Here is a 72089-nt window from a genome sequence, read left to right on the forward strand (position 1 = left end):
TACATTGTGAATAGATTGTTACTTGAGCATAGGAAATCATATGACAATATCTATTTATGTTGTTGTTATAAGAATGATCATGATGCCCTCATGTCCATATTTTATTTTATCGACACCTCTATCTCTAAACATGTGGACATATTTATCGTTATCGGCTTCCGCTTGAGGACAAGCGAGGTCTAAGCTTGGGGGATTTGATACGTCCATTTTGCATCATGCTTTTATATCGGTATTTATTGCATTATGGGCTATTATTACACGTTATGTCACAATACTTATGCCTATTCTCTCTTATTTAGGTTTACATGAAGAGGGAGAATGCCGGCAGCTGGAATTCTGGGCTGGAAAAGGAGCAAATATTAGAGACCTATTCTGCACAACTCCAAAAGTCCTGAAACTCCAAGGAAGTCATTTTTGGAATTAATAAAAAATACTGGCGAAAGAATCCACCAAAGGGGGCCCACACCCTGGCCACGAGGGTGGGGGCGCGCCCTACCCCCTGGGCACGCCCCTGCCTCGTGGGCCCCCTGGCAGGCCTCCGGTGCCCATCTTCTGCTATATGAAGTCTTCTACCCTAGAAAAAATCATAAGCAACCTTGCGGGAAGAAACTCCGCCGCCACGAGGCGGAACCTTGGCGGAACCAATCTAGGGCTCCGGCAGAGCTGTTCTGCCGGGGAAACTTCCCTCCGGGAGGGGGAAATCATCGCCATCATCATCACCAATGATCCTCTCATCAGGAGGGGACCAATCTCCATCAACATCTTCACCAGCACCATCTCCTCTCAAACCCTAGTTCATCTCTTGTATCCAATCTTTGTCCCAAAGCCTCAGATTGGTACCTGTGGGTTACTAGTAGTGTTGATTACTCCTTGTAGTTGATGCTAGTTGGTTTATTTGGTGGAAGATCATATGTTTAGATCCATTATGCATATTAATATCCCTCTGATTATGAACATGAATATGATTTGTGAGTAGTTACGTTTGTTCCTGAGGACATGGGAGAAGTCTTGCGATAAGTAGTCATGTGAATTTGGTATTCGTTCGATATTTTGATGAGATGTATGTTGTCTTTCCTCTAGTGGTCTTATGTGAACGTCGACTACATGACACTTCACCATTGTTTGGGCCTAGAGGAAGGCATTGGGAAGTAATAAGTAGATGATGGGTTGCTAGAGTGACAGAAGCTTAAACCCTAGTTTATGCGTTGCTTCGTAAGGGGCTGATTTCGATCCATATGTTTCATGCTATGGTTAGGTTTACCTTAATACTTCTTTTGTAGTTGCGGATGCTTGCAATAGGGGTTAATCATAAGTGGGATGCTTGTCCAAGAAAGGACGTCACCCAAGCACCGGTCCACCCACATATCAAATTATCAAAGTAACGAACGCCCACCCCCCCACGGCCACGAGGTAGGGGGGCGCGCCCACCCACCCCAGGGCGCGCCCTCCACCCTCGTGGGCCCCACGTTGCTCCAGCGACGTACTTCTTCCTCCTATATATACCTACGTATCCCCAAACGATCAGATACGGAGCCAAAAACCTAATTCCACCGCCGCAACCTTCTGTACCCACGAGATCCCATCTTGGGGCCTGTTCCGGAGCTCCGCCGGAGAGGGCATCCATCACGGAGGGCTTCTACATCAACACCATAGCCTCTCCGATGAAGTGTGAGTAGTTTACCTCAGACCTTCGGGTCCATAGTTAGTAGCTAGATGGCTTCTTCTCTCTTTTTGGATCTCAATACAATGTTCTCCCCCTCTCTCGTGGAGATCTATTCGATGTAATCTTCTTTTTGCGGTGTGTTTGTTGAGACCGATGAATTGTGGGTTTATGATCAAGATTATCTATGAACAATATTTGAATCTTCTCTGAATTCTTTTATGTATGATTGGTTATCTTTGCAAGTCTCTTCGAATTATCAGTTTGGTTTGGCCTACTAGATTGATCTTTCTTGCAATGGGAGAGTGCTTAGCTTTGGGTTCAATCTTGCGGTGTCCTTTCCCAGTGATAGTAGGGGCAGCAAGGCACGTATTGTATTGTTGCCATCGAGGATAACAAGATGGGGTTTTTATCATATTGCATGAATTTATCCCTCTACATCATGTCATCTTGCTTAAGGCGTTACTCTGTTTTCATGAACTTAATACTCTAGATGCATGCTGGATAGCGGTCGATGAGTGGAGTAATAGTAGTAGATGCAGGCAGGAGTCGGTCTACTTGTCTCAGACGGGATGCCTATATACATGATCATACCTAGATATTCTCATAACTATGCTCAATTCTGTCAATTGCTCAACAGTAATTTGTTCACCCACCGTAGAATACTTATGCTCTTGAGAGAAGCCACTAGTGAAACCTATGGCCCCCGGGTCTATCTTCATCATATTAATCTTCCAACACTTTGTTATTGCCTTTGCTTTTTATTTTACTTTGCATATTTATCACAAAAAAACCAAAAATGTTATCCTATCATATCTATCAGATCTCACTCTCGTAAGTGACCGTGAAGGGATTGACAACCCCTTATCGCGTTGGTTGCGAGGATTTATTTGTATTGTGCAGGTGCGAGGGACTCGCGCGTAGCCTCCTACTGTATTGATACCTTGGTTCTCAAAAACTGAGGGAAATACTTACGCTACTTTGCTGCATCACCCTTTCCTCTTCAAGGGAAAACCAACGCAGTGCTCAAGAGGTAGCAGGCCCCCGGAGGTTGCCGCTTGGCACGATCTCCTTGATGTCGTGGCTCTTCATGAGCCTGACCTAGCACAGCCCCACGACCGGTTTCCCTGGCGCCTCGAGCCCTCCGGCCGCTTCTCTACGAAATCCCTATACCGAGCCATTGCCCCCTCTCCCTGCCCGCCCGTTTTCGAGTATATTTGGACCATCTGCCTGCCACTGAAGATCAGAATTTTCATGTGGCAATGGGTCCGTGGCCGGCTTCCCTCTGGCGTGGAGGTGATTAAACGCCACGGTCCGGGTGACGGTATCTGCCCCCTATGTGGGACGGAAGAGACCCCGAATCACATCTTCTTCTTGTGCGTGTCCACCCAGTTCCTCTGGGGCTGCCTCCGCGATGCGATCGGTGGTGTTTGGTGTAACACCAACTTCCCTGATCTCCTCGCCGAGATTCAGGCCTCCCCCATGTCGGGCCGCCACATTAGGTGGCTGCTCATTGGGGTGCTCGCGTGGACGCTCTGGACTGTGCGTAATAAGCTTGTCATTCAGCGGGTTCTTCTCCGACGCGCTACTGATGTTGTGTTAAAATTGTGTGGTTACTTATAGCTCTGGCGGACGCTTAGCAGTCACCAGGACCGAGACGCCATCACCACCATCATCTCCTACCTTCGCGCGATGGCTCTTCACTTGGCGCCGCCGCTCCCTCCTCCACCGCCCGAGCCGGATTAGCTCCCTCCTTGCTACCGCGGTTGACCCACCTTCATTTTTTCTTTTTAGGGCTTGTTGAGTTGTGCCCTCAGCAGAACCTATTTGTACTCTATGTTCGTGTGACTGTGTGTGTGTGTGTGTGGGTGAACTTGTGTGTACCGTTTGGCTATGGTGGTTTGCTTTATTTATAAAGCGGGGCGAAAGCCTTTTTCGGTAAGGACACAACCTCCTCGCCTGGATCGAAAGACGCCGCACCATCGCGAGATGGAAACGTTCCCCCAAGAACATTGGCGGATGCCACCGGAGAATGGCCACATAGAGTGGATCAGCGCACCCCGGACGAGCCACCAGAGCTTCTCCTCGAGCAGAACACCAACGCTACCCACATCCATCAACCAAAGGAGGAAAAACTTCCGCTAGGATGAGGAGGGTACCACCTCCTCCACCACCAGCACCCCAACAACACCCACCGACCACCAAGCTCCCGAAATGGCGTCTTCAAGAAGGATACGACGCCGAGGGCGCCGCCGCCGCCCAACAAAGTTAGGGATTTCGCCCGGGACAACTAGGGGAAGTGGGAGTGGGAGGGTCAGACCTGTCAGAATGGCCGGCCATGGATTTCGCCCGGACTGGATTCCCCACGACTAGCACCACCAGAGCCGGTGACCCATGGAACACGGGCGGGACGGATGGGGGAGAACACGCGTACACGGGAGGGGAAGGGACGCCAGATCTAGCGCCGTCAGCCACCGGGATAGCCACCACACCACACCCTCGTCCTCCAAGCTCCCGACACCCACGCGGCCAGGAACGCCAGGACCAAACGCCTACACTGCCTCCCGCCGCTAAGCCGGAGGTGCCTCACCAGAGGGGGCTACTGCCCCAGATCCGTCCCCCATGGGCGAAGCAGAGCAGCAGCTGGCCCCGCCGCCACCTTCCTTGGCGGCGCCCCGGGCTTGCCCGGAAGCTGCCTCAGGTGGTGTGTTCGGAAATCAAACAGGCGCCCAGTAAGCTCCCAAAAATTCAACCGTCTGGATAGTCCGGGCTACCCAAAATCCAAACCATATGTGGGAGAAAAATATGGTTGCCCGGACTATACGCCATGTTATATCCAACAAGCGGGTCTAACACTAAAACCCCACCCGTTGACGCACCCTTCCCTTTTCTTATCGGACCCTCCCCTCCCGCTCGGTTTTCCGCCGTAGTGGGACATTTTTCGCTGGAGCCCTCTCCTATAAAACTGGATGACACACATGTCACCTACGTTGTGCGTTGCAATAGCGCCGAACTTTTTTATATTTACAATATAACAGACTGTCTTAAATTAACACATACTATTGCAGGAAAACAACAAATAACTATAAAGATCATTCTTAAAGGTTCATTCAACTTTGCAAATGCACACCGACGTGGGAGGCAAGTGGCACCCTAAACATATTCCTAATTACCAATAAGCTCCATCTCCAGACCACACACCATTCATTGCTAGAATAAATACGTGTTGTTCTTCTCTTTCTTGTCCTTCCCTACATCTTCTACTCCTAGCCTCTTCACCAAGCTGTTTTGTTGGTGCCAATCAGCACCACGTCAACATCAGTGCGTTCGTCAGTGACGCCTCACCTTCTTCCTCCTTCCTTGTCAGTTTTAATTCTCGTTCCTAGTTATTTCCTAGAATACTCTTCCATTCTTTTTCGCTTTATTTTTTGTAACACTCTTTGCGTCTCCAACACCATGGACCACTTGGCCACTTCAGTTCTTTTCCTTCTTATTCTTGGACACTCTTACTTTCTAGTATAGCATGAATTACCTAGCCAATGGAGTGATGTCTTGTCCTCGCCAGCGAACATTTTGACAACCGTCAGCGTATGGACATCCTGCAGAGGATGATCGCCATTCATCAAGGTGAACGCTTGGTCGCCCATATCACGAGCACATGGTGGCCGTTGTCCATGTTAGCAAGCGGTGCTTGGCCATGTCGCCGAGAGCCCGTTGACCGTCCTTGTCCGTGAGCACTTTCAAAATAATTTAGTGTGATTAACTATGCGCTTAATTAATTAATTACACAAATAATTAACTGAGTACCTAATTCTCTGCTTGTCTACTTTACTATCAACCAAATCAATTAATTATCTGCCAACTTGGTAAAAACAATCCCTACTTCTAATTATCTATAGGCATAATTAAATGTACAAATTAATTAATTGCATTAGTGACTCAATTTCCAAATTGATTTGGTACGAAAAAATTCCTATTTAAATGGACCTAATTGATAGCATATGTAATTAGTTGTATAGCCAATTAATTGTATTAATTGTTTGATTTCCAAATTGATTCAACATTCGATTTCCAAATTGTTTTTGCATTGTTGGCTACTACAAACGACGTCTATACGTAAATATTTCCTTTGATAATAGAGATATTACACATTTGACGCGCCTCTTGTATTGTTTGATTGAGCCTTGGTGTTAAAGACGCTTTTGTAGTGGATTCATTTCTGTAAGGCCTACCGCATATTGTATGACACAATTTCTTAACGAATTTCTTGACATTTGAATAGACACACTTGATTTGAGAACGTAGCATGTTTGTCTCTCTGTATGAATGACAAGAAATATAATATGACAGTGTCCACGAACGCATCATGTACATGGCGGTCCGACGGCCCGCCCACCGCCACGGCCGTCCTCAACGTTGTGCTCCACGCCCTAGCATTTCCGAGAATCGCGCCGACATCAGGTTTAGCCACGGCATCCTCCATGGTGTCGCGCACAGCGTCCCTCCACAGGGGCGCACGCCTACCGACTCCCGTTTAACAGTAGAGATATATGTGATTTGGTAAGATAAGAAAAAAGATAGGTTATTTTATTGTATTAGGAAAGTTGTAGTTGTCAATTAATAGTAGAGATAATGATAATAATAAATTGCATAGTGTGCGGGATTAGCAATTTGTTAATAAGGAGTATCTGATTTTGTTTTGTAAGGTTGTTGAGAAAAATTTCCTGTCTGTCTTTTAGAACGGTGATCCCATATATATAGTGAAATCTATGAATTCCTAATTAACTATTATTTACGTGATTGAATTGAATCAGCACCTACCAAAACAAGAGCAAAATAAGATCTTACTGGTTTAGTGAGATTTGGTTTTTAATCGGAGGGAGAAAAATCCAATGGAGTGGGTGGTGGGAGGTGAGACGAAAATAAAACAGACGATAATAAAATGGTGAGGGGAAACTATCAACTCCTCTTTTAGAAGTAGAAAAAATGGATATAAATGTCCGCCACTTCCGTAGATATTGATTTGGGAGCTAGTCATCCAAACCTAACTATCAATCGTCTGGACACGAAATTTGAACGAACCGAACAAATTTCATGCAAACCGGATGATTTTCATTTATACCGGATCAAATTCATGATACTTTTAACATATTTCATTAAACAAAAGCAGGCATGACCCTTTTTAAACATATCTATATCTTTGTTGATTGCAAGCCCCGTGAAATGAAGCTGCGGGTCGGCGGTGGAGGGATACAGACATTTGTCCGACGCGGTGGGAGCAATCTTGCCGATCACCCAGCTCTTGCTCGACGCCGCCCATGCTTCCTCTGTATTTTAGTATCAAAGTAAAGGAAGCAAAGGAGAGACACAAATGATCCTCTAGTTCCATTGCAATGTGGGAGACCCACTTATATACATGGTGAAGGGGTGTGTTGGAGAGACACCTCTTCCCCAACAGACACCTCCTGGAAGGCATCCCTCCCATACAATTGATCACATGTTTTTATTTCTCAACACTCCCCCTTGATCAATTCGTCATATGTATATTGCAAACTGAAAACTCCTCATAAAACCCTATGGGAAAAATTGAGGAGAAACCTTATAATAATATGCCATCGAAAACTCCTTTAAAACCCAGTGGAAAAAATATAAGGAGAAACCAATATGGCATATATCCGCACTTGTATTTGTATTGTCTCGTTAAAAACCTTATATGAGAAACCATCATGGAAAACTCATAAAGGGAAAAAGAGTACAATATGAGTGATATGAGGATCACCAACGGGTTATAACTTGGGATTTTACTCCCCCTGAACTTTGCAAACCTCAAGAATATCTCATACCAATTCCGCGAACCTAGTTCTGGATTGTAAACATTGATAGAGATATTGTGAATATCACAATAATCTGTTTGCATATTATCCTCTTACATTTCTGTAATTCACAAGGATAAATATAACCCATAAGCAATACAAGTGACATTATCTTGGTAGATAATGATAATCTCCACATGATTTCACATGTGGCCAATCATTCTATGAAGTCATCCATATTTTCTGATGCTTCAAATGAAATAGAGTGATAACTGGAAGGACTCGTTTAGAGTTTATTCTGAATACTTCCTTCAAAGTACTCTTCCAGCAAACCCAGTCTTTGATATGGCGTTGTGGGATTAGATAATTAGCCACTATCAATATATCAAACCATGGTCCCATCTTGATTTACCGAATGAAATTTATCAAGACTCTTCATGCCCTGGATATATCCCAGGATATTCCTTACACAAACCTTATACCTTTCAGGGAATTGCACTCTCAATAAATTGCCAAAACTATAGTGTCAGGCCTGACATATTTTGCAAGATATATGAGTGCTTCGATGGTATTTAGATATGGCAATTCATGCTCCTCTATCACTTCACCATCTCCCCTATGTCTCAAGGATTTGTATCCCATATTAGGTATAATATGACCATATGTGTCTTTAATATAATATATCCATATTGAACTTCTCCAATACTTTTGGATATATGAAGACTGATATCTTAGGGGGATATGCTCAAGTCATAAACTTAGCATAATTTGGTTTAACCCAAATATCCGTCTTAAAATGATTGTGTGTATTTCATGTCTTATATATACTTTGATGATATGATCATCGACACCACAATTTAAGGTGATGTAAAATCCAATCCAGGATTTCTTCATGAATACACGTCAACAATCATTAGTATGAGAGTAATCCTTGTCAAGGAATAACTCACTTAGTTGGTTGCACCACACAATTCTCCGACTACTTCAAGTCATAGAATGACTTCATAAGTTCCACACATGCATGTTGCGATTTACCTTTGGATTCGGAATATTAAGTCATTCAATGACTTCAATATATACATCCAAACTAATTGACCCATGGGAGTATGTAGACATTACATACATCAACCGTATGGATTTGTACTGCCATTAACATTCACTATCGAAACATAATTCCACTCATACCAAGAAGGTATGCTACATCATAACAGATGCCGGGTCTCTGCGAAAAACCCTTGTGCTACAAGCCTCGCTTTCTCACCACCTCATTTATTTTCGTTTCCAAACGAAAATTTACTTCTCTTCCCTTTGGAAGATACTTATGAGGAGCAGGTTTTACAATGGTAAATACCTCTCTTTTGATGAGTGAGTGCCACTCTTCCTTAATTGCTTCCTTTCATTTGAACCAATATAAGTGCAACAACACTTTCCATGGATTTGGTTCAGGGCCCAAAAGGATTCAAGCAATTCTCGAGAAGAATTTTATGTCGACATATGTAGACTTTCTCATATACGATTCTCATGAATCAATGTCATCGTGGAATTCTTATTATGCCTCTTCACTCCTTGTGATTTCCCACAACAACGGAGTCAAGGTGTTTCGATGTCCCAACACCTAAAATGTGTGCACATATGTGTTGGAGTTTGGATGTCGTGCATCCCTCAGGTGTCATTCAACCCGAGGTTGGATCATATTTACAGATCGAGGAGTCAATCTCCCCTGTTTCCGCTAAAACTTATGAGAACTTAATCTCATGCGACCAGAATTCTCCCCCTCTTGCTCTCATCTAGGGAGACGAGTGGTTTATTAGGTACCTCCACTCATTCTGATACTTGACCATAGTGACACCTTTGTCATCAGTAAATATACTTGGCAGATTATTTGCAATATGCTGCAATCTCATAACCTGAACACGCAATTCAAATTCTTAAGTATGTGGACAAAATGTATATGACAATTCTTATCCATTTCCTGGCATTCTCTGTGGTACACATCTCCCCCTAATGCCAGAAAATGTTCTTATTGCAAAAGCAATCAGCGTATAGGCTGCAAATAACTCCCTTGCTAGGGTTAAGGTATTCGGCGGATTAACGAACATACCACAGTTATTCCTTACATAGATCCCAACCATATGTGAAGGCCCGTGATGTACGCTCAGGTGGCGATATCGGTATACAACTGAATTACCGTAGATGGGAAATACTTCACTTATTTCCACGTACAAACTGCAAGGGGGTGCAGTATCATTTGATCTCATTTAGACCAAATATGTGGAGTGTGAGACCGCATGTTACCATCAACAAAATGTTGGTAAATCACAATTCTGCAACATTGGCTATGCAATATTGAATCTCTTTCATAAGAGATCCAGCCAAACCATTCTGGTTATGTACCATATACTGAATATAACCATTGAATGCTCGTGAATCAACTTCAACGATATTTCCATTCCAATGGAATTATCCCACGTTAGGATAATTTGCTCTAAATTCGTCAATTTGAGCACTTAATTCAGTAAGTGCATGGTTATGTGTGGATATACACACCTAAGACCATCTTCTATACCATGAAGTACCAACATAACCCAGATAATAGTTGAATAATCCAAACATATTCTTGAATGCAATCAAGAATATTGGCTGGCTCGTTTCAAATTTTAAGGTGAGAGTGCCTTAAAATTAATTCCCCAATGTCACATGTAGTGCACAAAATAATCTCATCATTGTTGGGAATATTGCAACATGTCAAGTTGTGGCCAATAGAATTGTCAATAATTTCTCCAATCGTCCAATACCATGATGATAAAGGAGGAAAAATTATTATGTATGCAACAAGGTTGAGTATGAACTGATTCATACACTCAATTATCTCAACTATCTTGTCTGAGGGACAAGATATTGCAATTTATACTATATGTTGTAGTACAATTATAGGCTAATAATATTTAGGGATAAATAGGAGACTACACGAGATCTCCAAAATATCTTTGGAATATCATTCCACAAGCATATCATCAATGGAGAGGAGTCCATTCTCCTTCTACCATGCTAGAATATTTTCAGATTGTTTCCATTTGAAGTAGAACTTCAAACTTATCCCAGTAAAATCATTTGCCTCCAGTGAGCTAGTGGTATGATTCAACCCAATACTTGACCAATTGGTAATCATTCGTACGATATTTCGTACAACCACCACTTTGACAAACTTGAGAGTTTGTCATTGTGATCATTTAGTTAAATGATTCATTCTTTTGCGAGATATACACTCCATTTCTGATTGTCTATTTTTCACTTTACGTTCAACTCCTCGTGGTTCTCTAACCACAAAATTGCTTAGTACTGTAAGCACTAGCACAAATTTCAGGTAATGGTATAGCACCTGTTGGGGTGTACCAGTTGATTCTTCACAAGAAGTTCATCATATTTTTACCCTGAAATAAAGATGGTATTTATTTTACCATCATAGGAGAATGTAAAGTGCAGCAAGGACATACAATCAGATTAAGATCTGAGACTGCCTTATCATATAATCTCAACTTGGTGTTGATTTAGAGACAACCGAATTATAAGCCTCAACGGACTAGAGGTCCTGAGAACGAATGAACAATCATTCATGTGATGCTTATAACAATATATCTTGCCTCAATGAAGGCTCAAAGGGAAAATGGATATTCATCATCCATTACACACTCAGTTTGAGAACCGAGTCATTGCGATGACACGTATATGCAAATATGTATATTCTTAGCTATTTATAGATAGCCGTGACATTTTCTGCAGGTGGAGTTTCCGTGACAACAAGCCTCGGGTCGACAAAATCTTTTATGTCCATGGCCCATCTTTAAATAATTACTCTCACCTAATGTCATCTCATCACAATTCCTTTCGAAAAAGGTCAGCCATATGCTGCATGAAATGCCCATGCATTAATTTACCTTTAGTAAATTCAATAAGATGAAAATGCTATGGCTAGGCATAATCATGGTCATGGTGATTCTTAGTAACCCATATGGCAAACCTTCCACAACAAGGTAATCACCACAATATGATGTAGATCTTTGAATTAACGGCAGTCACCTCAAAATGGACAAGCCTTTAATTTCCATAAAACACATGGAGGTAGCCGACCACCTAGTGGTGCCTCACTCTTATGGGCAATTCCCATTGATCATAGCCTCCACAGCCTTATGTTATTTATAACACACGAACGTAATCACCGTAAAATGGCGTGAACCTCTTAGTTGTGCATGAAACTTAATTCATAGCTATGATGGAACCTCATAAGTTGTGTATGCATGGAAGGTAATCACCAAATATGCAAGTGTTTTGCATAATTCTCTTCATAGCACAATATGTAGCATAGGCGCCACTAATGCCTTGCACTACTGGAATCAACTTCTTTGCCGTCCACCATGGCGGACGGCAAAGGCTTGGTTCACGGACGGCAAAACTCTTTGCCGTCCGCTAGCGGATGGCAAACCATCCGGATGAACGCATGCCAGCAAAGGCCTTCTTTGTCGTCCGCTTCCCAGAAATGGACGGCAAAAGATTACGCCGTCCGCCATCCGAGGCCAACAGACGGCAAAGACTACGGACGGCAGTGCGGTGGCGTGAGAGCCGTTAGGGGTTTAACGGCGCTCTTTGCCGTCCGCCAACAGACGGCAAAGAGCTCAGCTAGGCAGAACTGGGACGCTGCCACGTGTGCAACTATGCCGTCCGCCGGTAGACGGCAAAGAGGTATGAATCTTTGCCGTCTGCTGGCTGACGGCATAGCTAGTCACTTTGCCGTCTGCCAGCAGACGGCAAAATGACCAAATAGGCAGCCAGTGTTCCCAGTTTGCATAGGCAACAATAGTTCTGGTGGCCGATGACGGTCGAACACCTTGGCGAATTTGTCTGGCAGCCTCTGCGATGAGGATTAAACCCAAGTTTTAAAATTTCAAACAACCAAACCGACTTGAGTTAGTTTGGGTGTTTCAAGTTTCAACACTTGCCTTTTTATCGTCATTGCAGAGGCTGCCAGACAAATTCGCAATGGTGTTCAACCGCCATCGACGCCGAGAACAGTTGCTTTGGGACGCCGGACGTCGGCCTCACTTGTGGGACGTGGATGTAGTATTCCACACCGACGGCCACATGTACCTCGCACCGACGATACTTGCTATTTAGGGTTCCATCGACACCGAGGAACCCCCTAACCCGCTCGTCCCCGGGCGCCCTCTTTTCCCACTTCTTTTTTTCATCTTCAACTTCTACTTCTTTTTTTCATCATCTTCTTCTACTACTTATTGTTCTTTTTTCTTCTTCTTCTTCCTCTTCTTTTTTTTTCTTTTTTTTCATCTTTCTTGATTATTCTTAAAAACAGGAAAAAACCTAAACAAAACTATAAACTAAATGTAACCTAAAATAAACTAAATTAACCTAAACTAAACTAAATAAACTAAACTAAACAAATATAAACTAAATCTAAACAAACAGAAAAAAAACTCACCACGATGAAGGGCGGGGGCGGCGGCGGGGCAGGGCCGGGCTGTGCGGCCGGGTGGTGCGGTGCGGCCGGGCGGCGGTGGCTCGGGACGGGGGCGGGGCGGTGCGGGGCGGCCGGCGACTCGGGACGGGGGCGGGGCGGCCGGCGACTCGGGACGGGGGCGGCGTGGCCGGGCGGGCGGGGCGTAGCGGCCGGCGGCGGCGGCTCGTCTGGGCGGCGACGGCTCGGGACGGGCGGGGCGGGGCGACCGACGACGTGGGTGGCGCAGGGCGGGGGCGGCTCAGGCGCGGCCGGGCGGGCGGGGCGGCTGCGGCTCGGCTAGGCGGGGCGGGCGACGGCAGGGGTGAGGGGTTGGGGCGGCTCGGGCAGGGAGAGAGGGAATGGACAGCTCGGGCGCGGGCGTGGCCCCTTATCTGCTAGGTCACAGCTCTTTGCCGTCTGCCAGCAGACGGCAAAGAGCGTACCTAGTGGGGTGGGGCCGGGGGTAAACGGGCGAACTAACGGCCATCTTCTTTGCCGTCCGGCCATCTTCTTTGCTGTCCGCTGGCGAACGGCAAAGATGTTTTGCCGTCAGCCAGCGGACGGCAAAGAAGATGGTCATTAGTTCGCCCCGGTACGCCCACCACCCACCCTCTTTGCCGTCAGATAGAGGACGGCAAAGATATGCTGATGGCAAAGCCATCCTTTGCCGTCCGTTGTCTCTTTGCCGTCAGTTTTCCGGTGGCTGATGGCAAAGCCTTTCTTTGCCGTCAACTAGCGGACGGCAAAGAAGTGGCAGACGGCAAAGAAGCTGATTCCAGTAGTGTTGGATTCCTCTCCTGATGGAGTATGCGACACTATAGTCACAACCAATGACAAATGCTATGAAATTGACAAGTATTTGGAAGAACATTATGAAGGTAGGCACCAACAGTGTAGGCCTCATAATGGCTATGTCATAAGTTTTATGCCTTCATTTTTGCTTTCAACAAATGGAGGTAATCACTACTAAATAGTGTAGACCTCACTCTTATGGAGCATCTCACAACCTTATGTTAATTAAAAACACATTGAAGGTAATCATCACATGGTGCGGTGTAGACCTCGCAGTTGTGGACGAAATTAATTCATTGCCATAATGCAATCCATAAGCTGTGTGCAGAATTGAAGGTAGTCATTTTGTCAAAATGACATAATATAGACCTCACAATAACATTGGATAATCTGCAATTAAGCAGTGGATACCATTTGTCGATTCCTTGTGACAAATGTAAATTTGACATAGTCAGAAAGTGTCATACACTTCACTACCTTATGTTTCCCAAATTTGCAAGCAAGTTCTGTATTTAATGTGAATAATGGAATCAACATATTGCTATGCACCAGTATTACTCATGTAATACAAATCAATGCAGAAGTATAAACAAACTTGTGCAACATATATGAGGATCTGGGGCCTCAAACAATCATTTTACATGATATAAAATGATGTATAATCAACTATTATGCGATTCAGCAAGACTCGAGGGTCTATCCTGTGCATTTGCTCTGAAGCCCAAAAGGCATAAAACGCAAATAAAGATAACCTTACAGTTAAAGTGCTGAAAATAGCAAGCCCGAGGACTAAACTACAAAGTCCTATGAGCCTTTGCTCATTTATAATTCTCAATAAGCCTGAGGGCTTATCAGCAAGTTCGGATAAGCCTAAGGGCTAATCCATAAAGTGCAAGGACTTTGATTTGCATAGCAACCGAGGACTGATTTGCAAAATCACCAAAGAGTTAAGGATTTTTTTTTCTCCCTGTGCGCTTACCAATCCCCTGAGGGGGGAAACCGCTGCCGGCGACGGCCCTTGGTTGACCGCCGTGATGGGGCATAGACGCCGGCCAGGCTTCATCTCAAGAAGCCGCTCTTAACCACCGATGCAGGTCCTTGGCCTCCACCGTCAGTAGTGGCTGTTGGTGGGAGCCGCGCGACGCCACGAAGGCCGATGTCTCGGCCTTTCGGGCGCCTCCATGCAGGCTGCGAGACCGTGCCGTCGGCCGCGGTTCACCGGACCTTAGCCGTGAAATTGGCAGGACGCGCGCACCCCGCCACGGACGATGGGCACCAGTCGTTCTCATCTTGTAATAATGCTTGGTTGACATCAATCCTGCGAGTGCATTTGTGAACAAAAAGAAATCAATCGATTGACCACAAAAAGACAAAACGGAATCTCGCCGTGGATTGGTAACCGCTTGTTTGATTAATTCCTTTTTGTACTCGAACTCGCCCTGAACTGGAAATAGCCGATCAGATCATCATGGCTTTGTGAACAGAGCACCATAGAGAGGCAACTCCTCTCTTCCTATTCTTCCCTGCCGAATCGCTCGATTGGATTTCGTCGTTCCGGAGGGCCGTGGCTGTGCGTAACCGCCATCGTCTTTGCCGGATTGCTCCGTCGGTTCTGGAGAGACATGATCAGTGGATCCTTGATGCTGATCTTAAAATAAAAATCAATTTAGCCTTCTCCTGATCGATTTCTTCAACGGGTGCATGCATGCCTATGCACGCTTCGCTTGGCCGTAGACGACTTGATGCGCCGCCGCGTTCTGTGGCTGTAGAGTAGCCGCTGCACGTTCCGCATGTTGTCTGTTCCGACGCTACGCGCTGCGCGCTGTTATCCGCCGGTCTGGTTCGCACTGCCGATGGCTGTATCCTCTGGCCGTCTTCGCTGTTGCAGCATGTTGCCGCCCCCGACGCAAACGCTCATGCCTGGTAGAGTCTATGTGCTGATAACGTATTTTAGTATTATAAAGTAAAGGAGGCAAAGGAGAGATACAAATGATCCTCTAGTTCCATTGCAACATGAGAGACCCACTTATATATATGGTGAAGGAGTGTGTTGGACAGACACCTCTTCCCCAACAGACACCTTCTAGAAGGCATCCCTCCCATACAATTGATAACATGTTTTTATTTCTCAACACTCTGATCCATAAACTTGTCATCTATCCAGTTTGTGAGGTCTACAACAGGCGACGTAGCGATAGGCTCCAACATTGGGGTTAGAAGCAAGGGAGGAAGAAGCGCAGCCGCCATGCCCTGTCAAGAACAAAGACGAAAGAACCATGAGAAGAGACGAAAATGAAGAAACCAAATACGATCGACGGAGAAGATCATCGACTTACTCAACTTAGATCTTCGTGTTTCGCCGATCACTTGCTGCCGAACGGAGCGGAACCAAAGGATGAGCGCTAAAACTTCGACAACGAAAACCAAAGCAGGGCACGTATCGCACGCGCGTACGTATGTACGTATTTGTAGATTTGGACCCATGTATTTCTACTTGTCCAGGTTGCACTCGGAGAAGGGACGGGTACATGGACTTCAGGGAACAGTCAACAGATGTGGAAGGCCCTTTGAAACTTAAATATGGTTCCAAAAGTAAGAGTGTTCTGGCGAAGAGTTCTTCATGAAATTTTGCCCTATGAAACAACTCTGAAACGGCGCCATATAGCGACATTGGTAGATGCAACATTTTCCTAGCAATGGATGAAGACCTACGACACATTTTGATTTCATGTTCCGAGACAAAGAGATTTTGGGAAGAAGCAAGTGTGTGGTTTTACCAAAGAAAGGGTGATCGACAAGATTACCACGACTGCGTCCTGGTCGTGGGCTCGGGATATTTTATGTGACCCTAGGTTCACTGATGGAGAAAGATCAAAGATTATCACTATTATATGGATCATTCGGCATTCACGCAATCGTCTGAAACATGATGATGAAAGGCTAGATCCAACAACCTCAATGAAAAGGACCAAGGAAGCCCTTGCTTTGCTCGAGTTGCCGCGCAGTGTGCAATTGATTCTTCCGGGTCACGGTTGGTGCCCACCCGAGAACGGTGTCATCAAGATCATCACCGGTGGTGCCAGCAATTTCAATGATAATCGCAATGGGGCGGGCAGCGTTGCATGTTCCTCGAATGCCTTCCTGGGTGCTTGGTGCAAGGCGTATATTGGTATATTGGACCCACTTATAGCGGAGGCGTTTTCTCCGCGAGAGGGTGTGCATTTTGCAAATCTACATGCTAGTGGCTATTGGCATGTGATGATGAAGGTAGACCGCCTGAATATGGTACAACTCTAGTAACCTCGTCACAATTCTTGTTCGGTTGTGGCTCCTGTCTGGATATTCAACATGCAATTCTATCAACTAATTATCCTACGCATCGTCTTTGTGCCAAATGTGCTTGCACTTTGAAAGTAACGGAAAGCTAGCTCGATGAGACTCCTAGTGGCCAGTCTTTTGGCTGATTGCCTTGGGAATAATGGCTTTGTTTGAATAAAACTCTCTAAATTACCCGAGAAAAAAGATTGGACGTATCTGTAGAGATCTCGGTCAGCGTACATGCGATTTATACGAAGCCGGGTCGGACGTGTTTTTTTAGGGTCCGGACGCGTTTTTCTTGAGAGATTTTCCGTATCAATTGTGATTTAAGAAAAAAAAAAGGACAGAACAGAACTCTGCCCGGCACGTATATAAACCGCGTCCGCAACTGATCCAACACGTACGCACCAGCAGGTCCTGGAATCCGGCTCCTTCCCCGCCTCATCTCTCCCGTCCCCCCCGTGTTCGTCTCTCTCTCCCCTTCTCTCTGTCGCACGTCTAGTTCGAAACCTACTCCACAAACGCCGCGGATTTTATAAGGTATGTAGTTTGTTTCCACAATCCTTGGAATCTGGTTCGTCGAGTTGTGCCATTGTGTGTGTGTCTACTTTCCTTATATCGTGGGTTTCGATCGCAAGTAGGTTTTGCGGGGATCAATCGTATCGAATCGGTCGTTGCGGAAGGAAGAGAGAGGCCGGCGACGGCATGGATCGCGACGAGGAGAAGGGCCACGGCGACAGATCGCTGCTCTTCATAGGCGACGAGGACGACGACCTCGGCGTGGACCGGGATGGCGGCTCGCCACCCTCGTCGGACTGCGCGGGATCCTCCTTCTCCGACAGGAGCGACGACGGCGGTGACGTTGACGGTGCCGACGACGGCACTGGCACCGGCAGCGGTAGCGGCAGCGGCAGCGGCAGCGACGCCGACGGCGACAAGGAACGCGCGCCCAACGTCGCCAGGCAGCAGGCCACGTGGCCGCAGAGTTACAGGTCGGTCCATCAATGGATCTTGCATTGCATGCCTGGTTCCACGCCTGATTAATTAATTAATTATAGTATAATAATAATTCTGACGAGACAAAATTATTTTCATGTGTTGTTACTCGGCGTCGCGCGCAGGCAGTCGATCGACATGTTGAGCGCCGTCCAGTCGCCGTCGGTGAGCACCATCATGGCGGCCAGCCCGAGCATCACCAAGTTGGGGAGCTCTTTCCTCAAGGCCGGAAGCTCCTTCTTCCTCAAGAAGGGCGCCACCGAGGGCTCGCTACCCCTCACCCGGCCATTGCTGCCGCCCTCTCTATCGCAGCTGTCGCAGCAGCAGCAGCCCGCAGGGCGGCCGTCGACGGACAGCTTGCAGCCGCGGCCACCGGCTCCGCAGCCACCCGCGGTGCAGCAGAGGCCCTCTGCGGCGTGCCTGAAATCCAACTACATTGAGCTCCCACCGCCGTCCTCCAAGTGCAGCAGTGGACAGTCTATCATCAACGGTACATCTCAATTTGTTTTTCCATAGTTCAAATCATGCAGTACTACATTGCTAATTGTCAGTACTGTAATTTTTCTGTTCTAATGTTTCTTTTCACTACTGCAGGCCTCAATGTCCTGTGCGGTGTTGGAATTCTCACAACGTGTTTCGGAATCAAACAAGCAGGATGGTTAAGCCTCCTCCTCCTTCCCTTGTTGGGAGCCTGTTCATGCTACACCGGCTTGCTTCTCAAGAGATGCATAGACAGCTCGCCGACCATCGAAACGTACCCTGATATCGGACGAGCCGCTTTCGGTACCCCGGGTCGAATATTTGTATCGGTATGTATATTTACCTACTGTCCACCTATTTGTACATATTTAGCAAAATTCACATCACTCATATTGCTGCTCATGTTTCTTTTGCAGGTTGTCCTTTATCTAGAGCTCTATGTAAGTGTTCTCTCTCTGAATTCTGGCAGTATTGTGTTTTGAAAACGTTTGGTTGTTGCATATCTGATGTAACATCCCGCTTTTTATTTACAGGCATGCTGCGTGGAGTACATCACACTGCTAGGAGACAGCTTGTCTTCAGTTTTTCCTTCTGCGCATTTAGCTTTTACCGGCATCTACTTGAACTCTCATAACCTGTTTGCCATATCAATGGCTTTGGCAATTCTCCCATCAGTCTGGCTCAGGAACCTCAGTCTCCTCTCCTATCTTTCTGGTGAGCACTACTAATTTGAATCTTTAGAATAAATTTTGTACTGTTCATAAACAATTTTTTGCAACGATATCAATATTAGTATCGCCACTTATTCTCCCAGTTCAATCTTTTCATAGCAACAACGTTAGATTGCTATCAACAGTAGTTAATACTTGCATATTGCCTCCCACTCCTTCATGAGCATCTTTCATCTGAAATTTCGCAGCCGGAGGCGTGGTTGCAACGATTACAGTCGTTGTGTGCCTGTTTTGGGTTGGTATTGGCGATGGAGTTGGGTTCCACCCTTCTGGTAGTGCACTGAACCTGACCCACCTTCCACTGGCACTTGGCTTGTATGGATACTGCTTCTCAGGGCACTCGGTTTTCCCAAATATATACTCATCAATGAAGGAGCGCTCGCAGTTCCCTTTTGTCCTCGTGTTCTGGTAAGGTTCTGAACTTGACAAATGAAACGCTACAGTGCCATACTATGCTCTGCTTCTGCAGTTATCTGTCGATTTTTGCTACATGCTAACATGCGCTATTGTCCACATCTCAGCTTTATAGTGGTCACAATTGTGTACTCTGGGGTCGCGGCCACAGGGTTTCTGATGTTCGGCGAGTCCACAATGTCGCAATTCACACTGAACATGCCACAGCAGTATGTTCCCTCTAAAATCGCCATTTGGATGACGGTATGAGGAAAATCAAACCCACAGAGTTACTCCACTTGTATCAGAATTAGCATACAGGTTCTCATTCTCACAATGGATCCCTTTGGTTTCAGATTGTGAACCCATACACCAAATACGCCTTGACGATGACACCGGTCGCCTTGTCGATAGAGGAGGCTCTGCCTAAGATGATGCGAAATTATGTTGCAGGAATGTGTGTTAGGACAGCTCTTGTCCTCTCGACTGTCGTCGTGGCTCTATCTTTTCCATACTTTGGTACTTGTCACTTGCTTCTACTTTTTTCCCGTATTAGCAGTAGTTCACTAAATTAACCCCCAAAACGTCATGCATTCTAATACTATGGCCATTGCCATTTGATTTGCAGCCTTGGTGATGGCATTGCTTGGATCTGTCTTCACAATGCTAGTGGTGAGTGCCTGCAATTATGCAGCTATTAACTGAACCTATATTCAGTAACTTTGCAATATTATTTTCCCTGACGATTCGCATTTGCATTTGCAGGCCCTGATCCTCCCTTGTGCATGCTACCTCTCCATCAAGCGGGACTTAGTACTTTTGTGGGAGGTAATCGATTAACTGAAATACGCAGGCTAAAACACCAACGGAACATCTAGCCTTGAAGATGGTAAGCACAATTTGCTTATGATGTAATCTCTACTCTTTTTTTCCTTTTGCAGGTGGTTTTGTGCATAACAATCATATTGATTGGCTTCGGTTGCGCGTGCGTTGGATCATACACCTCGATTAACCAGATGATAGGCGGCAGTTAGTAGGGAAGTGCCAGAGTGCATCAGACCTGTGTGTAGTTGTTGCAGATTCTTTTTCTTTTGAAATTTCACGAAATTGGAGAGGGCAGTTTTCCATTTGTTGTATGCTTTCCTTCGTTTGCAATATACATCGCAAGAAAGGTTTTCGTATTTTTACAGAAATACGGTACTTGTTGTATTTGGCCGTCCATGACAGCACAATATTTCAGAATAGACCGAGGATTTAGTAGTTGCCTATTCATATTTTTTATTCCTGAAATCTTAAACGCGCAACTGCGCTCGTTCGTCGCTTCGAGCGCACGCTCTTGTCCCTGTCTCCCTCCCTCACGTGGTCCCCTAATCGACAGTAGAAATAAAACCAACCCAAGGGGCCCATAGAAGGACATAAAGCGTAGGAAAAAGCACATGGTCACAGCGTTTCCGCGTGCCTTCTTGTCCTTGACTTATCAGCAAGATCCCACGTGCATGCATTTAGTTTATGTTTTTAAATTTTCAAAAAGCTATAACTTTTGAACCAAACATCAAAATCAAGATCTGTTTTCACCACTAGGTTCCCCGCGACGGGCTCTTTAAACTAGATCCCATATGAGTATGTTTCGACTAACTTTTTTTCTCGAGCAACTTTGGGTGCTAAGGAAGAAACTTTAGTGTTATATGAAAGCAACTTCTTGTTAGTGTGTGCAGTATGACTGCCTAATCATCGAAGACCCCTTCAAAGTTGGTTATCATGACTACCAAGTTAACTAGCTTCACCTCTAAGTTTCGTACCATAACTAGCAAGTATTCTATCATAACTAGTTTCGCCTCCAGGTTTATAGTATTGTTGGCAACTTAGTTTTCCGAGGTAGGCTTACATTTATACTAAGCTTGTTGTTATGACTAGCGAGTAGCTTAATGACATCCTTGGTTGCTTACAATACTTTTAGGTATGGTAAGCAACTTAGTTTCATAGATGAGCAACTTAGCAACACTAATATGCAACTTTGCTATGTATTGTAGGCAACTGAAATAGTAATTGCAAGCAACTAATATAAGCATCACCGGTGGGCAACTTTGGAGTGTTGTAGGCAACTTAGAAAAAGCAATGATAAGCAACTTCACACTATATGTATGCAACTAATTTATAAAGTTAAGCAACTGAGCAACAATGGTAGGCAACTAATTACCAATAGTAGGCAACTAAGCATCACCGGCAGGCAACTTTATAGTGTGGTAGGCAACTTAGAAAAGCAATGGTAAGCAACTTCACACTATATCTAGGCAACTAATTTATAAAGTTAGGCAACTGAGCAGCAATGGTAGGCAACTAATTACCAACAACAGGCAACTAAGCATCACTGATAGGCAACTTTATAGTGTTGTAGGTAACTTAGAAAAACAATGATAAACAACTTCACAATATATGTAGGCAACTAATTATCAATGGTAGGCAACTAATTACCAATAGCAGGCAACTAGGCATCAATGATAGGCAATTCCATAGTATTTATAGACAAATGAGCAGCCACGGTGGGCAATTTAGGATAATGTTAGCAAATTAACATGTGCACGTGGTGTAGTGAAGTTGCCTGCATGTAGCACTACCTCATGTTTCGTGTGATTTTTCTCATTCTTTTTACACAAACCAACCTAATTGGTAGTCCTACTAGGCAAAAAAGGAGTTGCTTCCCTATAGCGCAACTTAGAGGTGAAACTAATCATTGTTGGTCGTAGTAACTAATTTAGAAGGACTCCCGACTCATAGGTAGTCATATTAGGAAATAAAAAGGAGTTGCTCTCCTATAGCACTAAAGTTGCCTCTATAACACCCAAAGTTGCTCTAAAATAAACTTTGACGAAACCTACCCATATGGCATCTAGTTTTGAAGACCTCATCACGAGAAACCCAACGGTGAAAACGGATCTTGATTCGGATGCTCGAATCAAAAGTTATAGCTTTTTAAATTTTTTAAAACCTAAAAATTAATGTGCCTGGGCTCTTGACTGAGGCAGCGTGAGGTTGCAGGCTCATGTACTTTCCTTTTTTGACATAGTAGGATGACGTGGCACATAGGTTTCCTAATATAGAGGGTATGCTCGGGCACTCCATCTAGCGCCCGCGCGCTGCCTATCCACGTCCTTTTTTATTAGAGCTACATCGAAAATATTTCGATGTAGCTCTAATAAAAAATATGAATAGTGAAAGGATCGATATAGTTGACTAGAGGGGGGGTGAATAGGCAACTAACAATTTTTAGCTTTTCTTTACCAAATTAAATTTTGCATCAAAATAGGTTGTCTAGATATGCAACTAAGTGAGCAACATATATGATGCAACGACAACAAGCACGCAAGCAAGTAAGAGATATAACACAAGTAAACTAGCGAAAGTAAAGGAACGAGATAACCAAGAGTGGAGCCGGTGGAGACGAGGATGTGTTACCGAAGTTCCTTCCTTTTGAAGAGAAGTACGTCTCCGTTGGAGCGGTGTGGAGGCACAATGCTCCCCAAGAAGCCACAAGGGCCACCGTATTCTCCTCACGCCCTCACACAATGCGAGATGCCGTGATTCCACTATTGGTGCACTTGAAGGCGGCGACCGGACCTTTACAAACAAGGTTGGGGCAATCTCCACAACTTAATTGGAGGCTCCCAATGACACCACAAAGCTTCACCACGATGGACTATGGCTCCGCGGTGACCTCAACCGTCTAGGGTGCTCAAATACCCAAGAGTAACAAGATCCGCTAGGGATAAGTGGGGGGGGGGAATCAAATTTCTCTTGGTGGAAGTGTAGATCGTGGCCTTCTCAACCAATCCCGAGCAAATCAACAAGTTTGATTGGCTAAGGAGAGAGATCGGGCGAAAATGGAGCTTGGAGCAACAATGGAGCTTTTGGGGGAAGAGGTGAGTCAACTTTGGGGAAGAAGACCCCTTTATATAGTGGGGGGAACAAACCAACCGTTACCCCCCTTCTGCCCCGAAGAGAGCGGTAGTACCGCTGTGCCAGCGATACTACCGCTTGCCACTATAAGCGGTACTACCGCCCCAAAGCGCGGTACTACCGCTTGGCCCACAGCGGTACTACCGCGGAGGGAGGGCGGTACTACCGCACAGGAGCGGTACTACGGCCTCCCACAGCCGCGGCCAGTACCGTAAAACCCGACACGAAAAAAGAGCCCTCGAATCGAGGCGGTACTAGCACGAGACCACCACGGTACTACGGCTTGGGGCCACCAGCGGTACTACTGCTCTGGAGCGGTACTACCGCGCCCAGAGCGGTACTACCGCTTGTGGCACCCAAGCGGTACTACCGCTCCGTCCCGCGGTACTACCGCTGGGACCAGAGATAGTACACACATGGGGCTACTAGCGGTACTACTGCTCTGGGCGGTACTACCGCTCCAGAGCGGTACTACCGCTTGTAGCACCCAAGCGGTACTACCGCTCTGGCCCGCGGTACTACCGCTGGGACCAGAGAGGGCACAAAGAAAGGAGAACCAAGCCCATCATCGAAACGGAAAGGCTCGAAGGGAGGGGCAAAGGAAGTGTACATGATGATTCCGCCCTAGCCTTTCCAAAACGGACCCCCTCTTGATAGTACGGTGATCCCTATGAAACTAGTCCACCAAACTAATCCGAAAGGACTACACCGTCTTCGCTTTAAGCTCCGAGGGGAGGAAATCGTCTTGTGCCAAAAGAATGAATCTCTGAAAAACACTCAACGCACACGATTAGTCCGCAAAAGCATTGTCATCAATCACCAAAACATCTTAGGGATAAATATGCCCTTACAATCTCCCCCTTTTTGGTGGATTGATGACAATACAGGATTTGCACAACTGGGAAAAACAAAGGACATAAGCAAACTCCAAGTCTCTAAAATATAGACGGGCTCCCCCTAGATGTGTGCCATCAAGATAGGTGCTTTGAGCTGCACGACACACATACTAGGATCAACACTCCCCCTGTATTTTAGAGACCAACAACCTAAGCGAGAAACAAGATAGCAGGATATATATCATAATGAAGCATATAACTCATGAGATATCAAATGACTAGAGACAAAGATAGAGATATGATAGTGATAGGGTAGCATATGTCTCACACCATATGACTCGAACTAAAGTCTCACTAAACACAAAACCAAGCAAAGCACAAAGTAGCACATAACGAAAGCACAAAGGCAAAGACACACTCGCAACACGCAAATCCCTAAACTCTCTCCCCCTTTGGCATCGAGACACCAAAAGGGGCAAAGAGCTAGCCTACGGCTCCAGGTGAGAGCATGCTGAGGATCTCGAACATCAGGACTCTGCGTGATCATCTGCACTGCCGTCCTCGCCCGGAAACTGCTCGGCATCTGAGTCGGTCCACGGACAGTGCTGCTGGATCCACTCCTCCTCCTCAGTAATCTGACCCTCTGAGCCGCTGGTGACTGTCGCACCCATCTGACGCATCAACTCCTTGTGACGTCCTCTTGCCTTCTTCTCAGCCACATGAGTCATGTACTGACCATGAGACTCTAGGCAGAACAGCTTCTTCATCTTGTGTTTGAGCTTCTTTGCCCAAGAGGGCTCTGCTGCAGAAGGCTCTGTCCCAGGAGGCACATACTCCTCATCATCATCACCGGCATCATCCTCGTCCTCAGTCTCCATGGCAGTAGCAGAAGATGGAGCTCCAGATCTACCCCAATTATCCTTCTTCCTCAGACGCTTGATCTCATGAGAGACCAACTCTCCAGTTTCCAGCTGCTCCTCAGGATAGGTATGTCTCCAGGCCCTCTCAATAAGCAACATGATGAACGGACCATAAATTGGGCACTTGCGCTCAGAAACAGCCGCCAGAAGCTCAGACCACATGACATGAGAGATGTCCAGAGACTCGCCCGTGTTTGCGTCCTTCTCACACTAGCAGAAGAGAAGCATGTCCACAAGGTAAGAGTGTACCATGTCCAGATTCCCAATACGAGGGAAGAGAGTCTCGCGGAAGATGCGGTGAAGGATGTCCAGATAGGTAGACAACTCATAGGTTTCCTTCCTGGTCTCAGGGTGGACCTTCCGAGTACAGTAGGGCCAGAGGGCTTGCTTGTGAGTGGAGGTAACATTATGGTGAGGACGAAAACCAACTGGAGTCTCGAGCCCTTGATCTTCCACCTCAAGCAGCCCCATGAAGGCCTGCCACTTGACAGCTAGCACCTTTCCATTTGTCATCCAAGTCAGAGTCCTGTCTGCGTCAGTCCCTAGGTGAACAGTGGCAAAGAACTGTGCCAACAAATCTGCGTCGAAGTCCTTGTTGAACTGCATGATCCTGAGAATGTTCAACTGAGAGCACATCTGTAGAGCATCACCAAAGTACTCAAGGTCCTTCTCCATAGCATCCGTGTTGATGGAATGGACATTGACAAAGAGATTCTTCTTAGCCTTGATCACATCAAAGTATGTGGCATACTGAAACCGGTTCCAGAACGGGCGGTTGACAAGATTGGGTTCTTGTTCTTCCTCATAGGGGTTGCGCCGACGCCTGTCCCAGAATTCCTTGCTAGACATCTCAGTCACTTTCTTGCCACTTGGCTTCGGTCGGCTAGCAATCTTCTTCTTGCGAGGAGGATTAGCACTTGAGGAAGCACCCCCTGCCGGCTGTGGAGCACTGGAAGAACCACCTGCAGTCTCAGATGAGCGGTACCGCTTCGACGTTGAACGCCCGGGGTTGACACGACGGACTTGCTGCTCAGGATGTTCATCACCTGGAACCAAACACACGGACACAAGAAACAACCAGAAGGAACGATCAAAACCAAATAAACACAACAAAGATGGATCGACATGTGGTAGTAAACAATGGAACTGGGCATCCAGCGGTAGTACCGTGGCTGCTCAACGGTAGTACCGCTTATCCACATAAGCGGTAGTACCGCTCCGTGGAGCGGTAGTACCGCTCCAGCGGTAGTACCGTGCCATATGGGCGGTAGTACCGCCCGAGACGGGGCACGGCGGATCCCTACTGCCGTGGTCAGATCCGGCACTACCGGGGATGCCAAATTCAAAAATAAACCTACCAAACATCAATCCAAAGAGTCTAGTTGCCTTCTCCAACCTACTCAAGCCTAGATTTGGCCAAAAATCTAGAGATGCAACTACTATTGCCCCTAAAACGCGAGATCTGAAAACTAGACAAGAAGAGAAGAGGAACGGGGGCAATACCGGCATCCATGGCAAGAGGACGAGGTGGGGATCGACTCCACCGAAGGAAATGGAGAGGAACGGTCCGGAGACGGAGGGCCGCCGGAGCCTTCCCGCGGCGAGATGGCGCTGGAGAGAGAGGAAGAGGAACCAGGGGACGAAGCAAATGGGTATGGGGTGGAGGAAACCACCCCTGCCCACGACTTAACCCCCTGGCCCCGCCCCTCAGCGGTAGTACCGTGGTGAGGGGCGGTAGTACCGCTTAGCCGTATAAGCGGTAGTACCGCTCCGTGGAGCGGTAGTACCGCCCCAGCCGTAGTACCGCTCATGCACAACGGTAGTACCGCCCAGCGCAACTCAAACCAGACTCAACACATATGGTGCAAAACTAAAGGCGGGAAACACCGACAAGAAGACCAACAAGAGCACTAGCAAGAGAACAAGAAACACACGCCTCTATACGAGAGGGCGGTGGCCGAGGCCACCTATGTTTGAGTCACTTGGTATGGCACCGCGAAGAATTATCCTTGGGCCCATGACCAAAGCTCGTCTTTGAAGCACAAGTACCATCAAAAATGGCTAATGTGAAAGAGTGAGATCAGTTTATGCATTGTGGGGGGAGGGAAAGTTCATTGAGAGAACAACACTCCCCCTACGTCCATGCCTACACCTAGACAAGAAAGCACAATGAATGTGAGGGGTGTGCAAAGGTTCAAACCACATTGCTCGAATCAATGATATTTAGCTCATGCCTTAACTCGCGAAATCTTGCTTCATCCAATGGCTTCGTGAAAATATCTGCAAGGTTATCATGAGTGTTGACATAGTTGAGCTCGATCTCCCCTCGCCTAATATGATCGCGGATGAAGTGATACCGAATCTCAATATGCTTTGTCTTGAAGTGTTGCACCGGGTTGAGAGAAATCTTGATAGCACTTTCATTGTCACACCAAAGAGGCACTTTGTCACAAATGACACCATAATCCTTTAAAGTTTGCCTCATCCATAAGAGTTGTGCACAACAACTTCCGGCCGCCACATACTCCGCTTCGGTGGACGAGAGAGACACACAACTTTGCTTTTTAGAAGACCAACTTACCAAAGAGCAACCAAGAAATTGGCACCCTCCGGAAGTGGACTTCCTATCCACTTTGTCTCCCGCCCAATCGGAGTCCGAAAAACCTACAAGCTTGAAGTTTGCTCCTCTTGGGTACCATAGGCCAAAGTTTGGGGTATGAGCCAAATATCGAAAGATTCGCTTGACCGCCACAAAGTGGCTTTCCTTAGGTGCGGCTTGAAACCGTGCACATATTCCCACACTCAACATGATATCCGGTCTAGATGCACAAAGGTAAAGCAAGGATCCAATCATAGAGCGATATACCTTTTGATCCACCGCTTTACCATTGGGATCAATGTCAAGTTGGCACTTGGTGGGCATTGGAGTGGAAGCCGGCTTGACATCACTTAGCTTTAATCTCTTTAGCATGTCTTGAGTGTATTTGGCTTGGTTGATGAAGGTTCCTTCTCTTCTTTGTTTGATTTCGAATCCGAGAAAGAACTTCAACTCTCCCATCATAGACATCTTGAACTTTGAGGTCATGAGAGCGGCAAATTCTTCATTGAAAGCTTTGTTAGGGGAACCAAAAATAATATCATCAACATATAGTTGGCACACAAACAACTCCCCTTTGACCTTCTTAGTAAAAAGAGTGGGGTCGATTTTCCCGATTTCGAATCCACGATCTTGTAACAACTCCGTAAGATGCTCATACCACGCACGTGGGGCTTGTTTAAGGCCATAGAGCGCCTTGTGGAGTTGATACACATGATCAGGGAAATAGGGATCTTCGAACCCGGGGGGTTGTTTGACATATACCAACTCATTTATGGGACCATTAAGAAAAGCACTCTTCACATCCATTTGTTGCAAAGTGAAATTATGATGAGAAGTATAAGCAATCAACAAACGAATAGATTCAAGGCGAGCAACGGGGGCAAAGGTTTCACCGTAGTCGATACCCTCGACTTGGAGTAGCCTTGTGCCACCAAACGAGCCTTGTTGCGAACAATGATTCCATGAGCGTCTTGCTTGTTCTTGAATATCCACTTGGTTCCAATGACATTATGATTCCCGGTTGGCCTTGGCACTAACTTCCACACTTGGTTATGTTCGAAGTTGTTGAGTTCTTCATGCATGGCGTTGAGCCAATCCGGGTCCTCAAGCGCTTCATAAACCTTTTGGGGTTCGACACAAGAAACAAACGCATGATGTTCACAATAGTTTGCTAATTGTCTACGAGTGCTTACCCCCTTTCTTAGGCTTCCAACCACATTCTCCATGAGATGACCTTTGGTGGTGAGCTTGGAAGCGATCTTAGCGGCACGACGCTCCAATTCCTCCTCGGAAGTGAAGTGAGGGGGGGTTACTTGATCATCTTGAGCGTCGTCTTGAGCTTGTTCTTGATCTTGAACTAGCTCGAGGGGAAGAACTTGACCTTGGGCATCATTTGGTGGATCACCACCACCTTGAGGTTGATCTTGCCCTTGATCTTGTTCATGAGGTTGAGGGCCTTCACTTTGTTCTTCGGAAGCGTGTGAGTCTTGGGTTGGTGATGGCTCCACTTGAGTGGAGCATTGTCCTTCTCCTTCGGCCACAAGGGGTTCCTCAATGGGTAGGATATATCCAATACCCATTCTTCTTATGGCTTGGGGAGGAATTTCATCACCTACATCACAAGTACCACTTTGCTCCACTTGGGAGCCGTTATTTTCATCAAACTCCACGTTACACGTCTCCTCAATAAGTCCCGTGGACTTATTGAGAACACGGTAAGCATGGGAGTTTGTAGCATAACCAACAAATATGCCCTCATGGGCTCTAGTCTCAAATTTAGACAAACGAACACCTTTCTTGAGAATGAAATACTTACACCCGAACACCCGAAAGTACTTGAGGTTGGGCTTGTTACCGGTGAGGATCTCATATGGAGTCTTGTTCAAGCCTTTGCGAAGATAGAGCCGATTTGAAGCATGACACGCGGTGTTGATGGCTTCGGCCCAAAAGTTGTATGGAGACTTGAACTCCGCCATCATGGTCCTTGCCGCATCCATCAACGTCCGATTCTTCCTCTCCGCAACACCATTTTGTTGAGGGGTGTAAGGTGCGGAATATTGATGCTTGATCCCCTCATCACTGAGAAACTCATCCAAGGTGTAGTTCTTGAACTCGGTGCCGCTGTCACTCCTTATTGTCAAGATCTTTGCATTGTGTTGACGTTGGGCTTCATTTGCAAAGTCAATGACCGTTTGTTGGGTATCACTCTTCCTCTTGAAGAAATACACCCACGTGTATCTAGAATAATCATCCACAATTACCAAGCAATATTTTCTACCCCCAAGACTATCAAAGGATGGAGGCCCAAAGAGATCCAAATGAAGGAGCTCCAACGGCCTCTTCGAGTAAATAAGAGTCGTGGGAGGGTGAGCCTTCTCATGAAGCTTTCCTTCGATACAAGCACTGCAAGCACGATCTTTGGCAAAACTAACGTTCGTTAGTCCACGGACATGGTCCCCCTTGAGAAGACTTTGCAAAGATCTCATATTGACATGGGCTAAACGACGATGCCAAAGCCATCCCACGTCAACTTTAGGGCCAGTTCTTTTGGTGGCTTCTAGAATAAGCTGCAAAAAGCTGCCCCCTACCCAGCTTATTCTAGAAGCCCAACCAAGTTTATTTTTTTAGAAGCCTAGTAGTTAAGACTTGACTAGTAGGCTTCTAAAAAGAAAATTTTGGTTGGGCTTCTAGAATAAGCTGGGTAGGGGGCAGCTTATTCTGGAAGCCCAAAAAGCTAGCAAAAGAACTGGCCCTTAGCCATTAGGCATGTCGCGGTCTTAGTGGGTCGCTCCGAAAAGTTAATCACATAGAGACCGTTCTCGACATGCCCAACAAAGGCTACTTTAAGAGTCTTGCTCCACAAGAGGGCCACGGTATCAATATCAAAGAAGGTGGCAAAACCCATGATAGCAAGTTGACGAACGGAAGTAAATTGTATGCAAGGGACTCAACTAGCATGACCTTCTCGATCGTGAGATCATGAGAAATGACGACTTTGCTGTAGCGACCAGACCTCAAATGGTCTGTGCTGCTGTGCACCAGTGTCATCCCTGGATCAGTAATGCTGACACGCACAGTACAAATGGAGGATTTATAACAGAGTAGCAATCACACACTTATTACATCGAATAACTCCGAAGAGTTTAAGTATGATAAACATGGCTTAAGGCCATCTAATAACGATAACAGCGGAAGACTTGGAAGATAAGTGAGTCCATCACTCCAGCGGCATCACTGAGTATAAGACCACGACCTAAAGCACCTTACTCGTCGTCTGAAAAGTCTGCAACATGAAACGTTGCAGCCCGAAAACAGGTCAGCACATAGAATATGCTGGCAATGTAACACATAGAGAACAATGAACAATGATAATGCTATACTATATGCATATATGGCTGGTGGAAAGCTCTATGGTTACAGTTTTTGCGAAAAGCCAATTTTATCCTACTCCAAAGGAATAAATTTTATTTAACTATCATGGTGGTTGAAACATTGAGAAGGTACCTCCAACTCAATCCCAATTAAGTATCATCATTAACCCAACAAAATTAATTATAAGTATCAGGGTGATGAGATTCAAATGATAATCCAGGTACTAGATACTCAAGTTGTCCATAACCGGGGACACGGCTAACCATGATTAGTTTGTACACTCTGCAGAGGTTTGCGCAATTTTCCCCACAAGACTCGATCGCCTCCGCTTGATTCTCGCACTACACGATGTTTGAGAAACGGATGACCGAGACACAGTCTTTCAGAAACAATCACTCTTTACTCTGGATGGACCGGTACACCTACTTTCCCCTACATCTGCTAGTCCACCTCTTCAAGAGATCCTGTAACCTACTCAGCTATGCTAGAGCCCATAATAGCTTGTGGCTGCACACGGAAGTTTCTAGCATGAATAATCTTATGATCCCTTTGAGCCTGGGTGGCGGACCTTATACATACAGGCAACACTGGGTTCTCCAGGTGCCTCAATCCACCCAGATGTGAGTTTTAGTTGCCACCTTAAGTTGAACCATTAATAACATCTCACATCTGTCATGAATATCACTCAAACCCAAATCCACGTCTACGAGCATAGCATGGCAATAATAAAAGCAACATAGAAGTAACTCTCAAGGGTTTGATAAAAGAACAGGTAATAGGTACTACCTCAACTACTTCCCAATACCCACAGTTTAATTAGATCCTAATCATGCAAGTGTTTGAGAAAATAGATCTAATGCAAATAAAACTGGGTATGAACGGGGTATGATCAAAGTGTTACTTGCCTTACTGATGATCCGCAAAACCTAGCGAGTCGAAGTAACAAGCGGCACACTCCGGGTACTCTATCGCAAACAAGGCGAAGGGTGGCGGTTTTTTTTTTAAATAAGTTTCGCGGAAAATAATTCACAGAAAAATAAATAAAAATCAGAAAAATATAAAATAAATTTTCCCCGTCTAGTTAGAAAAACTAGAATAGGGTGAACATTTTTTAAATCAAAATAAATATTTTGAAAACATGCAATATTTTTAATGCAATAAAAATTGCAAATAAAATCCAAATAATGATTTTAAAATTTTACCTCCAGTATTTCAATTGTTTTGGAGAAGTCATATTTTCTCCTCTCGTTTATTTTAAAATGAAATGTTTTTCCGGAGAGAAAATAATTAAAACCACAATCCTCGTCTTATTATTTGATGAAAATCAAATATGAAAATTCGAGAAAATCCCCAACTCTCTCCGAGGGTCCTTGAGTTGCTTAGGATTTATCGAGGATTTGTCAAAACAACAAAACATGATATGCAATGATGATCTATGTATAACATTCCAAATTGAAAATTTGGGATGTTACATTTGCCGAGTCCCAATACCTTAGAAGACGAGGCATCACCCCACTCGACATTGGTGGGCATAGATGGAATTTTGTGCACGTCCACCACCAAGTCCTTGCTTCCGGTCATATGATTTGTCGCTCCACTATCGAGCAACCATGATCCCCCACCGAAAGCAAACACCTACAAGAGATCAATGCTTGGTTTTAGGTACCCATTTAGTAATGGGTCCTTTGATGTTAGCAACAAGGGTCTTAGGAACCCAAATAGACCATTCAATGTACTCATGAGGAGAACCAACGAATTTGGCATAAACATGCCCATCACTAGCACGGCATAACACATAAGAAGGATTAAAGTCGCCGGCTTTGTTGGAAGGAGTGGTATTGCTCTTCTTGACACCGCCACCCTTCGCCTTGTTCTTCTTCTCCTTGGAAGCACCCTCTCCCTCCTTCACAAAAGTTTGCTTGAGAGGAGGAGGTCGCTTGGTCTTGTCATTCTTCTTCTTGTTCTTGGGATTGGGTGTGAACCCAATCCCCTCCTTGGCCACAACTTCCTTTTGATTGCTCAAGAGGTCGTTGAGGTTCTTCTCACCTTGTATGCATGACACAAGGCCTTTCTCAAGTTGCTTCTTCAACTTAGCATTCTCCTCAACAAGATGCACATGCTCACAACACGGGTTAGTAGCATTTGCATTATCAATTAACACCATATGAGGAAAGGTGGCTTTCTCCTTTGTTAGCTTCACTTGGAGTTGATCATGAGACTCCTTGAGGCTAGCATGAACACCCTTCAAGACTTTGTGAGCCTTGTTGAGGATGCCAAACTCCTCTTTGAGTCTAGCAAGATCAACCCCAAGTTTTGCCTTCTCGGAGTTTAGCACACGAGACACAACAAGAGCATGATCAAGATCTTTCTTTAACTTAGCATGATCATCGTTGTATGACTCCTCAAGAGCCAAACGAAGACCACGCTCTTCGTCAAGAGCATTGGAAAGTTCCGAAATCTCATCGGCATAGTCACGACTATGCCCCTCCATCTTAGAGATGGTATCCTCGTGAGCCTCGATCATGTCATTGGCTTCACCAAGTTGTTCCAAGAGAGCAACGAAGTGCTTCTTGGATTTACCCTTGAGCTTACCCATAAAGATCTCAAACTCATTTTCCTCCACATTAGTCCCCTCATGTTCATCAATGCTATCCGTCGAAGAAGGATGATTAACGATGGTAGTTTTGATGTTGGAGGTTACCTTATTGGTGGCTTTAGCCATGAGGCACTTGGCGGTGATGTTCTCATTGGGTGAGTCGAAGAGAGACACCCGTGGAGTCTTTGCAATGGCAACGGAGGCCATGGCAACTGACTCACCATCTTCATCATTGTCATCATCCTCATTGTACTCTTCTTGAACCACCAATGCCTTGGGAGGAGTCTTCTTGGTGAAGTTGCTCTTGTTGGGGAACGACTTGGCCTTGTCTTTTCTAATGAGCTTGCCACCATTGTCTTCCCTCTTCTCGTAAGGGCACTCCGCAACAAAATGGCTCACATTGCCACAATTGAAGCAAGTCCTCATCCGTTGCTTGCCCTTTGCGCCACTTGAGTTGCTTTTGTTGAAGTTTGGCCTCGAGTTCTTCTTGCTCCAAAATTGCCTTGAAGCAAGAGCCATGTGTTCATGATAGGCATACTTCGTATCTTCGAGGTTGCCCTCCTCTTCTTCCTCTTCCTCCATACTAACCTTGGCCTTTAGAGCAAGGTTGGGCTTCTTGACTCTTTGAGAGCGAAGAACCGCATTGTCGGCGGTCTTGTCCAAGATGCTCATAGCCACAAACTCATCCAACACTTCACTTGAGGACAAGGTGTGAAAGTCCGGCCTTTGACGAATTACGGAGGACATGGCTTTGTGGTAGGGCATCATTGCCTTGAGGAACTTGCGCTTGATCCAATTGTCATCCGTGTCCTTACTTCCATGATCTCGGAGTGAGACCGCGAGTTTGGTTACTCTCCGAAAAAGCTCACGAGGTTCTTCATCTTCTTTCATTGCAAACTCGTCGGCTTCATCTTGCACCACTTCATAGTTGGAGCGTTGAATGCTTGCGCTTCCCCGATAAAGGGAAACAACTTGGAGCCACGCATCTTTGGCCACGGTGTAAGGCCGGAGATGAGGAAGATCTTCGGGTGGGATGGCTTCTTGGATGATGAAGAGAGCATTCTCATTGAATTGATGATCCACAACTTCTCTAGGAGTGAAGTTACTTCGGTCATGCGGATAAAAGCCTTCTTCAATGATTCTCCAAAGGTTAGTGTTCACATGATTTAAATGACGCTTAAAACGATAGACCCAAGAATCAAAATCTACATTCTTCTCAATCTTAGGGGCCGGGCCGGCATGATTCAAATGAGTGGAAGGGAGCGGTCCACCATAGACGGGTGGAGGTTCCACATGGGCAAAGATGCCGGTCCCATTTTTATCACTAGAACAAGGAGCCTTCTCGCTCGAAGCTTCCCCCTTGTCGGAGGTAGCATCCGTCACCTTGTTAGCGGGATCACCCACTTTCAACGGTGCGGTGGTAAGTTTAAGCCCTTCTAAGAATTTATTCAACATGCTTTCGACCTTGGTCGTCATGGAGGTTTTCAATGTGTCCAACGCCACATTGAATTCCTCACGAGAGACCGCGGTTCCCCCATCTCCCGTAGACGAGACTGGATTCTCACCGGAGTGCTCCTCCGCACCGTCTACGACGTCAACCATACTCTTTGGACGGTAAAGTCCTTGATAAAGAGACAAGGCTCTGATACCAATTGAAAGGATCGATATAGTTGACTAGAGGGGGGGTGAATAGGCAACTAACAATTTTTAGCTTTTCTTTACCAAATTAAACTTTGCATCAAAATAGGTTGTCTAGATATGCAACTAAGTGAGCAACCTATATGATGCAACGACAACAAGCACGCAAGCAAGTAAGAGATATAACACAAGTAAACTAGCGAAAGTAAAGGAACGAGATAACCAAGAGTGGAGCCGGTGGAGACGAGGATGTGTTACCGAAGTTCCTTCCTTTTGAAGGGAAGTACGTCTCCGTTGGAGCGGTGTGGAGGCACAATGCTCCCCAAGAAGCCACAAGGGCCACCGTATTCTCCTCACGCCCTCACACAATGCGAGATGCCGTGATTCCACTATTGGTGCACTTGAAGGCGGCGACCGGACCTTTACAAACAAGGTTGGGGCAATCTCCACAACTTAATCGGAGGCTCCCAACGACACCACAAAGCTTCACCATGATGGACTATGGCTCCGCGGTGACCTGACGTCTAGGGTGCTCAAACACCAAAGAGTAACAAGATCCGCTAGGGATAAGTGGGGGGGGGAATCAAATTTCTCTTGGTGGAAGTGTAGATCGTGGCCTTCTCAACCAATCCCGAGCAAATCAACAAGTTTGATTGGCTAGGGAGAGAGATCGGGCGAAAATGGAGCTTGGAGCAACAATGGAGCTTTTGGGGGAAGAGGTGAGTCAACTTTGGGGAAGAAGACCCCTTTATATAGTGGGGGGAACAAACCAACCGTTACCCCCCTTCTGCCCCGAAGAGAGCGGTAGTACCGCTGTGCCAGCGGTACTACCGCTTGCCACTATAAGCGGTACTACCGCCCCAAAGCGCGGTACTACCGCTTGGCCCACAGCGGTACTACCGCGGAGGGAGGGCGGTACTACCGCACAGGAGCGGTACTACGGCCTCCCACAGCCGCGGCCAGTACCGTAAAACCCGACACGAAAAAAGAGCCCTCGAATCGAGGCGGTACTAGCACGAGACCACCACGGTACTACGGCTTGGGGCCACCAGCGGTACTACTGCTCTGGAGCGGTACTACCGCGCCCAGAGCGGTACTACCGCTTATGGCACCCAAGCGGTACTACCGCTCCGTCCCGCGGTACTACCGCTGGGACCAGAGATAGTACACACATGGGGCTACTAGCGGTACTACTGCTCTGGGCGGTACTACCGCTCCAGAGCGGTACTACCGCTTGTAGCACCCAAGCGGTACTACCGCTCTGGCCCGCGATACTACCGCTGGGACCAGAGAGGGCACAAAGAAAGGAGAACCAAGCCCATCATCGAAACGGAAAGGCTCGGAGGGAGGGGCAAAGGAAGTGTACGTGATGATTCCGCCCTAGCCTTTCCAAAACGGACCCCCTCTTGATAGTACGGTGATCCCTATGAAACTAGTCCACCAAACTAATCCGAAGGACTACACCGTCTTCGCTTTAAGCTCCGAGGGGAGGAAATCGTCTTGTGCCAAAAGAATGAATCCCTGAAAAACACTCAACGCACACGATTAGCCCGCAAAAGCATTGTCATCAATCACCAAAACATCTTAGGGATAAATATGCCCTTACAAATAGGCAACTACTAAATCCTCGGTCTATTCTGAAAAAAGGAGGGAACAAATATGAGTGTGCCGCACTTGGGTACTGTGGAAGCGCTTGCCCAAATGAGCATATTGTCAGCCGCCCTTTGAAGAACATCACAAGCATGGCAAGCATTGATGTTGAAGATAGACTGTCTTTCCAGGTTGTCACAGTGACTCCTCGACTAATATGATGTGCCTGTTAGATGAATACATCTGGGTTTATTTTTTGAGCAACCGATGAATATATCTGTTGTGCCCTGAATAGCAAGAGTTCATAGTATCAGGAAGAATCCTCCTCCATCAGTGTTTAAGAACCAAGGTATCAAACCCATGTAATCCCCCTACAACCCAATGATCAGCCCTGCACGCAATAGTAAGGTTGTAATCTCACTAGTCTTACTAGTTAAAAAAGAAATTTTAAGGTGCTCGAAATTGATTTTGTTTACAGATGAATTAAAATTCAGAATATTAATTAAATAATAACTATAAGCGCTTCTCCAATTTAGCATAAGTGTCCCGAAAAATGTACGATTGTGTATCAGTTACATTTCAATGTTTACAGTTAATCATACATGTCATCATTGCATATATGCATTATATTCTTATATATGTTTATCATTATCTAACTGCATCTATAACTAATACTCCGCTCAAAATCACTACACAAAATGCATCTCAAAGTATTAAGTAAAAACAGAATATTGCATTAAACAAGGTATATTCTATTTACTTTTAATTCATCACCAAAACAACTAGGCAACTACATTTTTATCTTGAGTGGCAATAACACACTATTAGGGCTGCAAGAAAAGCTCGAGGCTCCTGAGCCGCTCAAGATCGACTCAAAGTTTGGCTCGACTCGAGATTGACTCGAAAAGAAATGAGCTGAGCATGAGCACTTTATATAGCTCAATCAAAAAACGAGCTCATCTTGACCCAACACTGACTCGCTTGATTTTAGCTCGATATCGTGTAATTTTATGAAATAATCTTTATAAATATTTAAATAATTTATTGTCATAAATGTTGTGTACAATTTTTCTCCATTTTACGTACTAACAAACATGGAAGCTTAATTTAGCACGAAGATAATCTAGCCTCCGTATCATACGTGGCCAGCCGTGTGTTAAATATCCTGTTACTATTGGCTAAAGTTTTAGAGCGGATGTACTAGTCTTCAATAAGTCAAATTTTACAGTGGTTTCTTATGTTGTGTTGTGGCCTATCTTGAAAAATTTCATTATATCGTTAAGCAAATCATCTTATTTAGCTCGAAACTAGCTCGAGATTGACTAGAGATCATTACAAGCTGGGCACGAGCCACTTTATACTGCTCAACTTTGAGCTTCGCACAGTTTGAGCTCGCTCGAATTTTAGTATAAGCTGAGCTAAGCCTAGTCCAGCTCTCTCGAACCCGATTGTTTGCAGCCCTACACACTACCGACCCTTTTCTCTTTTCTGTTACTGAGATAGTTTCAACCAGCATGCACGACTTCATCTTGAAGATCATTCGTCTAAACATGGCTAATGAAAAAATTGATAGATTGAAGAGCATACATGTATAAAATCATGCAATAAAGAAACCAATAGAAATCGACCATTTTCTACGGACGGGCCGTATTTTTGGCCCGCCCCGTAAACCGGCCGCAAAAACGCACTTCACCGGAGTTATACGGAATCTGCCAGAGATGCTCTAAAATAGCTAAAAGCGAGGGTTTCTTTCGCACAAAATCCTGTACTTGTTCCTACAGATTCCTCCACCAAGATCTGTGCCATCCAACTCCAATCTAACGGCTCGGGGCGAGGCTTTCTATATTTTTTTCCACCGGAGGTCCAGTTTCTATCCTAGTCGCCCCCGGTCCAAAGTCCAAACCCTAACCCCCAGAGGCCAAAATCCCAAAATTCCAAATAGAACGCCTCTTCCCCACCATTTTCTCCGCCTCCTTCCTTCGCCCGCCCGTCTCCCCCGTCCATGGCGGAGCAATAGATGGATTCCTCCACACGCCCACGCCCATAGGGTAGATCATTGTAACACGCCAACGCAAGCAGCAACGCCGGAGGCGGCACCGGCGTGGGAGGGAATCCGAAGGGGCCGAAGCAAGAGAGGAGGGGGCGAGGAGGGACAGGAGGGGAGGAGTTGGAGGAGGGATAGGATTTGGGGGCCAAGATGAGCACGGTGGACAAGATGCTGATCAAGGGGATCCGGAGCTTCGACCCGGAGAACAAGAACGTCATCACCTTCTTCAAGCCCCTCACCCTCATCGTCGGCTCCAACGGAGCCGGCAAAACCGTAATGCCCACCAATCCAATCTACTCATCCTGTTCCACTGTATGCCGTGTGTATGCGCCGATTCATTCATGGTCTGGGTTCTTTTGGATTTCCGCAGACCATCATCGAGTGCCTGAAGCTGTCCTGCACCGGCGAGTTGCCCCCCAACTCCCGCTCCGGCCACACCTTCGTCCATGACCCCAAGGTAATGCGCCGTCCGTTTTGACCTCACCGTTCACTATTCGGGGTCTCAGTGCTGTCCGTAAGGCCTTGTGCTCTCTGCTGCTGACCTGGACTTGGGAGATGTTTTACTGATTGGGGAATGGCGGCGGTGGTAGTGTGTGCGCGTGCAAGTATGTGTGTGGCCGAGGGCATTGGGTCGTGCTGCTCTATAGGTTTAATCGGGGTCCAATTAGAGAGGGTCTCTGGGCTTTGTGGATTTTAAGGTCTGTCGAAATCCTGTGTGCTCTAGCACTTGCTTGCACATGGGAAAATTTGATGCCTCTGACTTGAGGTGTGCTATGAGCTTTAGTCGAATTTGTGCCCGGTGTTGTTTGGATCAATACTATCATAAGGTTGTTCTTTTCTTATGTTGTACTCATTCTCTTTTCGATTCTTACTTTTATACATGTTTGTGAGATTTAGGTAGCAGGTGAAACCGAAACGAAAGGGCAGATTAAGCTGCGGTTTAAGACAGCAGCAGGAAAGGATGTGGTGTGCATCCGCTCTTTCCAGCTTACCCAGAAGGCATCAAAGATGGAGTTTAAGGCAATCGAGAGCGTCCTCCAGACTATAAATCCACACACGGGCGAGGTCCCTTTTCCCCCCTCCTTTGGCTTTCAAGTTGCTTCATGTGCTTTGCAATCAGTTATGTTAATTCTGTTGTATTGATGTTTGGGTTATTCATGTAATTCCTGGGTTATGCCCGAACTCAGCGCAGAAGGTTGTTTAAACTTCGGTTCTGGAAAAACCAATGCGTTGTCATGCCTACTGTTTAGGTTTCTGTTATTTATATTGCCATAATGTACTTGCATTCGGCTTATGGCACTAAGTGCCCCCCCCCCCCCCCCCCCGAAAAAAAAAACTTGCTTCTGTTGCTGTTTCAAAGCATCATTAAAATGATGTGAGTTGTTGTATGCATCTCTGTTATAGAACTATGATCCAGTACTGCTGCTCCCATGGGTACATACACAGAGACTGGTTCACAAAACATGTCAATTGTTTTAAAATCCCTGTGATATACTTCCATCTACCCCGATGGTCAAGAGTTCGACTTCTTACTCCAGCCTTTTGGAGCTGACTGCGATTTATTCTGCTTTCAAACGCCTTTATAACTTACACTCGCTTGGAACTTTCTCTCACTTTATACACTGAAAGAGAAACTAAATGCTATTTTGCCCCATTTGGTCAAGAGTTCTACTTACTCCAGCCTTTTGGAGCTGACTGCGATTTATTCTGCTTTCAAACGCCTTTATAACTTACACTCGCTTGGAACTTTCTCTCACTTTATATACTGAAAGACAAACTAAATGCTATTTTGCCCCATTTGGTTGGAAGTATACCAAAAAGATTAGAACAGTTAACATGCCTTGTGAACCATGTATTTTTTCTAATATCTGAAAGGGCATATGATTTACTTTGTCCCTTGTTATGTTTGCGTCTGGCCATAGAAAATCTTTTCTAGAGCACTCCTCTGTTTTTTATACATTATATTCCCAACTGCAAGTAGGGCGATAGATTTGCACATAGGAAAAATTAATTCATGTGAATCAAGACAATGGAAATTTTGAATCTGGACAATTGATTTTTCACAGCAGTTCTTTGATTGATTCCAAGTGATACCATTATAGTAGCATACTTAAGTTGTGTAGCCCTAGAAGCCTATTAGCTTTAATGGAGTACTGCTGAAAATGTTCTATAAAATCATATCCTCACTGATCGGTTTTTATTGCTGAGCTCAGAAGGTTTGTCTCAGCTACAGATGCGCTGATATGGATAGGGAAATTCCAGCCCTAATGGGTGTTTCGAAGGCTATATTGGAGAATGTTATATTTGTGCACCAAGACGAATCCAATTGGCCATTACAGGACCCTTCAACACTTAAGAAAAAGTTTGACGACATCTTTTCTGCTACCCGGTATGTGAATGCATTACTATTTACTTCATTATTTAGAAGCTCCGATTAAGGCCATAAATTTTCTTATTTGATTGTTGCATTCTGTTTAAGATGGTGTAGTCTCCACTTCTCTGGAGGCTAATCTTTCTGTGAAAGTGGGGAGATGATGTCAAAACTAGCATCTCACTACCTTAATTTCCTAATGTACAGCTATACCAAAGCTCTCGAAGTCATAAAGAAACTTCACAAGGACCAAGCACAAGAAATCAAGACTTTTAGGTTAAAGTTGGAGAACCTTCAGACTCTTAAAGATCAAGCATACAGGGTAATTTGTATCTTCTATTTATATGTTTTCATTTATTTTCACAACTATGTGATATGTTTCTAGAATCCTACTTTCTGTTGTGTTACCACCCTACTTTGTGTTATGTTACCACCATGGGGGATATATATGTATAGAATATAAATGGAGGTGATATACAAATAAACTCCCTATAATAGGTGACACCGATTCATTACACTTCACAATTCACATTACCCTAGTAGACTACTTAATTTCTGCTTCCTTTACTCTTTCGTTGGCATACTTGTCAGCTCAATTTGAGTCACTGCATTTACGAGCTCATGTCAGTATTCATGTGCAGCAACATTGAACACTTGAATGTGCACTGAAAATTAATCTGTTCTACACTTCTGCTGCAATTTAGTTTAATTTTTTGAAGGGTATGTTGCTTTTAATATTAGTTTAATTTCCTTACTTTCACAGCTTCGTGACAGTATTGCACAAGATCAAGAGAAGTCAGACGCCTTAAAAACTCAAATGGAGGACCTGAAAACAAACATCCAAGCTGTGGAAAACAAAATCCTTCGTACCGAAACAAGTATGGTGGATTTGAGGAAACTTCAGGAGCAAATTAGCACCAAAGCAACTGCTAGAAGTACATATTTTACACTTCAGCAGCAACAGTATGCTGCTCTTTCTGAGGAAAATGAAGGTAAGCAATTCCTCATCATGCCCATCACTCAAATGGTTCCTTCTCAGCATAATGACAGTTTACCTTGCTTCATTTAGATACTGATGAGGAGCTGAAGGAGTGGCAAACAAAATTTGAAGAAAAAATTGCATTACTGGAAACGAAAATCGCTAAACTTGAAAGAGAGATGAATGATGAATATGCAAAAAGCTCTCTGCTATCTGAGACCATCAATGATTCAACACGCGAAATAGGAAAGCTCCAGGCAGAAGCTGATGTAATACTGTAATCCTTTATTCTTTCTTTTGACTGGCTTGACCATTCGTAAATGATAGTGGACATTGTGACACAAGGTTAAATACAAGTATCTTGTTTTCAGGCTCACATGTCCGTGAAGCATGAAAGAGATTCAGCCATCAGAACGATATTCAATAAACATAATCTCGGGCCAGTTCCTGATGCTCCTTTTACCAATGATATTGCCATGAACCTTACAAACAGAACTAAAGCAAGACTATCGAATCTCGAGGACGATTTGCAGGAAAAGAAGGTTATAATATCTATTCTTCGTATTTTGGAATTTAGTTGCAAAATTAAACACTTCCATGTGAACTTTTTTTTTTTGTATCGCACTTAACGTTTTCTAGGCATTCATTTTGCTGCCTATTTTTGTTTGTAATCTTAGTGGTTCCATGATATTCATGCAAGGTTTCTTGCTTTACCATACTTATCAAAAGCATCTGTGCAGTGCAATTAATTAGGAAATGCTGAAGACCTGCATTCTTATCAAGTATGTCCCTTGGTAATCAAATTCCTTTTCTTAAGCAGAAAACTAATGAGACACAGTTAGAATTTCTTTGGGGACGTTATCTTAAAGTAAATGCTCGCTACTCTGAAGTTGATGGCCAGATACAATCTAAGAAGGAATCTAAGGTTAGTAATGGAAACAACAGTGGACTTGCACATGCATGATGTTCCGTAACTGATACATCAGATACCATTCATTAATATAATATATCGAACGCTTTCCAGATAGGTGTTTTAAGGCGCATAAAAGATAAAGAGAATGAGCGAGATGCCGCAGAGACGGAGCTTTCAAGGCATAATCTGGCCCGTATTGATGAAAGAGAGCGGCATCTGGTATTTATTTAACCTAACTATCATTGTCCATTGGATCTATTCATCGTTATATACCTGTACTTGGTTGGTCTGTTAGGTTGATTTGTTTTCACTTTGCTTACATCTATAAGTAAGTTATATCTCTCTAAGTTTAACGCTCTTAATTCTAAATAAGTGTCCCATTGTGATTTGAATAGCAAATTGAAGTTGAGAGGAAGACAATTGCGCTGGGAGAAAGAGACTATGATTTGATTATAAGTCAGAAGCGCTCAGAGATATATACCTTGGATCACAAGATAAAAGCACTTCACCGAGAGAAAGATAACATAGCAACTGATGCTGATGACAGAGTAAAATTAGAACTCAAGAAGGATGAGTTGGAGAAGTGCAAGAAGAAACTTAAAAAGATGTACTTCTTTCCTTTCCCTTTTAATTTTTATCTGTGCTACGGTTTTATTGTTTGTTATATTCCAATACCAATTCTTTCGTTATGAAGATTGAGATAACACGATATAAAATGCAGATATGATGAACATAAGGATAAATTTAGAAGTGTCCTTAAGGGAAGGCTTCCTCATGAGAAGGATGTCAAGAAGGAGATTACTCAAGCTTTCGGGTTTGTGTCGAAGTGCTTTATTGATATGCTTAATCGCCTCTCTTAGTGATTTTCTGGTGCATAATATGTCCTATTTTGGCTCATATTATCAAACTGAAGTTACCTATGTAAACCTGCAATATATTGACTTCCTCCGATGCAATTCATCTTTCCTGTTCATGCCATTGTTGGTTACTGTACAGGCAGTAGTAGTATCTCTAACGAGGTACAGTTTGATCAATCATGTGCACAATAAGTATGTATCCAGTTTAAGCATACATGTTAGTTGTAAACATTCACATATGGATGTGTATTTCAAAGGTCTAGTCTGTTAATGCGGCGTCTAGGCCTACACATCCCATTCTGTTCTTGAACTAGCAATCTGTTAAGCTTCCATCCTGACGCGAAAAAAAAGTTATGCATGTTACTATGCATGTTACTTTGACACACCCAACTAGTAATCTATTAATTTATTATGCTTTCATTCTTCCTTATGGATTATACTACATTTGGCATTTTATATTTTCTGGTGCTGTTTATTAATGTTGCCACAAAACTCTGCTTGACGCAGGTCTGTAGACTCAGAATACAATGATTTGAACTCAAAATCTCAGGAAGCGGAACAACAGTTGAAATTGGCACAAATGAAAATTGATGCTGCTAAAAGCCACTTGGCAAAGCTCCAAAAAGTTTTGGATGGTAAATTTAGATATGATCACTGCACGCTTACTTATTTCATACAAAGTTGATGATGCTTCTTTGGCATGTAAAAGCTCCACTATGTATGAAATTTGGAATCAAAATCTGAGAGGTGCACACAGCACACTACATCTCTCTTTTGCCTTTTAAGATGTATTATCATTCCATCATTTTGAGTTGCTATGTTGGAACGATGACAGATTCACTGCCAACTAAGTAGAGTCAGTCTATGCAGTTGAAATTGTTCCTTGGGCAAAATTTCCCTGACCTACAGTTACATTCTTATCCAGAACAAAGTGAGGGTAATCAAAGTATGTGAAAGATCCATTTTGATTATCATGTCGAAGGAATGTCTTGGACAATGCACCACATTGCACTATTGTGCATGCTCGATTTCTATCTCATAGTGTAGTATAAACCTTGTAGTGGTTCCAACTGTCACTACATAGGGATCAAGGGTAACTAGTGTTTCAATTTGATGAATGCAGTATCAAACCAATGTGTCACATAAGCCATTAGTTGTTCGATTTAACCGAGTTAAACTGAAGCACGAATTGGCTTGCTCACCTAGGTCAACATCCAAGTGTCTCGCTGAGAGAAATAATATATTGATATGTACTAAAATTCTAAGCAAAAACTCCATAGGCTTTAGTTATTTATTCTGCCAATACTGCAGTTTTATGCGTAAATGTTATCTTTCGTGCAGCAAAAAGAAAGCATCTGAACTCGAAACTTCAATCCATTGCTAAGGTATCTGTTGACATCAACGCTTACCCCAAGATTCTGAAAGATGCCATGGACGAGAGAGATAAACAGACAAAGTAGGTATCCATAACTGTAGCTATCTCTTTAAGCCACACCTCATTTTGATGCCCAAATTCAATGCTTTCTTCCTATTTGCAGTAATTTCAGTTATGCTAAGGGAATGCGGCAAATGTATGAACCTTTTGAAAAAGTGGCCCGACAGCATCACAAGTGTCCTTGCTGTGATCGTGCTTTCACACCTGATGAAGAGGACCTCTTTGTAAAGAAGGTGGGTAATCTAGTAAGCATGAGAGTGCTGCATTTTTCGTTTGATTAGAGTTACTTTGTGGTGGATGATTTCTTTCTGTTGTATGCTGCATCTTTCAGCAAAGGACAACAGGTACAAGTACCGCAGAGCGCTTGAAAGTGCTGGCAGAGAACTTATCAGTTGCTGAAGACTTATTCAATCAATTGGATAATCTCCGTGTGATTTATGATGAATATGTGAAACTGGAGAAAGAGACTATACCTTTAGCAGAGAAGGATTTGGAACAACTTTCGGCAGATAAAAGTGAGAAGGAACAGATATCTGATGATGTTAGTCCTCCCTATTGACAGCACTTTATTTTCTATTCTCATCATACGCAAAATAAAGATAGATACAGTCGAACATAATACCTTAGATGACCTGTGTTTCTCTTAACCAAATTACTCTCAAACTGAAATATTTCTTAGCTCTACTATGTGTCCTAATGAAGATTCTCCACTCCTGAGGCATAATTCTAGCGACCCTTTCTCCACGTCAAGTGTCAAGATGTAGTAAATCAGTCTATAATACAGATGTACAAGTCTACTTGTGTAGATATTATGCTCTCTGGGACTAGGCCATGGAATGTTTCATCCTCTTCAGAGGGCTGGTAGATTATTTTGTTTGCAAATCTCCTAGGTCACATCCATATGATGGTTGTTTGAGCTGTTCTTAAGCTTAAGCACTTCGACAATGTGTGCTGTTGGATTGGCTTCTTTCATGAAATTGAGGAAAATTTCTGTACTTTGGGTAATTGATATAATGGTCTGGTATTTTAGATAGGCGCACTGTCGTTTGAGAAACTTCACTTGAACCTTTTGCAGATGCACTTCAGGTGCACTGCCTCCAGAGAAACATGGGTTTTTACTTTTAGTTACCAAGCAGCAGCATCTGTTATAAACATAATTCATGATGTCTTTTCTATTTTGCTTTGACTTGTATGCTTGATGCGTTGCAGCTTGTGAGTGTTCTTGCTCAAGTTAAAATGGACAGGGATGGAGTGGAAGTCTTGTTACGTCCAGTTGATACTATCGACAGGCATGTGCAAGAAATACAGGAGTTAGAACCACAAGTCAAAGATCTTGAATATAAGCTTGATTCTCGTGGCCAAGGTGTTAAATCTGTCGACGAAATTCAGTTGGAGCTGATCTCTGTGCAGAGGGCAAGGTAATGATTTTCGATGGGGAACAAACTTGCTAATACTCAGATGCAATTTCCACGGCCTAGAATTATAAGACCCTCTGTTGGGAAATTGAGAAAGTAGTTCTTCAGGCAACTAAATTCTAGTTCTAGTATCACACGGGATTAGAAATTGACTCTCCCTTACCCCCACCACTTGAGACCCTTCTAGCTCCAGTAACTCATTTTTTGATTTACGGAACAGAACATAGGAGACTTCTTTAGGGTGCGTTTTTCTTCTTTAGCATGCAAGAATTAATCTCAGCGTTCCCTCGTAGCTCCTTCATTTTTCTTCTTTTTATTTTCTCACCCATGATCCATCCCAACCATCCTTGATCCACATCATCGTCCAACCAAACTTACCATGTATATCGTTGCCCTTTTGCTTTCTCTTCTCTATTCGTTTCCTTTTTTTTTCTTAACTGAAAACTGTATGGGAGGCCTTGAGCCCTTGACAGTAAATTTTATGAAAGAAACATAGAGATAGAAACATAAAAATATTTATGAGAGGAGAGAATTTTACGAAGGTAGAGGAGACATGGCTATGCAGTGATCTATACATGAGAGTCTAGGTGAAGCTTTGAGAGGAGCTTGCAGCTCCTCCTTCTCTTTCCTAACAGTCAATAGAGCATATGCATGATGCATGTGTGCCGTCAGTGTTGCTTTTGCTTTGTAGTGTCTCAGTCATTATCCTTTGGTTCTCTGGATGGGATTTAAAGAAAGCCTGTTCTCACATAAGTGAAAGACTGAGAATAGTTTCTTTATGTGCTTCTATCATGTTCATAGACTATTCCTATTTTGTTGGCCTGTGAAATGAAAGCAAGTGCTTAAGCTTTTCTGGTTTACCAATGAAGGAGGATATTCCTTTTGTGACACACACATGGATACGCTTTTACCCTGATTAATTTGTTGTGTAGCTATCAATTGAATTTGGTGAAGGATTCATTCTGCATTCTCATAGATGCTGCCTTTTCTACAGAGAACTATCCGTTTCATATTTGTATGCGGAGGTCCATATTATACTGGCTACCTACACAACTAAGCACACAAATACAGGTTATTAGGGATGTTTAAATGTTTTGGTTTACACATTCTGCAACTGTGTGCGCTAGGGATGCAGGAGCGGGTCCCGCCAGGCCTGCAAAATGTGAGATGTTAGTTCAACTGCAAACATCAAACAACTCAGTAACCAGACTCAACCGGACTTGCACATGAATCGGGTTTTCTTTCATCCGTAGTTTTCGCAGGGTGTGTTCGGTTTGAGCCCAAGCCAATCCCACCAAAAAATTGTTTTTGGGCCCATTTTTTGGCCAATGTTGGCAAGAAAAAAATGAACTAGAGTTGGCCAAGGAGCCGGCATGTATGTTTGACATTATGCAAGAAAGAGCCAAAACATTGGTCATTGACGAAATATTGGTAGGGTTGGTTTTGGTGATCAACCAAACATATGCTAAGTGCGTCCAAATGTTGAATATTCAATCCGTCACCCATGAAACATTTGAATTAGTTTAGTCTTACTTCTTTTATGACTTGCTCTTGGAGGCTCAACTATACTGGTTTGTTTACGTCTGTCTGGCAGGGACACATTGACTGGTGAAGTAGACGATCTCAGGGATCAGCAAAAAATGCTTAGCGAGGATCTATCAAATGCTCAGATGCGGTGGCATGCTCTTAGGGAAGAAAAACTAAGAGCTTCAAGTGTATTGCTGAAGTTCAAAAAGGCTGAAGAAGATTTGGTACATTTTGCCGAGGAAAAGGAGCAACTGATCCTAGATCAGAAGGTATTCATTGAACTTCCATTTATCTGCAATATGGGTCCAGTTAATATTCTCTAGTGACTAGCACATATGCCCGTGCGTTTCTGTCAAGTTGTAGTCTTTGGCATACACAAAGAGATATAAGATACGCTGGCAACATGTTTCTTTTGCATGATACACAAGCTTGTAGACATGCCACATTAGTATTGGGCGGTCGATTCTTCTTACCATGATATGTTTTTCCTCTACATGATATGTTGGTACTTCTCAACCTACCACATCTCGCTTGCTTCTTGTCCTCATGAACTACATTGACCGGTGTTAACCAATTCATTAATAATTTTGATTATCCCCGCTTGATTCATGTCAAACTACTTTCCTATATGAAAAAAACCATTCATGTTGATACATCGGTACCATTCATATTGTTCAATTCCTAGAACAACACATGCATGTCCATACATGCATGTTACTTTGATGATTTTTTTCATCGCTACATATTGCATGTTATCGGATGTCAGTGAATTGCTATTTTTATTCCAGCGGTCGTTTGTATGTTGAATTGTCTATACAATCTACACTTGCGTTTATATAACTTTTTATACATAGTTCGTAATAGAAAATCTGTTATCAGTATTTCTTGACTTTTATATAGAAAATGGTTGTAGTTTTATCCACAGTATGAAATTTCTATTTTCCTTGACCATAGATCTACAGCAAATTTTATGTAATGTCTGATTTAAGAAAAGATGCTAGCTACCTCTCTTTATTCCTTATTCTGAATTTTTATAGGGAGAATAATTATAGCTTTTATCGACAAATAATATTTTTCTTTTCGTTTTATTATGTACTCCCTACGTTCGGAAATACTTGTCGAGAAATGGATGTATCTAGATGTATTTTACTTCTAGATACATCCATTTTTACCCATTTTCCGACAAGTATTTTCGGATGGAGGGAGTATATTTAAAGCAACGCTGGTCCATATAAATTTTCTAGTATTTACTGTTTGCAATAAGACCAATTTGCTAACACCTTTTATTTCTTGCTTCTTATTTCTTATTTGGAATTTAGTAAATAGAAGTTTTTGTCCACCTGATAAGATTTTTTGGTGTCGCCTTGACCATCACTCAAAGGTAGTTTTAATTTGTACGTCACCACCATGTCCGCCTCATTACGAACATCGTCATCTCTCTCTCTCTCTCTTTTTCGCGAATACGCAAAGCTTGCGTATCATTGCATTGATAGAAGGAATAGAATGAGTACAGAGAGGGGGACATCACATGACACGGACGCACACAGGCGTGAACATGGTGCCCGGAGCAGGGCGACAAGGGATGCTCGGCCCGAACAAGGGATACAACACAGCTAGACCTACCAAGCCTGAACCAATAGCGGCCAAGTCGAACCAGCGAGAATACCAACATCGCGAAAACCAAAACCGGGGACACCACGAGCAAGCAAGATAGCGCCTTCAAGAAGGAATACGATGCCGAGACGCCATCGCCATCCGGTCTGGAGGACCTAGGGTTTCCCCTGAGCTCGAGGAGGGGCTCAGCCGAGGGCCTTGACAACGTCTTCAAGAAGTTAACGACATCCGCAGACGCCGCCGCTGCCAGCACCGGCAAGCCGGGCAGGGGTTTCGCCCCGGCCGAAGGCTGAGCAATCCCAAAGCCGCCATATCTGGAGTCGAAGATGAGGAAGCCAGCACTAGTCGAAGCCACCATGTCGGAAGGCGATTGGCGGGGCTGCACCTGCTGTCGGAGGGTGGCATTGCCTCCGGACCCACGAGCGTTGGATCTGACCAAAGGGGAGGCTTTGAGATGTACAGAGCAGGGTAGGCGGCGGAGCAAAGCACGAGGAGGGTGGGGCGATTGCTATCCGCAACGCCGGCTAGCTAGGACTGGAGGGACGCAGATCCGAGCTGCCGTGGCCATAGCCATCGCGACGTCGGTGAGCCACGCGAGTTGGAAAGGACGCAACTGCTGGGTCACCGAGGGCGGAGCTGCCCGACAGAGGACACCAGCGACCGTGGGCAACGGAGAGACGCGGACCCGAGGTCGCCGAGGCCGGAGCAGCGCCAACAAGCACCCACCTTGAGGAGCACCGTCACTGCACAAGCACTGTAGCCTCGTCACCTACGCACTTTAGCCATCTCCGTGGCTCGGGAGTGGAGGAAGACCGGTTGCAGGTCACGCGCCCAGCCCATAGTCGACGGCAGCACCAGCAGGGCTAGCCGCGCCGTAGAGGTGGGGAATGGGCGGACTGCAGGGGAGGACGCAGAGGCCGTAGCCAAGTGCGCCGCGCCCGACGCCGGACCAGCAGGAGACTGCAGCAGTTGGGAGGGAGGGCGCCCGCGAGCTTTGCCAGATCGGATCTGGGCGGACCGGGCCGAGCGCGCAGGGAACCAGGGCGCCGCCGCCGCCGCGGATCTGGCCAAGGAGGGAACGAGCCCCGTGGGGGGGGGGAGAGGACGAGGGAGGCGGCGCTGGACCGGAGGGGGGTGGTGGAGTGGCTCCGGCCAGATCGAGGGGTGGGGGAGGGGCTCTGGCGCGGGAAGGGGAACGAAGCCGCCCCGCCTCCACCTTCCCTGGGTGCGGCGCGGCTTCGCCGGCCGGCCGTCCGGCGGCGGCGCTGCGGGGAGCGGCGGTGGCGACGTGGGGGCGGGGACAAGGTAAGCAAATTAGACAGCCAGTCAGTGCGTGGGCTCTTGAAGAGTTGAAGTTGACAAGCTCTCTGTCCCTCTCATGGTTGCTTGTATGTTCATGCCGATACATATGGGGCAAGATTTACTTTTACTTTAATTTGAAAATATATGCATAGGTCGCACATTTGAACGGTAGACTTAATATTTATAATATTATAATAGTTCTTTCCTTATCCCGTGACCATAACATTGATAAATCATTAAGGATAAATAAGAAAAATAAATAGGCGTTAGCCCTTTATGAATTTGATATTATCTACGCATAAAAATTGATAGCAAATTTATTAATAGGCTTTGCGAATTTCTCTTTGACACCTTTATTGCCTGATATCTATCAACTTAACCATAAGATTGATAATAAAATTTCTGGGAATTTAATCTAAATGGTGACTTGTACTTAATTGCTATTTTTCCTCGAGAATTCAGTCTAAACTACGATTCATAATTAAACCTTGTGGTCTCTGTCTCCACATGTCTCAAAACTGACCACACTTAATTTGCATTTTTTTTGTGAAGTAACTTTCATTTTGTTAAAAGAGTTCTTGTAAATAATTGCAATCTATCAAGTCAACTTTGTGTGTCACGTGTAGTATTGTTCTTATAATTGTCTCTTTTGTTATAAACCAAAAAAAGTGGTCACATCTTCCTGCAATATTTCCTCTTAATCTTTTTGAAAATAAGTCTATACAAAATCAATTGTAAATATGTGTGTTAAGTCGATTAGTGTGCAGTCATGGATGAGATCGTCGGTAATGTCACTGCATGCATGCATACCCATGGCTGAGACTCTAATACTAATCTATTGGGCTGCATTCCGTCATGTCTGATCGAGTTGTTGAGCATTCAACGGAGCACACAGATTGATTTCTGACACCAACGAGTGTGTCATGGCATAAATACTACTCCGTACAACAGTGCACCTTCACTTTAATTTTTTTTCTTGATTAATTGGCTGTCTACTGCATGCATTTGATTCGGAAGGAATCCAAGCTATTTTAGTGCCATCTAGAGTTTCCGTAACCAAAAGGTCAATCACTGCAAGTTGTATTAGATGGAAGTCTAGCTGGACACCAATCGTATATGCCAATCCAAGTAGACGTAGTATGTGTACCTTCCGAATATATTATTACAGTATGACCATGGGTGTCCGATGAAACTTGTCTATGCACATTGTACGTGTCCTATGAGATGTGTCTATGTAGACTAATATTGTTGTACGTAACTCTTATCAATCGTTGTAATTTAGATCAATGGGTAATATTTTTTTAGCCTATGTGGATTAACGTAATGGCTTGTTTGACTTCTATTTTAATAATATGATACGTAACTTGTGCAGTTGTAGGTCACTGTTTCATATGGAACTGGGTAATATTAACTGGCTGGTGCTGGTCATTGACTTACTGTTAGTTAACAGTCAGGTCTCGCCACCCACTAGTTTGATCAGTTTACTGTCATGGGCTTACAGCTCTCTTGACCAACTTTGGGTAGTACTGGGTGCATGCAAATTAACTTGTGACAGTTGGTCTAGATTTTAACCCTGAAGGCATGATCTCATTATTCTTTCTGTCGTACTCCTATGTAGTTTTGTGTATCAGTGACACTGCAACTCTTACGCTTGTGCATGCTGATCTAATACATGCTAAATGTTTATTTCTTATGGACACAGCATTTAGAAGAAGCTCTTGTTCCATTGTCAAAAGAGAGAGAAAGCTTGTTGCAAGAGTATAAAGCTTTGAAGGAAAGGTTTGATCAGGAGTATGATCAGCTGGCAGAAAGAAAAAGGGGATTCCAGCAAGAAATCGATGTACTTGGAACCCTTAACACACGCATCAAAGGGTATATATTTTCCCACTCCCGCTCTTTCAATTTGTCGCCCCTTTACTAACTACTTTGTCTAAAAAAAATATCCTCTTAGGTACCTGGATTCAAACAAAGTAGAGAAGCTTAATGAGTTGCAGGAAAGGCATACCCTATCCCTGTCTCAGTTACAGAAATGTGAGGCAAGAAAGCAAGACATCTCGGTTGAGCTTGACAAGAGCAAACAGCTATTACGGAGCCAAGATCAATTGAAAAGAAACATTGATGACAATCTGAACTACAGGAAAACAAAGGCTGAAGTGGATCGACTTACTCATGATATCGAGTTACTTGAAGATAATGTGCTTTCCATTGGCAGCATGTCTACTATAGAAGCTGATCTTAAGCGGCATGCTCAAGAAAAGGAGAGGCTTCTTTCAGAGGTATTCTGTTTCTCTCATTCCTAATAATTGGCAAACTTGTCTCTAATAAGATGCCATTCTTTTCTCATACCTATTTAGGGAATCATGAACATGCATTTGGCCAGCTAGTACATATATTACGTATTTCTTAAGAGTAAAAATGTACGCCCGTCCTTCAACTTTTCATAGGTGTGCCGCCCAGGTCCTGGTAATATGAAAATGCATGTGTTAGTCCTTATGGTAAATTAGTGAGTCATCAGATGTCCTGGCCTAATTGATTTGCGTAATGCACAGAAGGTCTAAAATGAGCAATTTCATAGTGCAAGTATCTAAGTGACACAACTTTGGAAGTTCAACGGCGCGCCATACATTTTACTCTATTTCTTAGTATGAAACTCTATCAAATATGGCTGACACCTTGATATTTGATTTTCTTGGCAATCCCTGCAGTATAATAGGTGTCAAGGAACAATTTCTGTTTACCAAAGTAATATTTCAAAGCACAAACTTGAGCTTAAACAGACACAATACAAGGATATTGAGAAGAGATATTTTAACCAACTTCTTCAACTAAAGGTAGGTGGCATGATCTTCCAGGTTCAGTTTCTCCAGCTTTATGATCTTATTACTTGATGAGAAAGCTGATGTGGTCGCAGACAACTGAGATGGCAAATAAGGACTTGGACCGATACTATGCTGCTTTGGACAAGTGAGTACCCTTTCATGACAAAAACGACAAATCTGACCTTTCACTGATAGTTGAGGCAAAAATGACTCGCAGAAATTTTAGCATGATATGGCGTTTAGCTTAGATGGGTCAATGACATTGCTAAAAAACTCAGTGACTTCGCGAGCAAAACGTAGTGTCCAAATATTTGTCGTTGAACTAAAACCACGACAAGTATTTTGGAACGGGGGGAGTAAAATTTTCTGTTCTTTGCCTTAATGATAGACTTGCTTCCCTTCAGTGTAGTGATAGGCTGAAAATATGGCGGGTTACACCATTATTCTTACCATGTCAAACACCTTGTGAACTCAAAACATTGCTAGTTTCCATATTTTCATGTATATTGTGCTCCTGTCTTTATGAACCAAAATTCAAAATTCAGACATACTTTCTGTTATGAAAATGGGTCTGATGTACTATTACTGGTGTCACCATTGGGCTATTCTGTATAGAAGTACGTGTGACTCATAAATAAGGGAAACACAATGCTAGATTAACACTAACAAATGAGCCTGTACCCTGCATGATATAAAAGAACTCGCTTTTGGGTTGGTGCATATTGCAACCTAATATGGCATCAGCGTTGAGTCCGTAAAACTGAACCATAATACCCATCACTACTGACACATGACTAGTTCTGGATGTATACCAGAGTTGATTTGAGGTCATAAGACTTAACCCTAGTACTCACCAGTTAGTTGTCATTAATCAGTACTCCCTCTGTAAAGAAATATAGGAGTGTTTAGATCACTATAGTGATCTAAACACTCTTATATTTCTTCACGGTAGTAACTACCGACATTTGAGCTTGAAACTGTGTTGCATCTGAAGGTGGGCATTTCACTTGTCCAATATCGTCTCTAAATTTACTCTTACTAATATCAAAATTTTAGTCCTCATTTTTCTTTCTGGATAGATTAAGAAATCATGAAACCAAGATAAAGATGGCAAGGTGGAGGGAGTAGTACAACATAGAGTATTTTTTTCTTAAAACTTTTCCTTTTTTGTCAAACTGTCAACGAACCACACTTCTGAGTAGTTTCTCAAATTACAACTTCTTTTATATTATTATGTCAGAAAACCACCACACTTTTTAAGAACTGAGTTGTGGCCCACCTTCAGTGGTCAACAAGAGAAATATTCTGTTTTTTCTGAAATCCTGGGAACAGATATTGTGTTGATGGCGGGCCATGGTCTTCTGAATTTCGTGATATAACAGAACTGCATTTTTTTGTGGAACTTTGTTGGCATGTGGTCGATATTTTGACAAGAAAAAAAAGGTGGTTTCAAGAAAATTATCCATAAAATATATGGATGCTTCGTAACTTTCTTTATGATGGCACACTTGTATTTCTGTAGGGCTCTTATGCGGTTCCATACCATGAAAATGGAGGAGATAAATAAGATAATTAAGGAATTGTGGCAGCAGACATACAGAGGCCAAGATATTGATTGCATAAGCATCAATTCTGATTCTGAGGGTGCAGGCACTCGATCATATAGCTACCGTGTAAGTTAAATTAGCTACACGTTTTACTAACTGATTGCTTGGACAACTGTTACATTTGGCTGTTTGAACCGCATTGTAGGTTGTCATGCAAAATGGTGGTGCTGAGCTGGAAATGCGGGGGCGATGCAGTGCTGGTCAGAAGGTAAACTTGTTTTGTTTCTTTTGTTGTCATAAACTTCAGCTAGCATGATCTTATGAATCGTATACAATCCTACAAATCTCATGGTTATCTCCACTGCTGTTCAGGTGCTTGCTTCTCTTATAATCAGACTCGCACTGGCAGAGACATTCTGTCTGAATTGTGGCATATTAGCTCTGGATGAGCCAACCACCAATCTTGATGGACCAAATGCTGAGAGCCTAGCTGCTGCCCTATTGAGGTAAACTTTCAGGCATGGCGATTTGTTATTATTTGGAGCTTTACCATTAACAGAGTCTCTTGTGTGTGCCATAGAATAATGGAGAGTAGGAAAGGCCAGGAGAACTTCCAGCTTATTATAATCACCCATGATGAGCGGTTTGCTCAGCTTATCGGTCAGAGGCAGCTTGCTGAGAAGTATTACCGAATCTCCAAGGATGAGCAGTAAGTTCACGCAATGTTGTCTCTTGCATATTTTTCTGTGCGTCCAGTGTTTGCACTTCCGTCTGTGCAAGGCCTCTTTGATTCAAATTTCAAAGGGTGTTCATAGGAATTCTGAAGGGTTGAAATCCTTAGGAAATTCTCCTTATGAGGGTTGTTTGATTTGTCGGATTGTATTACCCCATTGGATTTTTCCTAAGCATTCCACTGCATTACATTTTATAGGAAAAAAATCCATTGGGAAGAATCACCCCCCTCCCCCCTCTTTGGTGCAATCAAACAAGTGCATTCCTGCAAATTCAGTTCTGTAGTACTCGACGTTTTGCATGACATTGCAATTCTATGCTTCTTAAGTTTTTGTTCAGAATCGTGTGGACCTCAGAAGCATGTTGAAGTTGTGTGGAGTGCATGCATACCTGCTGATATTATTTCTTGGATAATATTCATAAATTTGTGCAATGATACTTTGAATAAGATAAAGATATTCAGTCTTGTAGTATTTGGTTTTCGGCGCTAATATTACCTTTGACAAAATCCTGCAGGCAACACAGCAAAATAGAAGCCCAAGAGATATTTGACTAACGATGTTTGCTTGGAACATATATGCTCCCAGTGCTAATCCTCCTTTACCGGCCAAGTGTGTGCGGTTCATTATGATGGGCTGTCATGGAGAGAAGTGGGTACCAGCGAACTAGTAGTAGGTTCTTTAGTTTGGTTTCTGTGCATGCAATTGCCTGCTTATTCTTGTATATAATCTGGAGGTGGTACTGTGTTGTGACTTGTCTCTTCTCCCTTAGTCTTGAATTGACTCCTCATGCATCCTCCACGCTGAGCCACGTCGTCTAATGACAAAAAAATGTTTTCTTAAAATGAAAAAATGAAGGATTCTTGGGAGAATGCACGGTTGCTTTCCTACAGAAATCATTCCTCGCAAGAGGAAATTGATATCCAGGAGCCCTTTTTTTACGTCAAAAATATTTTTTCCACACCTAGAAAAAGTTGGAAAAAAGTACTAGTATATACACTACGTTCATTTATAGCACCTGCATTTTGATAAATGAAATTTCATAATGTAAGATGTATTTCTTCTAAATCCTATTCTTTTACACCTCTAGAAGAACGGAAATTATCTCTCCCCATTGTCTATCTTTCGTAGAGAAAAAGGATAGTATCTCTATAGATTTTTTGTATCTCTTCCTTTCTTGGTCTACATTTACTTGCCACTAATCAACAAATTAGCCAAGGGTAATTTTGTATTAAATTATCTAATTCCTTGCCTTGGCAACTTGCAAAAAAAAATCCACATTTTCTTTGAACACTCACCTCTATGAACGCGTACACGCACAACCCATCCCTATGAGCACCTTCGAGAGACTTAGCTGCATATCATCTTGAGATTTTATAAAGTCACCGTAGATCTTGTAGTCGGCAGGAACGCGTCTCCTAAATCCATGTTTTAAATAAATAAATTCAAAGTATTTGTGCAGATAGTTTTGAGAGTATGTGTGAGGTTCTGCTGTTGCTAGCCATGGCAAATCGTTGGCACGAACTCCCAGCATGTTTGGTAGCCACTTGGGTAGTTTGTGGAGGGATTAGTCATGGGAAGTGGAGTTTTATTTCCATTCTCTTGATATATGATGAAAAATAGCATGTGATAAAGCTTTGCTCACGAATTAACATGTTCCTCTCTGAGAAGAAATTGATGGGAATCGACTTCCTTCCATTTTCCATTTTTAATTCCCCCGAAGCAAACAGACCGTCCATGTTTTGACTGCTTTTTTGCCAACAAATTAACTTCAGCAGCCGATGGGCAAGCCAAATAATCGGCTCCCACCCAAATAGATGAGCAGGACGCAGTCAACTCCAATTTGTTGGTTGGGCAGGTGTTGCCTCAAATCTAAATGAACTTGAGTACGAATATTTATGAGTTAATTGCATCTATGGTACTCGAATTTGCATGACGAGTACAAATCAGAAACTAGTCATACAACTTGAGTTTCGAAAACATTTAGATACATTTCCGTTAACTTGCCGTCAACTTTGTCGTCATGCCACGCCAGCATGGGAGCGGCTCCACAGTTCTCTCCCTATCAATGTGTGGGTCCCGCCTATCAGATAGCAGGAGAAATTAACTTGCAACTAAAAATGTTGCAACCGTGAATCAAACTGCACACCTCTGACCTTGCATAAACTGTGCTAACCATTGGTACAATTGCTGCTTCTTTTTTAACTTCAACATAGAAGTTGTATTATATCTCTTTTGAGCGGGAGAAATAAATTGGAGAGAGAGAGAGAGAGAGAGAGAGAGAGAGAGCTGCGTGGGGACTAGAGCATCTTTAGCAGATCCGGCAAATTGCCATCCAACAAAACCATTTTATAGATTTTGTTCTGCCGGAGCCCGCTCGGTACCACAAATCAGTTTCTAGGCTTTATTTTGACATCATCTAAAAACGAATTAAATACTCATGCTGCAACAATACACATTCAAAATCATGGACAATATAAGAGGTAGCAATTTTGTCCATAAGAGTGCGCAATCAAACAAAATTAAACATGATCAAATTAAGCAACATCAATGTTGCCATGATCGTCGCCACCACCACCGGCCATTGCACCACCACCACCACCATCATCATCATCATCATCAACGTTGATCGAAAAATGATCACCACCATTGCTGGAAGCACCACCACCAACTCCATTGACCGAAGCACCACCATCAACTCCATTGGCCGAAGCACTGTAGGGTAATGCAACAGAAAACAAAAAATTCTGACGTACGCGCCAGTCCAGGACCACTATGAAGATGCATACAAGGTTTGATCTAATCGTTAGCAATTCGTAGCGCAACGGAAGTAGAGTTGGCAAAGATCGTCGGTGTAGATCCCCGCAGCTAGGATTTTACAACCTCCCATCTACGAGGATGTTCTCCCTCAGACTGCCCCTCGGACGGTCCCTCGGATAGCCCTTCAGGAGGCCCTCGGGCAGAACCTCGGACAATCCCTCGGATAGCACCTCGACACGTCTGTCGAACTAAGATCGAAACTACGACCTCTCTACCAGGTTGCACACATCCGGTGTCAACTACTCGGCAGGGCTTTGCCGTCCAAAACTATGCCCTATCGAAGACTAGACAACCTTTCGGCGTACAAAACTATTTCGCTGGGAGAGAGATAGAAAGCCAGGACATTGCATGGCATGTGTTGAGAGAGAAATTGGGGTGAAATGGAGAGCTCTCTCCACCTCTATTTATAGTGGGAGGCAAGTGGTAAAGGCCATGGGAGAATACCAAAAAGCTCTTGGGATATTTTCACCATAAAACCACAAAAGGGGGGCAAGTGGAGCTCCATGGAGGAGCTCCTACTTGGGCCGGCCACCTTGTGTGCCCCCCCCCCCCAAAGGGTGTCCCACCACCCCATGACATCACATTTGACTTTGGGGAAAAGCCCCAAAAGGCGGATTTCCAAAAAGTCGCCAAAAGGGGGTTGTACCCTAATAGTGTTTCTCCCTCTGAGACTTTATGGATATATGGACTCAAGGACCATTGAAATTATAGCATGGAAAATAAACATAATTACAAACTTGAAGATAAATAATAGCTCTTATTATTGCCTCTACGACATATCTCCTACAACCACCACCACCTCCATTGTCGAAAGCTTCACCACCACCTCCTCCATTGTTGAAAGCTTCACCCTCGGGCTCTTGTCTTGCGACTTTGACCGTCCACCGGAGGGGGTGGAGGAGTGATGCGGAGCATCCTACGGACATCACCATGCCAAGAGTCCGTTCGGCAAGTGACACGTGCGACATCTACTTCACATACATAAAGGCTAATCATCTCCTTTACACTTGTTCACTTGACCCCTTTGAGGATGGTACTACTTGACATCCCTTTCGTGTACATGTATAGGTATTACCGGAGCTTCATCAATGACGAGGAGGAGTTCAAGCGCAAGAGAACATCTACACCATTCAAGAAGGGAGAAGGAGGAGGAAGAAGGACCCCAAGACGCGAAGCATCGGAGGCCTCGGACCATCCCGGGTGCCCGGACCCCCGGCACCAACCGGGCGCGGCCCTTGACCACCCCGGTCCCCGGGTGCCCGGGCTTTCACCCCCGGGTGCCCGGCCCCGCACGTGGCGCTATCCCGGGTGCCCGGACTCCTCATATCCCAGCAACCCCCGGGTGCCCGGTCCCCTTTACCCCGGGTGCCCGGACACCTCCGTCTGTGCCTGCGTGCACTATGGGCATAATGACCCTTGTCCCTCGTTTCCCCCCAATTCGTCCCTAGGCTATAAGTACTCCTCATCTAGCTCATTTCTAGGCATAGCAAAGTATTTGATAGACAAAGAGAGAGCTTTTTCTCATCTTCCTCCTCTTGGAGATCTAGAACTCCTCTTGGAGAAGCTCCTCTTGGAGATCAAGCCCTCCTATTGGAGAAGATCCTCTTGTGGATTCAAGACCTCACCTAGTGGGAAGAACTTTACCCTAGTGCTATTTTCCTTGGGTTGATCTTGTATTCTTTTGGATCTCTTGTATGCTACTCTAGTGGATGTGTGATTGTGGTTTGTTTGAGTGTTTCCTCTCTTGTGTTCTTGTGTTCTTGCTCTTTTCCCCCTCCAAGTGTGAAAACATCCTCCCCTAGGGTTCCACCCTACAACATCTTGGTATCAAGAGCAAGGTTGATTCACATCTTGAAATCCCTATCCCCCATTTGCTAGCTTGATTTTGTTGTTTTTCGTCCTAATTCAAAAATCCCCACAAAAATAGCCCCCAAAATTTTTCTTGCAATTTGTTGGTTCTTGTGAGATTTTGTTGTTTTGGTCCATGGATTTGTTGTTTGGCAAGTGGATCTAGAACCTACAGCTTCTCCCCACCCTTCCCACCACGAAATCCATCGAATTTGACCATTTCCCAAAGATTTTCGCCCAAATCTGTGACCCCCGGGCACCCGCACCCCGAACCCCCGGGTGCCCGCACCCCCGGGCTATTTGCCCTTGACCACCCCGGGCACCTGCACCTCCCACCCCCGGGTGCCCGCACCCCCCGAAACAGCCCAACTACACCTCCGTTTCTGCCATAACTTTCACTCCTGAAGTCCGATTTCGACGCTCTTTAGCTCGTTGAGTAGCTCTTGACATCCCCTTTCCATCTAGATAGGTTCCAACATCATTTGACTCCATCAAAATTTTGGCATTTTGGCATCTTTGCCTAGGCCCTCCACCATATCATCCGCAAAACCACCTTAGCTTTCCGCAACCTAACCCATTTTGATCCATATAGCATTTGTGGTTGCTTGAGTGGTGACTTGAATCTCCTAAGGTGTTTCTCTACTTAGGGAAAGTTGCTTGTTCAACAACCACCACCACCACTTTCGCATTGCCAACTCCGGAACCACCACCACATTTCGCTACCACCATTTGACATTTGCCTTTGGAGATTTTGAGTTTGCGGTTTATCCGTTTCCTAGGGTGTTTTGGCTAACTAGGAACGGTTCGACATCATCAACACCGCCGCTCAACTTCGCCAAGGATTCGACATCGGCCATCTTCACCATTTTGACACCCTAACCATAAACAAGAACAATAACCTCTATATCATCTTGGTATCGTGGTATCCCATCTTTGTACATTATTTCTTGACATTGCTTTGTTAACCCCTAGCCCATTTTGTGTCACTTTCCTATCGAGACTAGCCATTTGAGTATTGCCGGGCCATGCTACTTGTGCACTTTAGTGATCATCGATACGAACCTACCATTGCATACATACCTCATCTTGGTATCATCATATCATCTATTGTGTCACAAGATTGTTCCCACATACACAATTGCTATCTTGGTTCGAGCATTTTGCAAAAGTGGCGAAAGAAAAAAAAGCTTTTAAGCAAAAAGAGAAAAACAAAGAGCTTGTAAGCAATAGCCATAGCATCGCCACATTGCATATCATACTACCATATTGATCATCTTGGATCATCGTGTGCGAAACACTGGAACATCATACATACATAGCATACTTGGGATAGAAAGTTGATACATTTTGCATCTCATAGGTTGTGCACAAGTGTCGTATCCGCCTATTGAGCAATCGTGCCAACGTCTCTCTAGAGTTGTGCAACATGAGCATTTCTCGTGGATTCCACATTTTGAGCTCATTCCTTGGTTGCACGACCCCGTTTATCTATACGTGTGTGTGTTTCCATGTGCCATTCTTTGCTATTGATCTACTTGCTTTACTTGCAATTTTGTGAACCTTCTCAACATTATCGATATCTTGACTAACATTTGCTTGAAATTTTGTGCCACTCATCCTAACCAAGCTCCTCGAAAAGCCCTTACTTTTGTAGGTGTGAGAAACAAACCCAGTACCAATTCTACTATTGTAGCATTACATTGAGTGATACTTGATACATCCTCAATCTTCGGAAAAGGTAACTTTGGTATCGTTCTTTATCATTTCCTACTCACCTCTACACGAGTCTTGTGATGGATAGGCAAAGCACAACATCTTCGGTCCTCGACCGCATCGAGCAACTCGCCATCGACATACAACACTCCGAAGGAAGGAAAAGGGAATACCTTGGCGACAAGTTGGACGCACACATGGATGACATCCGACACGTGTGGGTCAACTGTAAGTCTTCTCCCCCTTTGTCTTCTTCGAGGCGGAGACGCTCAAGTGGCAAATCTTCAAAGTGGCCATCCGATTCAAGTCCATGCAGCACCGTCATCATCTTTGAGACGATCGCGAAGAAACTGGCAAGCCACATGTGCATGGCGACGAAGAGCACCATCGACTACAAGTTCAAGCACGACAACGTCACCACCAAGTGGACGCAACGGCTACCACCACCACTTAGGCATATTCGCCAAGTGTTATCAAGGCATCTTCGCCATTGGACGTATGACATTGTAGGATCGAAAGTATGTCTAGAGGGGGGGGGGTGATTAGACTACTTGACCAAATAAAAATCTAGCCTTTTCCCAATTTTAAGTCTTGGCAGATTTTAGCAACTTATCACAAGTCAAGAAATGAACCTACACATGCAAATCTAAGAGTATAGCAGCGGAATGTAAATCATTGCATCTGAAGGTAAATGGGAGGAGTTTGGAGGGAGCAAATGCAATGTAGACATGAAGATTTTTGGCGTGGTTCCAATAGTTGGTGCTATCGTACATCCACGTTGATGGAGACTTCAACCCACGAAGGTTAAGGGTTGTGCGGGTCCACGGAAGGCTCCACCCCGAAGGGTCCACGAAGAAGCAACCTTGTCTATCCCACCATGGCCATCGCCCACGAAGGACTTGCTTCACTTGGGTAGATCTTCACGAAGTAGGCGATCTCCTTGCCCTTACAAACTCCTTGGTTCAACTCCGCAATCTTGACGGAGGCTCCCAAGTGACACCTAACCAATCTAGGAGACACCACTCTCCAAAAGGTAATAGATGGTGTGTTGATGATGAACTCCTTGCTTTTGTGCTTCAAATGATAGTCTCCCCAACACTCAACTCTCTCTCATAGATTTGGATTTGGTGGAAAGATGATTTGAGTGGAAAGAAACTTGGGGAAGGCTAGAGATCAAGATTCTTGTGGTTGGATTGGAATATCTTGGTCTCAACACATGAATAAGTGGTTCTCTCTCAGAAAATGAATGCTGGAAATGTAGGCACGTTCTGATGGCTCTCTCCACGAATGGAGCATGGGTGGAGGGGTATATATTGAAGGAAATATGCCCTAGAGGCAACAATAAAGTTGTTATTTATATTTCCTTATATCATGATAAATGTTTATTATTCATGCTAGAATTGTATTAACCGGAAACTTAGTACATGTGTGAATACATAGACAAACAGAGTGTCCCTAGTATGCCTCTACTTGACTAGCTCATTAATCAAAGATGGTTAAGTTTCCGAGCCATAGACATGTGTTGTCATTTGACGAACGGGATCACATCATTAGAGAATGATGTGATGGACAAGACCCATCCGTTAGCTTACCATAATGATCGTTTATTATTATTGCTATTGCTTTCTTCATGACTTATACATGTTCCTCTGACTATGATATTATGCAACTCCCGAATACCGGAGGAACACTTTGTGTGCTATCAAACATCACAACGTAACTGGGTCATTATAAAGATGCTCTACAGGTGTCCCCGATGGTGTTTGTTGAGTTGGCACAGATTGAGATTAGGATTTGTCACTCCGATTGTCGGAGAGGTATCTCTGGGCCCTCTCGGTAATGCACATCACTATAAGCCTTGCAAGCAATGTGACTAATGAGTTAGTTGCGGGATGATGCATTACGGAACGAGTAAAGAGACTTGCCGGTAACGAGATTGAACTAGGTATTGAGATACCGATGATCGAATCTCGGGCAAGTAACATACCGATGACAAAGGGAACAACTTATGTTGTTATGCGTTTTGACCGATAAAGATCTTCATTGAATATGTAGAACCAATATGAGCATCCATGTTCGGCTATTGGTTATTAGCCAGAGACGAGTCTCGATCATGTCTACATAGTTCTCGAACCCGTAGGGTCCGCACGCTTAACGTTCGATGACGATCGGTATTATGAGTTTATGTGTTTTGATGTACCAAAGGTCGTTCGGAGTCCCGGATGTGATCATGGACATGACGAGGAGTCTCGAAATGGCCGAGACATAAAGATTGACATATTGGAAGGCTATGTTTGGACATCGGAATGGTTCCGGGTGAGTTCGGGCATTTACCGGAGTACCGGGGGGTTACCGGAACCCCCCGGGGAGTGTATGGGCCTTATTGGGCCTTAGTGGGAGAGAGGAGGAGGCGGCCAAGGTGGGGGCGCCCCCCAAGCCCAATCCGAATTGGGGTGGGGGGCCGGCCCCCCTTTCCTTCTCCCTCTCTCCTCCTTCCTTCTCCTCCTACTCCTACTAGGGAAGGGGGAATCCTACTCCCACCGGGAGTAGGACTCCCCCCTTGGGCGCGCCATGAGAGGGACGGCCCTCCCCTCCTCCACTCCTTTATATACGGGGGAGGGGGCACCCCATAGACACACAAGTTGATTGTTAAGCCGTGTGCGGTGCCCCCCTCCATAGATTTCCACCTCGGTCATATCGTTGTAGTGCTTAGGCGAATCCCTACGTCGGTAACTTCATCATCACCGTCATCACGCCGTCGTGCTGACGAAACTCTCCCTCGACCTCAGCTGGATCTAGAGTTCGTGGGACGTCACCGAACTGAACATGTGCAGATCGCGGAGGTGTCGTACTTTCGGTACTAGGATCGGTCGGATCGTGAAGACGTACGACTACATCAACCGCGTTGTTGTAACGCTTCCGCTTTCGGTCTACAAGGGTACGTGGACAACACTCCCCTCTCGTTGCTATGCATCACCTAGATGGATCTTGCGTGTGCGTAGGAATCTTTTTGAAATTACTGCATTCCCCAACAGTGGCATCCGAGCCAGGTCTATGCGTAGATGTTATATGCACGAGTAGAACACAAAGAGTTGTGGGCGATAATAGTCATACTTCTTACCAGCATGTCATACTTTGATTCGGCGGTATCGTTGGATGAAGCGGCCCAGACCGACATTACATGACCGCGTTCATGAGACTGGTTCTACCGCCGTGCTTCGCACACAGATGGCTACTGGGTGTCTGTTTCTCCAGCTTTAGTTGAATCGAGTGTGACTACACCCGGTCCTTGTTAAAGGTTAAAACATCACACTTGACGAAAAATCGTTGTGGTTTTGATGTTTAGGTAAGAACGGTTCTTGCTAAGCCCGTAGCAGCCACGGAAAATTTGCAACAACAAAGTAGAGGATGTCTAACTTCTTTTGCAGGTCTTGATGTGATGTGATATGGTCAAGACGTGATGATATATAAATTGTTGTATAAGATGATCATGTTTTGTAACAGTTATCGGCAACTCGCAGGAGCCATATGGTTGTCGCTTTATTGTATGAAATGCAATCGCCATGTAATTGCTTTACTTTATCACTAAGTGGTAGTGATAGTCGTAGAAGCAATAGTTGGCGAGACGACGATGATGCTTCGATGGAGATCAAGGTGTCAAGCTGGTGACGATGGTGATCATGAAGGTGCTTTGGAGATGGAGATCAAAGGCACAAGATGATGATGGCCATATCATATCACTTATATTGATTGCATGTGATGTTTATCCTTTATGCATCTTATTTTGCTTAGTTCGGCAGTAGCATTATAAGATGATCTCTCACTAAATTTCAAGGTACAAGTGTTCTCCCTGAGTATGCACCGTTGCGAAAGTTCGTCGTGCCGAGACACCATGTGATGATCGGGTGTGATAAGCTCTACGTTCACATACAACGGGTGCAAGCCAGTTTTGCACACGCAGAATACTCGGGTTAAACTTGACGAGCCTAGCATATGCAGATATGGCCTCGGAACACTGAGACCGAAAGGTCGAGCGTGAATCATATAGTAGATATGATCAACATAGTGACGTTCACCATTAAAAACTACTCCATCTCACGTGATGATCGGACATGGTTTCGTTGATTTCGATCACGTGATCACTTAGATGATTAGAGGGATGTCTATCTAAGTGGGAGTTCTTAAGTAATATGATTAATTGAACTTTAATTTATCATGAACTTAGTCCTGATAGTATTTGCATAACTATGTTGTAGATCAATAGCTCGCGATGTAGCTCCCCATTTATTTTTTGATATGTTCCTAGAGAAAAACTATGTTGAAAGATGATAGTAGCAATGATGCAGACTAGGTCCATGATCTGAGGATTATCCTCATTGCTGCGCAGAAGAATTATGTCCTTGATGCACCGCTAGGTGACGGACCTATTGCAGGAGCAGATGCAGACTTTATGAACGTTTGGCAAAGCTCGGTATGATGACTACTTGATAGTTTAGTGCACCATGCTTTATGGCTTAGAACCGGGACTTCAAAAATGTTTTGAACGCCACGGAACATATAAGATGTTCCAAGAGCTGAAATTTGTATTTTAGACTCATGCCCGAGTCGAGAGGTATGAGACCTCTGACAAGTATTTTGCCTACAAGATGGAGGAGAATAGCTCAACCAGTGAGCATGTGCTCAGAATGTCTGAGTACTACAATCGCTTGAATCAAGTGGGATTTGATCTTCCATATAAGACAGTGATTGACAGAGTTCTCTAGTCACTATCACCAAGTTACTGGAACTTCGTGATGAACTATAAAATGCAAGGGATGATGAAAACGATTCCCCGAGCTCTTCGCGATGCTGAAATCGGCAAAGGTAGAAATCAAGAAAAGCATCAAGTGTTGATGGTTGACAAGACCACTTGTTTCAAGTAAAAGGGCAAGGGAAAGAAAGGGAACTTCAAGAAGAATGGCAAGCAAGTTGCCACCCACATGAAGAAGCCCAAAGCTAGACCCAAGCCTGAAATTGACTGCTCATACTACAAAGGAAATGGTCACTGGAAGTGGAATTGCCCTAGATACTTGGCGGATAAGAAGGATGGCAAAGTGAACAAAGGTATATTTGATATACATGTTATTGATGTGTACTTTACTAGTGTTTATAGCAACCCCTCGGTTTTTTATACTGGTTCAGCTGCTAAGAGTAGTAAGCAAAATAAACAGAGACTAGTTAAGGGCGAGGTGATGATGTGAGTTGGAAGTGATTCCAAGTTTGATAAGATCACCATCGCACACTCCCTTTACCTTCAGGATTAGTGTTAAACCTAAAATAAATGTTATTTGGTGTTTGCGTTGAGCATGAATATGATTGGATCATGTTTATTGTAATAAGTTATTCATTTAAGTCAAAGAATAATTGTTGTTCTATTTACATGAATAAAATCTTCTATGGTCATACACTCAATATAAATGGTTTATTGAATCTCGATCGTAGTGATACACATATTCATAATAGTGAAGCCAAAAGATGCAAAGTTAATAATGATAGTGCAACTTATATGTGGCACTGCCGTTTAGGTCATATTGGTGTGAAGCGCATGAAGAAACTCCATGCTGATGGACTTTTGGAATCACTTGATTATGAATCACTTGATGCTTGCGAACCATGCCTCATGGGCAAGATGACTAAGACTCCGTTCTCCAGAACAATGGAGCGAGCAACTGACTTATTGGAAATAATACATACTGATGTATGCGGTCCGATGAGTGTTGAGGCTCGCGGCGGGTATCGTTCTTTTCTAACCTTCACAGATGATTTGAGCAGATATGGGTATATCTACTTGATGAAACATAAGTCTGAAACATTTGAAAAGTTCAAAGAATTTCATAGTGAAGTGGAAAATCATCGTAACAAGAAAATAGAGTTTCTACGATCTGATCGTGAAGGTGAATATTTGAGTTACGAGTTTGGTCTTCATTTGAAACAACGTGGAATAGTTTCGCAACTCACGCCACCTGGAACACCACAGCATAATGGTGTGTCCGAACATCGTAACCGTACTTTATTGGATATGGTGCGATTTATGACGTCTCTTACCAATTTACCACTACCGTTTCGGGGTTATGCATTAGAGACAGCTGCATTCACGTTAAATAGGGCATCATCAAAATCTGTTGAGAAGACACCATATGAACTGTGGTTTAGCAAGCTGTCGTTTCTTAGAATTTGGGGCTGTGATGTTTATGTGAAAAAGTTTCAACCTGTTAAGCTCGAACCCAAATCGGAGAAATGCGTCTTCATAGGATACCCAAAGAAAACTGCTGGGTACACCTTCTATCACAGATCCGAAGGCAAGATATTCGTTGCTAAGAATGGATCCTTTCTAGAGAAGAAGTTTCTCTCGAAAGGAGTGAGTGGGAGGAATGTAGAACTTGATGAGGTAATTGTACCTTCTCCCGAATTGGAAAGTAGTTCATCACAGAAATTAGTTCCAGTGATTCCTACACCAATTAAGTGAGGAAGCTAATGATGATGATCATGAAACTTCAGATCAAGTTACTACCGAACCTCGTAGGTCAACCAGAGTACGATCTGCACCAGAGTGGTACAGTAATCCTGTCCTGGAAAGTCATGTTACTAGACCATAACGAACCTGCGAACTATGAGGAAGTGACGATGAGCCCAGATCCCGCAAAATGGCTTGAGGCCATGAAATCTGAGATGGGATCCATGTATGAAGAACAAAGTGTGGACTTTGGTTGACTTGCCCGATGATCGGCAAACCATTGAAAATAAATGGATCTTCAAGAGGAAGACGAACGCTGATGGTAGTGTTACTATCTACAAAGCTCGACTTGTTACAAAAAGGTTTTCGACAAGTTGAAGATGTTGACTACAATGAGATTTTCTCACTCGTAGCGATGCTTAAAGTCTGTCCGAATCATGTTAGCAATTGCCACATTTTATGAAATTGGCAAATGGATGTCAAAACTGCATTCCTTAATGGATTTCTTAAAGAAAAGTTGTATATGATGCAACCATAAGGTTTTGTAAATCCTAAAGGTGCTAACAAAGTGTGCAAGCTTCAGCGATCCATCTATGGACTGGTGCAAGCATCTCGGAGTTGGAATATATGCTTTGATGAGTTGATCAAAGCATATAGTTTTATGCAGACTTGCGGTGAAGCCTGTATTTACAAGAAAGTGAGTGGGAGCACTACAACATTTCTGATAAGTATATGTGAATGACATATTGTTGATCGGAAATAATGTAGAATTTTTCTGGAAAGCATAAAGGAGTGTTTGAAAGGAGTTTTTCAAAGAGAGACCTCGGTGAAGCTGCTTACATATTGAGCATCAAGATCTATAGAGATAGATCAAGACGCTTGATAAGTATTTTCAATGAGTACATACCTTGACAAGATTTTGAAGTAGTTCAAAATGGAATAGTCAAAGAAGGAGTTCTTGCCTGTGTTGCAAGGTGTGAAGTTGTGTAAAGACTCAAAACCCGACCACGGCAGAAAATAGAAAGAGAATGAAAAGTCATTCCCTATGCCTCAGTCATAGGTTCTATAAAGTATGCTATGCTATGTACCAGACCTGTTGTGTACCTCACCATGAATTTGGCAAGAGGGTACAATAGTGATCCAGGAGAGGATCACTGAACAATGGTCAAAATTATCCTTAGTGGAATAAGGAAATGTTTCTCGGATATGGAGGTGACAAAGTGTTCGTCGTAAAGAGTTACATCGATGCAAGCTTTGACACCAATCTGGATGACTCTAAGTCTCGATCTAGATACATATTGAAAGTGGGAGCGATTAGCTAGAGTAGCTCCGTGCAGAGCATTGTAGACATAGAAAATTTGCAAAATACATATGGCTCTGAATGTGGCAGACCCGTTGACTAAACTTCTCTCACAAGCAAAACATGATAACTCCTTGGGTGTTAAACACATAGCAATGTGAACTAGATTATTGACTCTAGTAAACCCTTTGGGTATTAGTCACATGGAGATATGAACTAATCACATAAAGATGTGAACTATTGGTGTGAAATCACATGACGATGTGAACTAGATTATTGACTGTAGTGCGAGTGGGAGACTGAAGGAAATATGCCCTAGAGGCAATAATAAAGTTGTTATTTATATTTCCTTATATCATGATAAATGTTTATTATTCATGCTAGAATTGTATTAACCGGAAACTTAGTACATGTGTGAATACATAGACAAACAAAGTGTCTCTAGTATGCCTCTGCTTGACTAGCTCGTTAATCAAAGATGGTTAAGTTTCCTAGCCATAGAAATGTGTTGTCATTTGATGAATGGGATCACATCATTAGAGAATGATGTGATGGACAAGACCCATTCGTTAGCTTAGCATAATGATCGTTTAGTTTTATTGCTATTGCTTTCTTCATGACTTATACACGTTCCTCTAACTATGAGATGATGCAACTCCCGAATACCAGAGGAACACTTTGTGTGCTATCAAACATCACAACGTAACTAGGTGATTATAAATATGCTCTACAGGTGTCTCCGATGGTGTTTGTTGAGTTGGCATAGATCGAGATTAGGATTTGTCACTCTGATTGTCGGAGAGGTATCTCTGGGCCCTCTCGGTAATGCACATCACTATAAGCCTTGCAAGCAATGTGACTAATGAGTTAGTTGCGGGATGATGCATTACGGAATGAGTAAAGAGACTTGCCGGTAACGAGATTGAACTAGGTATTGAGATATCGACGATCGAATCTCGGGCAAGTAACATACCGATGACAAAGGGAACAACGTATGTCGTTATGCGGTTTGACCGATAAAGATCTTCATAGAATATGTAGGAACCAATATGAGTATCCAGGTTTCGCTATTGGTTATTGGCCAGAGATGAGTCTCGGTCATGTCTACATAGTTCTCGAACCCGTAGGGTCCGCACGCTTAACGTTCGATGACGATTGGTA

At 44.1% G+C, this 72089-nt stretch overlaps 2 protein-coding genes across 4 annotated transcripts; both read left to right on the top strand.

The window, feature by feature from the left end:
* Window positions 1–17473: 17473 nt before the first annotated feature.
* LOC123124429 (amino acid transporter AVT1C) lies at window positions 17474–20952 on the top strand. 3 transcript variants are annotated; one of them, XM_044545044.1, is made up of 12 exons: window positions 17474–17632; window positions 17734–18084; window positions 18214–18578; window positions 18683–18897; window positions 18985–19008; window positions 19102–19282; window positions 19488–19707; window positions 19821–19956; window positions 20049–20211; window positions 20321–20364; window positions 20458–20520; window positions 20634–20952. In XM_044545044.1, the coding sequence occupies exons 2-12, from the start codon at window positions 17798–17800 to the stop codon at window positions 20724–20726; spliced, it is 1791 nt and encodes a 596-aa protein (XP_044400979.1). In that variant the 5' UTR covers window positions 17474–17632; window positions 17734–17797; the 3' UTR covers window positions 20727–20952. The 3 variants fall into 3 exon arrangements, with proteins under 3 accessions (XP_044400979.1, XP_044400981.1, XP_044400980.1); XM_044545046.1 differs by having other exon boundaries at window positions 17486–17632; window positions 17731–18084; XM_044545045.1 differs by lacking the exon at window positions 17474–17632 and having other exon boundaries at window positions 17646–18084.
* Window positions 20953–39103: 18151 nt separating this feature from the next.
* LOC123119676 (DNA repair protein RAD50) lies at window positions 39104–57544 on the top strand. Its single transcript, XM_044539565.1, has 27 exons — window positions 39104–39517; window positions 39615–39701; window positions 40142–40309; window positions 41458–41633; window positions 41823–41937; window positions 42379–42607; window positions 42685–42863; window positions 42966–43136; window positions 43415–43519; window positions 43619–43726; window positions 43903–44114; window positions 44229–44321; window positions 44872–44999; window positions 45706–45820; window positions 45903–46032; window positions 46131–46340; window positions 47009–47217; window positions 48809–49010; window positions 53360–53529; window positions 53609–53933; window positions 54363–54488; window positions 54569–54621; window positions 55999–56149; window positions 56229–56291; window positions 56396–56529; window positions 56604–56732; window positions 57272–57544. Exons 1-27 carry the CDS (start codon window positions 39395–39397, stop codon window positions 57309–57311), a joined length of 3951 nt encoding a protein of 1316 aa, XP_044395500.1. The 5' UTR covers window positions 39104–39394; the 3' UTR covers window positions 57312–57544.
* Window positions 57545–72089: the final 14545 nt, after the last annotated feature.

The sequence above is a fragment of the Triticum aestivum genome, chromosome 5D, assembly GCF_018294505.1.
Source record: "Triticum aestivum cultivar Chinese Spring chromosome 5D, IWGSC CS RefSeq v2.1, whole genome shotgun sequence".
NCBI classification, from domain to species: domain Eukaryota; kingdom Viridiplantae; phylum Streptophyta; class Magnoliopsida; order Poales; family Poaceae; genus Triticum; species Triticum aestivum.

Bases quoted from the DNA above. Each gene is read 5' to 3' on its own strand.
- LOC123124429 (XM_044545044.1), top strand. From the start codon at position 17,798: ATGGATCGCGACGAGGAGAAGGGCCACGGCGACAGATCGCTGCTCTTC. The intron at 19,009-19,101 runs GTAAGTGTTCTC...TTTTATTTACAG, and splicing joins TCCTTTATCTAGAGCTCTAT to GCATGCTGCGTGGAGTACAT. The intron at 19,957-20,048 runs GTATGAGGAAAA...CTTTGGTTTCAG, and splicing joins AAATCGCCATTTGGATGACG to ATTGTGAACCCATACACCAA.
- LOC123119676 (XM_044539565.1), top strand. From the start codon at position 39,395: ATGAGCACGGTGGACAAGATGCTGATCAAGGGGATCCGGAGCTTCGAC. The intron at 43,520-43,618 runs GTTAGTAATGGA...AACGCTTTCCAG, and splicing joins AATCTAAGAAGGAATCTAAG to ATAGGTGTTTTAAGGCGCAT. The intron at 45,000-45,705 runs GTAAATTTAGAT...TCTTTCGTGCAG, and splicing joins GCTCCAAAAAGTTTTGGATG to CAAAAAGAAAGCATCTGAAC.